General features: G+C 41.0%; 3 protein-coding genes and 3 pseudogenes across 3 annotated transcripts; 4 read left to right on the top strand and 2 right to left on the bottom strand.

Annotated features, from left to right (window-relative positions):
- Positions 1 to 1,450: 1,450 nt before the first annotated feature.
- On the bottom strand, positions 1,451 to 3,974 carry KLHL9 (kelch like family member 9). The gene has a single exon (XM_065879173.1). It carries the CDS (start codon positions 3,685 to 3,687, stop codon positions 1,834 to 1,836), a length of 1,854 nt encoding a protein of 617 aa, XP_065735245.1. The 5' UTR covers positions 3,688 to 3,974; the 3' UTR covers positions 1,451 to 1,833.
- Positions 3,975 to 27,931: 23,957 nt separating this feature from the next.
- LOC136125041 (interferon tau-2-like) lies at positions 27,932 to 29,384 on the top strand (annotated as a pseudogene).
- A 4,367-nt stretch (positions 29,385 to 33,751) lies between these two features.
- LOC136124898 (NADH dehydrogenase [ubiquinone] 1 alpha subcomplex subunit 1 pseudogene) lies at positions 33,752 to 33,963 on the bottom strand (annotated as a pseudogene).
- A 2,489-nt stretch (positions 33,964 to 36,452) lies between these two features.
- Positions 36,453 to 37,022, top strand: LOC136124384 (interferon alpha-5-like). Its single transcript, XM_065879057.1, has one exon. It carries the CDS (start codon positions 36,453 to 36,455, stop codon positions 37,020 to 37,022), a length of 570 nt encoding a protein of 189 aa, XP_065735129.1.
- A 27,067-nt stretch (positions 37,023 to 64,089) lies between these two features.
- Positions 64,090 to 64,588, top strand: LOC136124733 (interferon alpha-13-like; annotated as a pseudogene).
- A 4,840-nt stretch (positions 64,589 to 69,428) lies between these two features.
- Positions 69,429 to 70,116, top strand: LOC136124965 (interferon alpha-1-like). Its single transcript, XM_065879818.1, has one exon. It carries the CDS (start codon positions 69,493 to 69,495, stop codon positions 70,060 to 70,062), a length of 570 nt encoding a protein of 189 aa, XP_065735890.1. The 5' UTR covers positions 69,429 to 69,492; the 3' UTR covers positions 70,063 to 70,116.
- Positions 70,117 to 72,089: the final 1,973 nt, after the last annotated feature.

Genomic DNA, 72,089 nt, shown 5'->3' with positions numbered 1-72,089 from the left:
TTAGGGAAATAAATGGGATGCTATTTCTTGCTTATTCAATGTACAAAGTTATTAGCAATTTCTACTTTTTCTATTTCCTAAATGTTCTCAAATGTGCTATTTTTAGTAATAAAAAATTGAATCATTTAAAAAAAAATAGGAAGTATGAAATTTTCTGCCAATGCAGAAATCATAAAAGCATTAAAATGAATCAATACCTGTATGGGCAGTGAGGTTCAGATCCCTTGAAGCCAATTCCTTTTGTCTTGGTTCCTGAGTTTTATTATGAGGTTGTCAATAAAGAGAAGGTTGTTCCTGATTTACACTATGACAATCTCCCAAGTATAGGGATATAAATATAAACATATGTATGTAAATATGTAAATTTTTTCTTCAGGTAGACAATTATTCCAGGGAAGTAACTCTTCAGATTCTTCAGAATCACTCACTTCGGAGGACTCTTATGATTCCATTTGCGGATAAGGTCCCATTAAGTTCTCCCCATGTGGTTCTGAACCAGTAGGGATGCCCTTGGTATTGAAGAGGCTGAAGATCTACTTTAGTACTGCATGCAAGACAGCAGTGTCCTAGGCTTTCTACAGCTGGCTTCTTAGGGAATCTGAAGTTGGTCCTGTCCTTTAGACATAGCCAAAAAGACATTTTTCTGACCTGATGCCAAACAGTACATCTTCTGCTTGCTCAGATTACAGCCTTGAGGCAGATCACACAAAGCTCAGGATGCACACGGGCTGGAGCAGCACCAGGGCAACCACCTCAAATCAAACAGTCGTGTTAGAATGACTAAGTTGGGAGACTGAACTTAAAAACCTATAGCTTTGATCAGTATGTTTTTCTTTGTCTTGTTCATAAATTTTACTGAACAAAAAGGTGGAATGTAGCAGAGCCTAAAGTTACTAAGAAGCAATTCTCTGAGACTTGAACTTTGCTAAATAACCTGTATAAAGGCAACTCTACAGAAAACAATATACAAGCAGAAAAACTGACAAGTTTCATCTGTAGTAACAATTCAGTCAAATGATAAATTTGGTTGTCAATTTAATGTAGTTCTTATCTACATCAATTCAGTAAGACAACACAGACATTTATTCTCTAGTACTGAATTCCCATTTGAATAGAAATAGCTGCTAGGCAGAAAAGAATTTAAATTTAAAAACAATTTCACTATAGCTAAAGTGCCAATTGATTTAAAAATTATGTGTATGCATGCATATACATTGTGTATGTGTGTGTGTGTGTGTGTGTGTGTGTGTGTATTTTCTCTCTCCCTCTCCCCAGAAAAGATACAAAGTCCTGACTTAGGGTTGTACTATTTTTTGAGTTAATATTTTTGAATTTATTATTTCTCTGGTCTGCCTAAGAATCGTTACATATTCTGAATGTACCCACACAATCTGGTGAGTTGGCAGCTATGTCAAAAACTCTATGAAAAAAGGGAGGCAGCTAATAAGGCTTGGAGACCTTTTTTGTTTATTATTTCAGGTTAGAGCAGGCAGCCTCCCTTTGATGTAGTCAAAGATGAAAACTTTCAACTTTGAAGCATAATGAATTATACATTTACTACAATCACCTACACTTTGACTTACACACCACCACAAAAAGACATCTAACAAACATTTTTCTACTTATCTTTCTACATTTGTTAAAATGGCTATGTTGAATACATTTTCAGAATGCATTTGTTAACCATTTGATAAACATACTAAGCCAAGCAATACAAATAACATCAATTACCTTTTTATCTAATAACTGTACCAATCAATGTAAGAAGATACAACTGAAGGGGAAGTATGGGATCATCCATGATGCACTGCAAAGGTGTTTTACACCTTGGTCCTAAGAATGATCTGAAGGTGCTGAAAGAGGTGATTCTCTGGAAGGTGACCCAGGGTTTTCTTCAGGTGGAAAAACTGTGAGAGTACAAGCTCGAATGCCACCAAGTGACTCTGGAAGGTCAAAAACTTTATGCCACTCATCCTTTTCTGGGTCATATTTCTGGACAATTTCTACCATACAACGATTATTCCAAGAATATCCACCTACAACATAGATTTTATTTTCAAAGACGGCAACTCCGACATCACTCTGACCTCTTAACATGGCAGCAATTGGTGTCCACTGGTCAAGGGTCGGTGAATAGTATTCACAGCTTAGAACATCATCATAATCACTTGTTCCTCTGAAGTGATTGCCACCAATGACATAGAGCTTGTCTCCAACTGTACACATGCAATGCAGACCTCTGACTGTAGTCATTGGAGCCTTCTGTGTCCATTTGTCTGTATCAGGGTCAAAACACATGAGCTCGTTTTGGAAAGTATCATGAGTAATTCCTCCTGAAATATACATTAAGCCTCCATACACTGTTCCAGCATGGCCATAGTGGGGTTCACTCATTTTTGCAACATAGCTCCACTCATTCATTCTTGGATTGTAACATTCTACTGTGGCCAGCTCACCAGCTGCACTTCGCCCACCAACGGCATACAAATGTCCTTTGAGAGCACTCAAGTGGAAAAATGTGCGCTTTTCATTTAATGAAGCAACCTGCATCCACTTATTATACCGAGGGTCAAATCTGAAAACTGTATCAACGGCAGTTTTTCCTTTTGTATCATAATTACTTTGACCACCAACTACATAAAGAAAGTTTCCAATGACAGCAATGCCATGCTGGTAACGAGGAGCATCCATTGGGGCTAAAGATCTCCACTCTTGCGCCCTTTCATCATACATCCGTAATTCTTTACTGACAACCAGCTGCTGCCTCAAAACTCCTCCTAATGTAACCAAGTGGGTTGAGTCAGATCTAATGGCAGTTCTATCTGACTGCATCACTGGCTGCATATATGGCATCATTTGGTAATTGCTAGCTTCCAAAAGCAAATTCACACAGGTATTGTCTGTTCTCATGAAATCTACTGTCTGCACATAATTGATGAGATCCTGTGGTGTCATCAGTGGAAATCGAATATTCTTCATTAATTTTGCAGCATAATCCATCCGAGGGTCTTCCAACCTTAGCCAGCGACAGGCAGCCTTGAAAAGCTCAAGTTCAGTACAGTGCTTAAGACTATTGCTAGAAAGCACAAAGGCAAGCCGTTCAAAAGGGAGTTTTAGAAACTCCCCAGTACTCAATAATGCAGGAAAATTCTTCAGGATGAAATTATTGACGTATTTATCTACCTCTATAAGATTGTAGGTGTTAGCAATTCGTCCAACTTCAACACAGTTATCTAAAGAGACTCCTGAAATAAGAAACACTTTACAGAAGTCTAAAACAGGTAAAATTTGTAAAAAGCTGGCAGCTTCAAGTGTGTCCTGAAGATTGTCCATATTAAGAGAAAGTTTTGCAGTATAAATAAAATCAATTATTTTCTTCAGACCAACTTTGTTCACCCCATGAAGCTTAATGCACATTAAATCTTGTTCTTTCATTCCACCTGTGAACATAGCCTTGAAATAATCACTAGCAGACGCCATCATAGCTCTATGAACAGGGAAGATTTCATCTCCATCACCTGGTACCAAGGTCACGTCACAAAGCAATCCTTCTATTCTAAGCTGATCAAAGCCTTGCAAAACCACCGAACTGTGAGTATTGCTGGTAAAAAAACGTGTGGTTCCTGCCTTGCAAGGCTGTAAATGGGCGGAGACGCCCATTTCACCGTTACCAAGAGACACTTTCATGTGAAAGCCTTCCTCTTGCACAAAGATGTATGCCGGCCAAAGAGGTTATGACCTGAAAGCTTTAAAGGAAACGAGGATGTCCCAAGAGCAAGAGAGCTTGCTTTCCTTATCAAGGGCAAACAGTCACTGTGGCACACCTCAGAACACACCAGTCACTCTCTGAAAATTGTTCTATAGCAGGACCACAGAGGGCTGTGGACCTCAAATCTGATTATTATGTAGAGAATTCATCACCTGAAGGCAGTTTAGTGACCCGGTTCACCGCGTCCGGCCTGCGTTGCCGCTCCTCCCGCAGCTCCGCTCCGAGTCAAGGGGGAGGTGCCGCCACGTCCTGCGGCCCCGTGGCTCGCTCGGCGGCGAAGCCGGGTACCTCAGCGAGCGGCCCGCCGCGCCCTCCGCTGTCCTTAGAGCGTCGCCGCGGCTACGAGCCCGTCGTGGAGCAAGGGCCTGGAACACTGGGCTGCAACACGGGCCGAGGCCCCGACGCCGAACCGGCCCTTCCGGAAAGGCCTGCTCCCAGGATCCCCCGGGCTAGGAGCGGCCGTGGCAGCTACTGCGGCTGCGCGGCTGCCCGACCTCGCCAGTGGGCGGTCGTGTGAGGAATGGGAGGAAGTGGGCGGGGGACTGGAAGGGCGGGGTTTGGGCAAGGCGGGGCTGTGCCGGATGGGCCCGCGGGGCCTCTTGGAGTACTTTGTATGTGGCATTAAATGGGCTGGAATGGGTGCATGTATATTATGCTTGACCTTAACCTTTCACGGCAGCTGAGCTGTCCCCCTAAATGCATACTTTGAGATTTACACTTCCTGGCTTCTTCCTTTTGTTACTTCTGAGTGACAATGAAATGCAGCTTTTGTAGAAATTGAAAGGCAGCATGGGGGAAAATGCTTAAAGTTTTTTCTCTATTAAAAAAAACTTTAAAATTCTTATCCCAGGGCTTCCCTGGTGGCGCAGTGGTTGGGAGTCCGCCTGCCGATGCAGGGGACGCGAGTTCGTGCCCCGGTCCAGGAAGATCCCACATGCCGCGGAGCGGTTGGGCCCGTGAGCCATGGCCGATGAGCCTGCGCTTCCGGGAGCCTGTGCTCCGCAACGGGAGAGGCCACAACAGTGAGAGGCCTGCATACCACAAAAAAAAAAAAAAAAAAAAAAAATTCTTATCCCACAGGGGAATGCCCTGGTGGTCTAGTGGTTAGGACTCGGCGCTTTCACTGCTGTGGCCCGGGTTCAATCCCTGATCCGGGAACCAAGATCCCACGAGCCACGCAGCCCAAAAAAAAAAAAAACATCACCGCGTCCGGCCCGCACAATTTAATAGACACTTCAGTTATAACTTTGGTTCATAGTTTCAAATTTTAATCATTTAAAACATGTCATTTGCCTCTTTTAAAATACCAAATTGTGACTATGCTATGTAAGTAATTTAGCCTGAATTTTTGCCACTCAATGGAATTCCATCATCAGTAAATTTTTCGTGCTTTTGTTTTCTACTCACAAATTTTTAAATGGATACACAATTGTCTGATAACTACACAGACTATAGTTTCCTTGCCCATCATTTGTTCCTGAATATATACTTTCTTGTTCTCCACTGTTTTATAGAATCTGAGCACAAAACTTTACCTGTTTTTGGATAAATCCTAAGGGCAGAATGCTGATTGAAGACAATTTTTTTCCCAAAATACTGTCACCAGCAATGTTTGAGTGTGTATTTGCCTGCTACTGATCTTTCCCTTTATGAATATTTTGCTAACTTACATTTTTTAAATTACTAGTAAATTGGAATTTGGGCATATGAATAAATGTATACTTTGACACAACTGCTTCCAACATTTTCCACAGTTTGAAGTTATTACTGTCTTTTAAATCCTTCCAGTTTCTTTATGCATATGCCAACTGATGAGAATATAGGTGCATTATTTTATTACACTCTCCCCCTTTTTTAATATAAAAGATAGCATACTATACTCACTGTTCTGCACCTATCTTTTTTTTTTTTTTTTTTTGCGGTACGTGGGCCTCTCACTGTTGTGGCCTCTCCAGTTGTGGAGCACAGGCTCTGGACGTGCAGGCTCAGCGGCCATGGCTCACGGGCCCAGCCGCTCCGCGGCATGTGGGATTTTCCCGGACTGGGGCATGAACCCATGTCCCCTGCATCAGCAGGCAGACTCTCAACCACTGCACCACCAGGGAAGCCCTGCACCTATCTTTTTTAACTTGGAGATCTTCTCATTCATATATCGATAACTGCTTTATCTTTTTAAATAGCTGTACTGTTTCCCATTGAATGGGTGTGTCCTACATTATTTGATTAGTCCCCTACCCATGGACATTTAGCTGGTTCCAATGGTCTTCTGTTGTTTCTGGTAGATGGCAGCAAGGTCCACAAGGCTCAAATCACTGCTCTCCTCCATCAGATGCTTCAGCAAATCTTCAAACTGTTCAGCATAAGAGGGTGGTTGGAATGAGACCGGCCTGGAGAAGTTCTTCACTGGACTTCATCAGCATTGGCAAGTCCTGCAGACCGGCTTGTTGCAGTAGTTGCGGATGGAAGAACTCCCCTGAGCTGTGAAGACTCCATAATGGCTGTTTAAAAGCACTTCCAAGGAAACAGTTTTTCTCTGGAAAAGAAAGAACAGCTGCTACACCTGGGCAGTTGTCAGAGCTGAAATCATGAAATCCTTCTCTTTATTATCAAGCTTGCAAGAACGATTAAGAGCTAAGTGTAAGGCCAACTGGCCCGAGGCAGGGGAACGCAATCAGACTCACAGGTTGCATCAGACCGAAACTTTCCCGACCACCCAGTTCCAGAAACTGACCTGGAGACTTTCCAGACCACCCAGTTCCTGGAACTGACCTGGGGACTTTCCCCACTGCCCAGCCTTCCCGCCTTTCGAGGGGCGGGACTAATGGTCCCAAGACTGATGCGACCGGCACCGGATATTGCCACGATACCCGAAAAGACCACCAAATACCCTGCGCCCTCCTGGATTCACCACACCCCTTTCCCTTCTTCCCCTATAAATTCTGCCCAAACCCTCGCCCGGGCGCGACTTCTCTGGCCCCTTTCTCTCGGACCAGTGAACCTCGCCCAGGAGCGTTCCCAAATAAAGCTTGTTTAAAAGCTCTCCTCCGACTAAGGAACTAGAGGTATGCTCTTAAAGAAACAATTATGGACAGATACAACTCATTGTACTCCCACATGTTTAGTAATTTCAAAAGACTTGTTTTTTTCTGCCTTCATCATAAAATAAACGGATTAAATTTGTCAAAACATTTATTGGTAGTATTAAGCAACTATAAGTAAAAGCATCTAGTTCATAGGGGGCACCAGACCATCACAGATAACCTTATTAATGTACTTATGTACTTAAATATCTATTTTACTATATTTATTATATTTCAGTATTTTTGCTTGTATTTGTGCTAATTACACGTGTTCATCTTTATATTTTTAAGTTATTTAAAGTTTTACTTTCAAATCTTTTTGCATTTGTTTATTTTTAAGAAAGTAATACCAAGACTGATTTTGCAACCTCAATTCCCTGGTGGCGCAGTGGTTGAGAGTCCGTCTGCCGATGCAGGGCACACGGGTTCGTGCCCCGGTCTGGGAAGATCCCACATGCCGCGGAGCCGCTGGGCCCGTGAGCCATGGCCGCTGAGCCTGCGCGTCCGGAGCCTGTGCTCCGCAATGGGAGAGGCCACAACAGTGAGAGGCCCGCGTACCGCAAAAAAAAAAAAAAGTGAAGAAAGAAAATGAAGTGCCTGCCCTCTTGAAACTTCCCTTTTTGCCAGAAGGAAACATAAAACTATTACTCAATCAATTAATTCATTTCAACTACATTATATACTAACACCATAGGCAAAAGAAAAGTGGCTTCTGTCACCAGAAACTGGATTCTAAGACTTGACTGGATGTACAGTTCTAGAACTTTCAGAGTGCTATGGCCAGAAGTGTTAACCTAGAAGCTGGGTTATCCTTGTCTCTGAAGGCCCAGGAAGGAGTGAGGTCCTTTAGAAATAGAGAATAGGAGAACCAAAAACTAAACCTTAGGGACCTTCATATTTTAATGAAGATAAGAGAATAAGGAGCCTGAAAAGCACACTGGAATGGTATGCAACACAACAGCAGGACAACCAGGAGACAGTGGTGATGAGAGGATGTTTCAAGGAAGAAATACATTGAAAACATGATGTCTTATATTCAGGGAAAATGAGGGCTGGTTTGGCAGAGTTAATTCCACAGAATCCGGACTGGAATATACTGTCTAAGGTTAAATAAGAGAAAAGGTTTTGGAGACAGAATGAATAGAAACTTCTTTTGAGAAGTTTATCTGTGAAAAGAAGAAGAGAACTAGGGTAGCGCCTGGAGAATAAAAGTGTGTGTTTATATTACTGGATATAATTTAAAAAATTTTTTACAAACATTTTTTGGGGACAGATTTCAAGAAAGGTATGTAGTAGCACAAAGCACATAAAAATCAGTATTTTATTTTTTTAAATAACTGCTTACATAACAGCCTAAAATGTCAAGCATCATTGTTAAATCATTTCTAAATACTAGTAGGCTGGAATGCCTTTTCATATGCTTTGTTTGCTATTTTTAGTTCTTTTATTTGTGTTTCAGTTTATGACATTAACTAGTTTCGTACTGCCCTTGTGAATTGTCTTTATCCTTAAGTCTTAAAAGTACATATAAACCATTTATGCAGATGGTAGCTATATTCCTATGATGCAACTATTTGTCAATTTTATGTTTACAAATAATAGCTCATTTTCTTTATATTTTCTCCTAATGCCAGAATGTTGAACATGTAGAACCAATCCTCTCCTATTTTCATTCCTCTATTGATCGTATGGATTATCAATTCCCTTTTATGTTTTAAATCTTTCACATTTATTTTTTTATAGTACATTAGGATTTTTTTTTTCATCTATAATACGAGATGAGAATCTAAATTGATTTCTGTTTAGGTTGCCAGGCATTTATCCTGTTACTATTTACTGAAACTTTTTTTCTTCCATATTAACGTCTAAGATAGCCTTTACTTAATTACTACAGATTATAAAACAATTTCTGGGATTTCTTTCTCTTTTTTTTTTACTGCACCAATGTGGCTTGCAGGATCTTAGTTCCCTGACCAGGGATTGAACCCGGGCCACAAGAGTGAAAGCTTGGAGTCCTAACCACTGGACCACCAGGTAACTCTCCTGGGATTTATTTTCTTTATTACTCTGATCACCTAACTCCTTACTGTCACTGTATTTATACTTTTGCTGCTTTATAATACAGTTCATTTTCTGGTAAAGCTATATATGTAAGAATTTTTCCTCTTCTACACTTTGATATTTTTGCTTGGTGATCTTTCTTAATTAACTTTTGAGTTGTTCTACAGAAGTCAGCATTGGGTTTATAAAAATCATGAAATTTTGTGGACTCAAAAATAACCATACTTAAGAATCCGCCTGCCAATGCAGGGGACACGGGTTTGATCCCTGGTCCGGGAAGATCCCGCATGCCGTGGACCAACTAAGCCCGTCCGTGCGCCACAACTACTGAGCCTGCGCTCTAGAGCCCGTGTGCCACAACTACTGAAGCCCATGTGCCTAGAACCTGTGCTCTGCAATAAGAGAAGCCACCGCAAGGAGAAGCCCGCACACCACAATGAAGAGTAGCCCCCGCTCGCCGCAACTAGAGAAAGCCCGCACGCAGCAACGAAGACCCAATGCAGCCCAAAATAAATAAATAAATAAATAAATTTATTTTTAAAAAATAATAACCATATTGCAGTGGATATAAAATTCTGAGGAATTTTCTTCATCAGATGGAAAAATGAAACTGGATAGGAGAATTTCTCTTCCACAAAAATCTAAGGTAAAGAACAAACAATAGATTAAAATCATCAGAAAGTAAAAATGTAGCCACCAAAAAGAGAAGCTCAGGGAAAAAGAAAAAGAATAATTCTGCAAGTAAAAATAATTAGATTTTAAAAACCGCACAGAAATCCAACATATTGCTTAAAGAATCACTCATAACTCACAATGTACTATTTGAGGTTCTGCATGGAACCCTTATTCTGCTCAGAGGCAACTCAACTTCCCTGAGTCTCGGTTTTCTCAAATGGAAAATGGAATGAAAAATATTTGTAGAGCTGATGTAAATACATTTTAAAGCTCTTAGAGGGACTTCCCTGGCGGTCCAGTGGTTAAGACTCTGAGCTTCTACTGTAGTGGGCACAGGTTGGATCCCAAGATCCCACATGCCGAGGCAGTGCAACCGAAAATAAAAAGCTCTTTAGAATGGCTCCTTCCTCGGGGTTAACCATAAGTGGTAACTCTTTTCTTCATTTTCTCCATATAAACCTAAATGAGAATATTACGTGTCTTTTTCTATAAACTGGTTTGAAACTGTAGCATCTCACTCTTGATAGCTGACTGACAAAGTCAACTGAATTGGTGAGAACCTAGAAGAGTGAAAGATAGGTATGATCATATCAAAGACATGTTTGATTTATATTCAGTCAGCACAATGGCTTAAATCAATATCTGAAATTGAAGGGAATATCCTAGGCTGGAATGGGAAAAACATACTGTATTCTTTTGCTGATTCTGGCGCCTGGCACTTCTCCCTGCTTTCCTGGATCTATTCTTTGGCTTCCATTTCACAGTACTTTCCTTCTCCTTCAGGGCTGAAATTTCCAGGGAGCCCTCCTCCTTCACTTCCTTTCCTTGCACTGCCCTCTCCTACTTGCACAGCTACCTCCTGTTCTGTTGTGATTTCTGGTTTAAGTTTTCCCAGAGGAACACAAATAGAAAGTAAAAGTTGAATGATATTTTCAGATTTTATAGGAACACATATAAGAGAAGTCTTCCTTTTTTATGTTGAATACTTTTGAAACATGAGGCCCCACATAGTTCAAAGGAAGCAGAAAGCAGGGTCCAGTAACTGGGTGGGCTACAAAGCCCTCCCAGGAAAAGAAGCCCCTGCTGGTCAAGTGTAACAGGGCCAGAGACCAAGTCTGGCAGTCTTCTGGCCTGTGCAGATGTGCTCCTTTTAGGGAATTTTCCTCCAGAGCTGATCAGAGGTTCTTTCCTGGCAGGAACTGACCCTAATATTGGAATAAGCCTCTTGCCATAGTCTTTGTTACGAAGAGAACAAGTCTTCAACTTCAGTCAGGGCATGGCTCCTTTGATCTAGGAGCAGGTATGGTGAGAGAAAAAGGAGCCAAAAGGAGGTTCCTTCCTCCAACCTGCTGGGCAGACCCAGGGCTCCTGATTAATGATCTGATCCACATACTGACACTGGGAGGTGGGTAGGCCCTGAAAATCTCAGGGTAAAAACCACAACAGTATATCTGAGTACAATCTCATATTTGAGGGTGCACTAAATTTCTCTATTAACAGTAAATTCCCAGTTTCACAAATTCATTTTTTATAACGGATCTTTTAACTTTATCATTAGAAAAATACGTTCATTGTAACTTTGCATAAGGACTGCAACAGCCCCTTCTACCCCTGACACAGTAGTAAAAGGTCGCAGTCCTGCTCCATGCCAGCCTCCAAATCCCTTTTTATCACTGGATGCCACAGTACTCAAGGATCATTTTACACTTCCCAAGTCCATCTTTCCCTCTTCCGTCACCCATGTTCCAAAGACTAACTCCATGGCCAAGGTTGCAAAGCTCCTTGGAAGAAACCCTCAAGCAGATTAGGGAAAAGAAATTCAGTCCCCAGCCTGGATAGCTCTTTCCCTTCACCCTCACCTGTGGCAAAGGAAGGCCAGATGACCATGAGAGGGGCCTGCTCTAATTCTTCTCATAGGCTTGCAGAATTAGTCCCTCAGAGTGGGAAGGATCGCAAACAGGACAAGAATCTATAATCTACTCAGGATGGAGAATACCCTAGGAGACTCTTAGAAGGACAGTATTAAAGAGGGCATGCAGGAATTTGGGTCCTTCCACATTACAGATTAGTTACCTTGCCCAGGACAGGGAATTAGCAGAGATCCCTGCGAGCAAGTCTCCCCAGTTCGTGCTACAGGTTCCATGAAAGAATAACTTTAAAAACCGGATGAAATGTTTGTGTCAGATGCTTCATCCACAGAAAACTGGGAAGGTACAGGAAGATCCACAGCACAAATCCATAGTGATGTCAGCCTCTGTTGACAGCCTAAACCTACTAGAAATTAGAGCAGTGTTTATGGATAAAGTGGGTAGTGAAACTCAGAAGAACAAGTCAGATACTGGTCAGATCCTAGAGAAGAAACTGAGGCTTATGCATGAATTAAGGAGACAAAAGACAGTCCACCCATGGAGGAACGCAAGGACCAACAGAGTCCAAAGATAGAAATTCCTGTGATGGCAGGGCCCCTCCTCCCCCAAAGAAAGGTAAGGGCTGAGTGTCACATCCTGCAGCCTTCAAGCAGGTGTGAGGGCCCAAGTACACTGACCATCCATGCCATTTGTTCTACCCAAACTTCACTACATGCTTTCCAAGAGGTACACACCTTTACCTTTGCTGCCTAAAAACTTCCACATGTCTAAGAAACTGGATTCTTCTTGTACTGAAGGTAGACTCATGAACTGTTTTTGCCTTTTGGCTGATTCCCTGAATACTGGTTATATTTAACCTTAAATACACTTGCTACATGCTGGCTGTCTTCTGCCAACCTGCAATGTTTCAAGTACACAATACAAAAAAATGAGGAAAACTGCTACAAAAATTTAATACTGTTCGTCATAGAAAGACTAGTCCAGTGAGCTTCCATGCTACCCAATGAAAAGACAAGTGATCTTGGATTAGACCAGTGGAAAGAGTGCTACACTTTATAAGCCCATAAATTGAATCATATACACCTTATACATGTATTTCTTTTGTATACTTTTCAAAAGATTCTGTTTTTAATAAGTTAAAATGTGTCCCATTGTAGCCACTTAAGGTAGTGCCAGTGGTGCCTATATTATCTGTCAGTTGAAGACACGAGCAGCCCCACAAACTTGACAGGGACCAAAGGCAAAAAAAAAGGGTGTATTCAGAAACGGTTGTCTAAGTAGACCAGAACAATCAATCAGAAGAGAAACCCCACCTGGTCTTCTGCCCTATATATCTGATCATTATGTTATTGTGCCCTTACTGTCTAATGATATAAACTAACTTTTCATCAGAGAAAGAGAAATACTTCATTTTTTACTCCAAGGAGTAGCTGATCCAAATGGTCCATCTGGGAAGAGTGGAAAGGCTAAAAAATTTATAAAAAATAGCTTAATTTCTTAGCAGAGCCATATGAGCAGGGTTCATTCATTATTTTTAATGTCTGGGGGGTTAAAATAGAAGATCTCATATATTATGCTATTGTAGGTCACATACCTGGGAAAGCAGACTCTGAGACAGAGATAAGCATGCAAGGAGTTTACTGGAGAATGCGTGGATCAGTCATTGTGGCAAAGAGAATTTGAGCGGAAGTTGAGCTTGCAGTGCAGTCACAGCAGGGCTTTAGCCAATCCCAAGGGAGCTCTGACTCTGGGATGACCCTGTGGAGGTAGAGAGAAGGGGCCAGGCCTTTATATCCCCACATTGACAGGTAATTGGATGCAGCCTGACCCAGGAGGGGGAAATAACTTTGGGCTAAATGAGTCACTTTAGCCAAGAGCAGTTTCCAGAGAAGACCTGCATGCTGTCAGCATGAAGCTCTATCAGCAGCTAAAGGGAGTAAGTTCTCAGGTCTTACAGGGAGCTGTGAACGGTGCATCAGATGTCTATTATAAATGTCTTTTTGAAAAAGAAGTTTTGGGCTTTTTTTTTGTTTGTTTGCTTTGTTGTTTTCTCTCTTCCTTTTTCTTCTTTTGTATGGTCATACTCAAACTTTCAGCTGGGTCCATAATTTGCAAAAATGTCTAACAAGAGTGTGATGGACAAAGTATACTCTGAAAACAGTGGCCCTCTGATGTTTATTATAAGCAGTTTATGGATGTGATATTTGTTGTCTCTACCTGAGGGCGTTATAATAGCAGATGGGGTAACTGGATTGGGCACCTTCCCTGTGAATGGGAAAGATGTAGATACTGGGAAACCAAGGATGGAATGTAGGAGGACACATTATCTGTCTTCACAGCCCTTCCCTAAGAACTGCCCTCCAGCCCTGATATCTGGACCTGGAAGCTATGAATGATAAAACCAGTGTGAGCCAATCAGAAAGCTAATCTTAAGAATCTGACTAAAGAAAGCCAGAACCTGAGACTCAGGAGCTGAGTCACATGAATGAGAATGTTCTAAGGTTGCTGGAGTTTATACAGTTCTTACCTCTTCTCAGGCTTTATTGTTTAACTTCTACTTGAATTCTGTGAGCTATCACAGTATTCCTGGAATAATCACCTTGCAGCTCATATCAGTGCAGACTGTCACATCTTCTTAGAAGTATGTGTGTACTTTTTGAGGACATCATGATGTCCCTTTAATAATAAAAAGATACAATTTTAAAATGTTTTATCATAGATTATCCATTTAAAATTTTCTATTACAAATGTATACTGTATAATATGCACAGTATTTTCTAACTGTAATACCTAGGTATATTATCAATAAAATAAATACATTGGAGGTGTGTGCTCAACATTTTTTCCAAGCGGGGTGGAAGGTGAAATATCGAGGGCTTATATCTCCATAATCCTGGTGACTCCACTTAAGAATATGGGTGGACAGTCTCTGGGATTCCACATATTTGTTGAAAGTTGAGTTTTGTTTGGGCCACAGGAACAGCAAGTCACCCCTTCTAGAACCTGGGTTCACTGACAGCCCCTGCCCTGATCACCCTATGTCTCACTTCTAATTCTCCTCTCATCCTATTACATTATCTGCCTGGGTAAGTAGCTAATCTATCACCAGCATGAGTACAGTAAGATCTCAGGTTCCCTTGAGGAGTCTCAGGGTTCAAGTAGCCTCTAAATATTCAGTGCCGAGTCAAGGCCAGTCTAGGACTTCATACAGGTTTAGCGCCAACCACCTGCAAAGGGGTGAGCAGGACCCACTGGAGGGAAGGGACTCTAACTTATACAACCCACCCAGCCTCAGTTATCTCCTGCCGTCTATGAAATAGAGAAGAAAATAATGGTCCCCAATCTGTCTTGTGCTCACATCTGACTCGGCTCCTTACCAGCTGTGGCCCTTGAGCAAGTCCCCTCCCTTCTTGACCCTCATGCCTCTCCACACCTTTCTGAGCTACAAGAAAGTGGATAAAACTCAAAGAATACTGTGAAACCACCTGCAAAGCGCTATGTGGAAGCGAGTACTATGCTTCACCCCCTCTAACTGATCTGCATTTGAATGCTTCCCAGGGAGTCTGTATCCCCTGGCCTGGGCCACGATGCCAGGTCCCTGGATGTCCTTAACTCTGCCCTAGGCTTTGTCTATGGGGGGAGGGGGGGGTGACACTTCCAATTAGCCCGATATTGCTCTTCAATAATCTCCTTAGAGGAAACTTTCCCTCCCAAAGATGTTTTATTACATTTAGAGAACATCAGTTAGCTCCTATATCACATCCTCTGGTAAGCATGGTCTCTGTTTCTCGTCAGCAAGGATAATTATTATTCCCCCATATATGCTTGTTTTTTTCCTAAAGGAGAATGGTGCCATCTGTCTCTGTTGTGTTCAGGGGGAAATAGAATATGCTATGAGCTTGGATTTAGGGAAAGGAAGGGGTCCCTTCAGCTTTTATTGAGAGCGGGCTTTGGCTTATAAAATGAGACAAAGGTTAGGGAGAGAAGTTGATGACACACCACCATCCTAGTTTCCTTCATTTGTATTTGTGAAGATAGCCCACTTTAAAAATTCATTACTTTTTCCATAATACTCTTATTAGAAAAACAAGTAACTACTCAGCAATCATTCAATGCTTATAAAAGTGAGAAACTGTAACAAAGACCACAGCACAGTATCTGGACCCATCAGTCCTCTCCTTTGCTTCCTCATTACCCTGAGCATTATGTAGTAATGGCATGGAGTGAATCAGGTTATACATGCCTCACGGGGCCAAGGATTCCCCACTGAGCGTCTAGGAATAGTAAGAGAAAATAAACTTCACAAATCCCCAAAGTGGAACTCAAGATTTTGGAGCAGTGAGCCCCTGAGTTCAGAAGTGTGAGGAAAAAAAAAAAATCTATGACCATGAATCTATGGTGGGCCATAGATTCCATCTGCACCAAAGATCCGACACCCTTCCTGATGAAAGCTGCAGTACTGGGCGCCCTTACTCCCTTCTCAACCTTAAGGAAAACATACAGCTGATCACACCACAACTCCTCTCCTCTCCCCATGTGACCTGCGCTGGATGGAATGTAGGAGGACATGCCAGTAGGGGACACAGAACCCCTGGCTCTGTGTTTTGGGAAGTGGTGTTGGCAGGGATTGGAGCTCTCAGCAAGGCTGCCGTGGGTGTTGGCTCATCTCCCTGCTCCTGTGAAAAGTGTTCACAGATTACCTGCCTTTCTTTCCTACCTCCACCTCAGAGGGGCGGTAGGAAGCCCTGAGTGGGTGGTACAAGGGCACGGATGTGTGTAGTCACCACAACTCTCTGACTGTGGGGCACTGTGGACCCAGGGTCTGGTGGTGCTGCTAAAGCAAGATGAGTCCTCTGCTCTTGCCCCTCCCGACAGGAGGTGGCTAAAGGGAAGGGAGAGCTGTGAAAGGCCTCAGCAGAGCTGGAGGGGAAGGAGAATACACTGTGTCCAGGCTTGGGGAGGAAATCTCCATGTACGTTCAAGTAACACTCCCATCACTCTCTAGCCACTGGAGAGGAACTGGATTCAAAGCTAGGGACCTGAAAATGGACCCGTGAGCTGGGTCACCCCACCTTCTGCCCTCCAGGCAGTCCAGCTCTGAAGGGGTTCAGAAACAGGATAAGTTCCCTCTTAAAAGTGGCTTTTGCAGATATTAGAAAAGTATCCATTGCACAGTGGATGCAGAACTGGGTGGAGGACAGGGATGTTGCTGTGCTTGGATACTGATATGGACATGCTAAGGCCTAATACTATGGTAGGTGCTACTTAAACATCTGCTATAGCTGTGATATTCATCTGTTTTGAAACAAACGTTGAACTAAAAATAAATAAATTCTCCCTGCTGGCTGGTGACCCTGCACAGGGATTTAACTCCTCACTGAGACTGCATGTGGCCTGACTCAATGACATCAGTGCAAGGCATGTGGGTCAAATGGCCCTCCATGATGGGAATGTTCACAGTGCGGCCACACAGGGCCTGCGGAAGAATGAGGAGACAATGAGGAAAAGGTCAGGATTGAATGTGTGGAAAGGAGGGAAACTAACAGAGGGGAAAGAATGACCCAGTGGGTGGGAAGGCACAGGAGTGTCTATCACTAATCACTAATCACTAATCAAGCTACTGCCACTCCCTGCCTCACTCCCCAACTACTTGACTCGAGCGCCACCTGCTGGTGACTTACTAGAACACTGACAGTAAGATGGACTTGGTGCCATCCTGGCAAGAGTGTGTGTATGTGTGTCCCTGGGACAAGTGGTGGAGAGGGAGAGCTTGTCTTTGAGCACAAAAACAATGATGCCTTCAGGGATGTTCTGAGGCCTGCCAAACTCCTTTTTGGCCTTCCTTACAGCCATTCTTTCTGACATTGTGCAGGATCTTGTACTCAATGCAAACAGGTGGCCTATCAGGGTTGAGGTGTCCTCTGTGGTCGTTAGTTATATGCTTGTTACAGTCATGGGATATCTTCTTCAGGATACACAAAGCGCATGCACCACAGGTGGTTCTGCAATTTATGACAATGGTGCAGTTTTTCTGGGCTCACTTTGGACCACTACTCAGCCCATTGAAGCCAAGGTGGCAAAACATTCTAAAGACTTTCCATATCCCTCCACATCCAAATGGTTTTGGTTAACGCCATTAAAGGGCAGAGTGGGGCTTCCCTCGTGGCACTTCCCTCGTGGTGCAGTAGTTAAGAATCTGCCTGCCGATGCAGGGAACACGGGTTCAAGTCCTGGTCCAGGAAGATCCCATGTGCTGCAGAGCAACTAATCCCGTGTGCCACAACTACTGAGCCTGCACTCTAGAGCCCGCGAGCCACAACTACTGAGCCCTCATGCCACAACTACTGAAGCGCATGTAACTAGAGCCTGTGCTCCGCAACAAGAGAAGCCACCACAATGAGAAGCCCACGCACCACCGCAACGAAGAGTAGCTCCAGCTCTCCACAACTAGAGAAAGCCCACGCGCAGCAACAAAGACCCAACACAGCCAGAAATAAATAAATTTTAAAAATAAATAAATAAAGGCCAGAGTGGAGTGATGGCTGAAAAAGAAGAGCCACAAAGAAGTGGAGTCACGCAAAAGGAGGAGTCCCCATGAAATAGAGAAAGGAGCCACTGAGCCACCTGTTATGCCATTTGCACCTGGAGGAGAGAGGAGGTTGGGGTCAATGTAGCCACACCAGTTTTTCAGCTGCCTTGGCTCCCATATCCAGGCCCTGAGAATCAACCTTTATCTCCTACAGATAAGTCCACACTTACAGAGCAAGTAAAGGCCTGGGGAAAATTACTATCTGCTTTTTATTATATAATTATTAACACTGCTCACTCATTTAAAAAATGTGATTCTCCTAACTTGAAGTTCAGATAGGATGAGTAACCACACAAGTAGAAAATCCAGGACCAGAGAACTCTATTTCTGTAGAGTTAGAAGGTGACTCTAAAGACTGTGACCTTCCTTATGCTCCCATAGACAAAGACTACTCATCCAGAGAGGTAGTGGCTCAGAAGTGCCAATGACTGGCCATGGGTCATATGACAAGTTACACCTGATTCACAGATCTTCGCTTTTTACTAGGAGCTGCTCTGCACTCTGAAGTAATAAAGCAATACAGTCTAGCATTCCACCCTCTGACCTCCACCTTCAGTTTCCAAATTGTCCTCCACTGGCCAATTTGTCAAGGAATTACAGTTCATTGGTCCTGACGGTTTCTCCTTCTCCATCAACAGCCTCCGGTCTGTGTTGTCTCTCTCTCCCTCTCTCTCTCTCTCTCTCTCTCTCTCTCTCTCTCTATAGACGTTATGGGCTGAATTGTATCCTCCGCACAAATTCATATACAAAAGTCCTGACCACCAGTACCTAAAAATGCAATGGTATTTGGAGGTAAGGTCTTGAAAGAGGTGATTAAGTTAAAATGAGCCCCTTACGGTGCGGTCCTAATCCAGTATGACTGGTGTCTTTTTTAGTTTTTGCCGTGTCGTGGCATGGGGAACCTTAGTTCCCTGACCAGGGATCGAACCCATGTCCCCTGCAGTGGAAGCATGGAGTCTTAACCGCTGTATCACAAGGGAAGTCCCAATGGTGTCCTTATAAAAGGAAGAGATACCAGGATGGGCACACATGGAGAAAGGCCATGTGAGGACACAGCAAGAAGGCAGCCATCTGCAAGGCAAGAAGAGAGGCCTCAGGAGAAACCAAATCTGCCTACACCTTGATCTTGGACTTTTAGCCTCCAGAACTATGAGAAAATAAATTTCTGTTGTTTAAGCCACCCAATCTGCAGCATTTTGTTAGGGCAGTTCTAGCAAACTAACAGAGTGGTCTTCATGGTTCATCAGCTAAGCAACATTCTAAACACCCTCACGTCATTCTTGTTTCATCATTCCTGTCCGGCTAAAGTCCAAACTCTCTGCCTCTTCCACACCTGACCTCTGGTAAGTGGTGGAGACCCACTAGATAAAATTACACAAACGAGTATATTGTGCTACCGTAGTTCTATGGTCTACAACTAATGGGCATCTCCAATACTGCATGGAATTCATACTTTCATTCATCCTATATATTTGGTAAGTTCCTTCTATGTGCACTTAGGATACATAAGTGAACAAAGGTGACAAAGCTCCCTGTTTTTCGGAACTTATATCACTGGTTCCACTGTCAAGTCTCTTATGCTTAACCAAACGATTTCAAACATTCTCCACTTTGACAAACTTCTGTCCCCCAACCTCAGCAGATGTGCTGGATGCCACTTCACAGAGGACGTAAAAGCCATTAGAAGAGAACTTTTTGTTACCAAACTCTAAAACATTTGCCACCCTTCCTCCTTCCTTCCTGTTATAGTGAAAAAAGTTTCCCAGGGGATAATCCTTCTTGGACTTTTAACAGTTGGGAAAGGTGCCTTTACTTCCCCAGGCATACATTTTAGTCTATGTTGTGACTTTTGGCTTAATTATCTATTTTCTTCCAGAACAGGTATTCGCTGCTCTATCACTAGCCTTAGGGGCTTAGGATTTAGTTGGTACTCAAGAGCCATTTGGGAAATGAATGAGAAATGAGAGAGCTAGCTGGAGAGAGGGCACCCACAGCATGTCCTAGGACAGAGCCACCAGAAAGGACAGGAGTCTGAGGGATGCCCCCCTTACGCTGTCTATTGGGAGCCACCATAGGTTTCACCTCAGGAAACTTGCTCTGCCCCTGTGGCTTCTGGAAGACAAGAGCTGGAGATTTAGCCTCACATATGAGGTTCTAGCACAGCTTTCTGGACATGTTGGGAACCCTGCAGTGCCCCTGCCAAAGGGACTCTTCTGCCTGCTCCTCTATCAGTGTTCAGCGGGCAGGGCTCAGCTCTGGGGGCCTCTGAGGCTGCTCCAGCCAGGAGAAGCTTGGAACCTCAGATCCCCTAGGCACAGCCTCAGCCTCAGAATGTCTTCCAAGGGCTGCTCGTGGTCTGGGCCTGCTGGAGTCAGGACCTCCCTTCTCTGCTTCAGCTCCATGAAGATAACAGTGGTAGTAACAATTATGATGTTTAATACAGAAAACTGCATATTTAATCCCCAAATCTCATCTACTAACTGGAGAATATTCATATATTTTAATAACATAGTCATGAAGAACAGAACAAACAGGTAAGCACTTTATACAAATTTAAGGCCTGGCCTTGTTAGAGTTCCCACATGGACTTGGCAAATAACACTGTCCAGAGCCCCCCAGAGTCCCAGTACCTTAGAAATATCAAGACTGCCTCAGTGAGACCTCAAAGTGGCCCCTTTCCACTAAAGTTGAGGGGTTGGAATCTCAAACTCTCTACAGGACCAATGTTCTTTTTGGATATGCTTTTATATAATTATATCAAAGACATCACTGTACAGTTTATTTCTATATAATATTTATCATGGAAATCTTTCCAGGGAAGTTCACATAGACTGACCTAATTTTGTATTTGGGGTGTGACATAGTTTAACTGACTACTTGACAATTTTTTCAGGTGTTTTTAAACTTAAGGATCAGAGAAGTTAGCACCTCCCAAATGGGAACTCCTGGACAAAGGGTTGTCTGCAGAAATGTGAAGGAGCAGAGCCCAGGCTACGTTGTATACCTGAAGCTCTCTCTGGAGCACCTGAATCTTAGCAAGTTGTTTGGCAGATCATAGCTACTCTGTGAAATGTATAAATAAATGATATAAATAATCGCGACTCTCATTTCACTTAGTTTCAGACTACCTCTGGTGATAGTGTTTAAGGTATAGGTAAAACAATGTTATAAAGACAAAGATAACTTGTAAAAAAAACAATAAAGTGAGGGATGGGGAAAGGGATGTTCCCTGATTTTCAGACATAATTTTCACCCAAGGAAAATCACAACACTTCATTTCAAAAACTCTTTCCAGTGTAGGGATTAGATTTAGGCAAGCTAGAAACTTGCCTCAGATACAAATAGAGAAGGGGTGCCAAGTGACTTAGTAATATGGAAAAGTAATATATTATTGCAATGTTTTAAAAAAATTAGAATTAATGATAAAAAACCCTTGATGAACATATAAAAATTATACATGAAGACAAAATCTGGCACCACAATTACAAAAGCTTAAGAGTTGTACAAGTGGGGGAGGGGGGAGGGCTTCTAGCACAAAGTTAAAGTTTGACAAATTCCATGCATTCTATACATTTCTGACCAAAGAAACCTAAATGTACTTACTTGCTAGATATCTGGACACCTTTCAGACAACACTGCTAAAACAGGGTGTGATGTTTACCTGTGATACTGAAGCTTTTATAGTGAAAAGTTTTGGTCACTTTTCAGTCTCAATACATACAGAAGCACTTGATGAAAATTTTGACTCTGTCAAAAGAGAAAGAGGTAGCCCCATAAAAATGTGCCAACAAGGTGGTTATCATTGTTGTCAATCAAAGAAGAAATATCAAAATATTGGCCTGCCACAGAATCTTATTTTCAAACTGTGGGACAGGAAGAATATCCCCTATAATTTGGAAATGCATTAGGGATGAGATGGAGAAAACAATTAATATAAATCAGAAATTTATATGCTGTTTCTCAATAACTGTTTCAGTAAGCTAAAATTAAATTAAGATGGTAATTCTCTCAATTGAAAATGAGATAAGAAGTAATTCTGACAAAATTATTGTTGAATTTGCTTTCAAAAGCCCAGTACATTTTAACAAATTGTGGTTTTGGTATAAGTAAAATGTTTACAGCTACAATAATCTGAATTTTAATACATCCACTTTTCAATACTTTTAAACTACTATAACGTTGTATAAGAAATGAACCATTAAAATTTAATAAAATCATTGTAATAAAATTCGTGTCCAGATTGTAGATGCGTTTCTCCTTTCCCTGAATTCGACTTTCTTCCCAGAAACAGTCCTGAAATCTGAACACATACCACGACATGCTCTGATTTCGAGCCGTCAATCCCTGCATAAATGGGCACCGGCGTCAACCGGTCTGGCTAAAAGCTCCTACCAGGAAGGGAAGGATGGACGCAGAGGCAGGTGCAGAAAATGAAGACTGCGAAGACGCGGCAAACCTCCCCTCCGCAGTCAGGCCCGAAAAGGAAGTTTCCTCTCTGCTCTCGCGGCCCCACGCGCTCCCTGGGCCCCGGCGGCACCTTTCCTGGGCCGGGGCTCCTGCTGACGGCGACGCCCGGGTTCTTCCCGTGGGCGCTGCGCGGAAGTTCGCGGAACTGGACCCGGAGGCGGGTCCCGCTGGGTGGGCGGTGCCCGTCGGTCCGTTGGGGCGAGTTCGGGCGCCCCCTCCCGGCCGCTGGGGCGCAGCGAAGGTAGCTTTGAGGGCTTTGCCTAGCGGAGGACCTGAGCTCCCTTTCACGGTGGTCCAGGTGAAGTGAATTTCTGGACTCCTGATGTCGCTGCTGATGGCCGTGGGGATGCTCTGCTCCATCCCTCACATTTTACGCGTTAGTATACATCGTCTTATATTCTTCCAATCATTTCCCACATCCATGTAAGTTGGTAGCGTTGAGTATTTGTTGCCTGAATCCACCAGAGCTTTGGTGGTGTCTACAGAGGACTCCCTGAAATGTTTGTAATCCAATCTGGTGCAGGGGTCAAAACTCTCAAGGGTCTTGTCTAGCACGCAGCTCATAAATTTATGGTGAGAATTAACTGAACAATCTATATGAATCATCTTGGACAATTAAATATGATTATTTTATAATTATTAGAATTATTAATTTTGTTGATCACATTTAGGCTCTCAGAAATAATTACCAGTTGATAGTTTTACTTTGCTTATTATGTAAAATAATCAGGATACTTTGCAATTTGTTCAACTCATCTAGAAATTTGTAGGTGGACAAAAATTAATGAAAATATAGGGAATTTGTAACAGCGAGGTATGAGACAACAAAGGAATATCAATATGTTACGAGAAAAGTATAGGGCTTTCCAGAAAATAAGGGATGGTTCAACACATGCAGTTTGCACAGGTGTCTATGGTGTGGATAGGGAAGTGGAGTTTGGAATCTGACATATTAGGTTTTGAAACCTGGATTTGCCATTTACTTATCAGATTGTTTTATTCACATAAAGCCTTAGCAGGTGGCTCTTTGGAAATGAGAATATTAACACTCAACTATGTTGGAAAGATAAGTGAGTCCCTTATAAGGGCTACGGAATTTGTAGTTGCTGTCATCATCATTTTTGAAAAAGACTAAAAGTCTGTGTAATTTGTCTGGTAGGTCCTTGGTAATCATGTTCACAGTAGCATTGTAACATTTAATTAGTAATCAATTCAGGATTAATGTGTCCTAAAGAGTGAGGGCAGCATCAAGGGAAGTTTACTTACTGCTCTCGCGGCCCCACTCGCTCCCTGCGCCCCGGCGGCGCCTCGCCCGGGCCTGGGCTCCTGCCCACGGCAACGGCCGTGTTCTCCCCGTGCATGCAGCGCCCGAGTCCGCGGTACTGGACCCGGAGGCGGGTCCCACTGGGTGGGCGGTGTCGGTCGGTCCCTTACGGCGAGTTCGGGCGCCGTTCCTGGCCGCTGCGGCGCAGGGAAAGGAGCTTTGCGCGTTGTTGAGCTGTAGCCCTGGCGCTGTTTCACTGAAACGCTGAATTTGCAGATTCCTGGTCTCTCAGAGGATGGCAGTGGTGATGATCAGCTCCGTCCATCACATTTTACACGGCTGGAGAACATCATCCTCGGTGTCATCAGTGAAGAGGTTGGCAGGCCTCTGGTGAGCTTGGTGATGCTGCAGATGTCTGGCTGTGGTGGCCTTTATCCAGCTGTGCTGAAAATCTTCCCGCAAATTAGATTCTTAATTAGGCCAGAATTGTCATGTTCTGTACTTATCTCAATTTTGTTTCCTCACTTTAAAAAAAATTCTCTTCTATTTTGGGCATCAGAGAATGTCACATCTTCAATGCTTTTTTTGTATTATTACAGTGGAAATTAAATATATTCATGGAAAATGACAGAAGACTCAATCCAACAGGATGTAGTCATCTAAGTGAGTCAACTCAGGTTGAAATAAAAACCTGAGGCTCAAAAAAAAAAAAAAACAACCTGAGGCTCAATCTAACTCCGCTTTTTAAGTCTAATAAGAGAACTTAGAGGTTTGACCCTGTACTCTATTTTGACACTTCTTAAATTGCACCAAAATATATCTAGCCACACCTCTCTGCATTTCTTTTTTAAGGGTCTAATACATAAGATTTGAATTCTTCCACAATTATTTACAGAACTATAGCTCTCGTTTTCTGACATAGTCTGCAGATAATGGTGGCATAATACTGAACAACAAGGGTTAATTCATACAGACCTCTTCATTCTGCCACCAAAAATGTTCTGACTGCACATATATGTGACAATGTGCTTGCCAATGTGGATTCCAGGAAAGTAAGGCAGGGATGGTGACTGCCCTCCAGGGAGCAGGGAGGACAGACTTTAGAGGCAGGATTAGGATGAAGGAAGCACCATGTGCTCAGTGCAACTGAGGGCCAGTGCTCAGAGCTGATGAAGAGGAGGGGCTGGGAGCTGCAGAAGGCTCCACTCTGACAAAGGTCTGCGGCTCCTGAATTTAAATGACATCAGACTTTCACTTCCTCTTTTAAAAAATTGAGTCAACTTTAGTAGTGGTCACACAGGACATTGCATAGATCAAATAAAATAAAGTTTGCAAGTTACAGGCTGAGAATCCGAACAGAGTGAATGATAGCAGCCTTTTGTATTAATACAACAAATAGTAACCTGTATAGTCCACCCTCAGCCCAGCCAAGAGAAGCGCTGACTGCAGGTCCCTTAACACTGTCAGGGGTCTGCACGTTGAGGCCCCAAGTGGAAACTCTAGGAGAAGAATTGCCTGCAGGACCGTTAAGGAGCAGAGCCCAAGTTTCCACCCTTAGAGCAGTACCTAGTACATTATGGAGAGAAATCTTACAGCAATTGAAGCTCTTTGCAGAGAACCAGCATCTATGAAAGTTGTCTGATAAAACATAGCTGCTCTGTGAATACTGTAAATGAGATAAGCAGTCCCTTTCCTCATCCTGAGCTAGTTTCAGACCACCTCTGATGCTAATTTTTAAGACACAGATTAAATTATACTTCAAAAACAAACTCATAGAAAAAGAAATCAGATTTGTGGTTACCAAAGGGCAGTGGGTGGGGAGATAGGAAATCAGATGAAGGCAGTCTGAGGTATTTTTTTTCTTAAAAAGTAAAGAGACACAGATTTTTAAAAAGAAGATTTAGAGAGAAGGAAAATGGTTAAAATGTATATATATGGTCTGCATGTTGAGTCCCCCAAATGCAAACTCTAGGAGAGGGATTGCCCACAGGACTGTGAAGCAGTCTTAGAGAGGTGCCTGGTACATTATGGAAATAAATCTTAACAGCCCTTGAATAATTTTGCAGAGAACCAGCATCTAGGAAAATTGTCTCACACACACAAAAAATGACTGCTCTGTGAATAGTATAAATGAAGAGTACCTCATCCTTAGTTAGTCTCAGACCACCTCTGGTGATATTATTTTAAGACAAAGATTGTTTTAAACGTTAAAGAGACCAGGAAATTGGTTATAAAATGTAGACGGGGGAGAGGGTGACAGGACTTTCACCTATACTTTCATCCAGGGAAGTACTTTCTCAACAGTACTTCAAAAGCTATTTCCTAGGTTAGTTTTAGGGTTAAGTGAAAAGGACTTTCTTTAAGCATGGAATGTAAGAAGGCACCAAATCTAAGATATCAAGATAAATAATATTTTAATTCAATATTGAAAAATGAAAATGACAAAACATGCCTGCTGAACAAAACATCAAAATTTTAAATAAAGACAAGAAATGACCCTGCATTTGCATGACTGTGAGTGTCTTACAAAGGAAGGTTTCACGTTGCCAATGAAATCTGGGCAATTTTCCTTTAATCTATGAAATTCTTACCAAAGAAAATGAAAAGATCAGACCTGGTAAATGTCCTCAATGCTTTGTACAGCACACTAACTCTTCTTTGTTCCTTCCTTCCTTCCTTCCTCTCTCTTTCCTTCTTTCCTTCTTTCCTTCCTTCCTTCCTTCTTTCTTTCTTTCTTTCTTTCTTTCTTTCTCTCTCTCTCTCTCTCTCTCTCTCTCTCTCTCTCTCTCTCTCTCTCTCTCTTTCTTTCTTTCTCTCTCTCTCTCTCTCTCTCTCTCTCTCTCTCTCTCTCTCTCTCTCTCTCTTTCTTTCTTTCTTTCTTTCTTTCTTTCTTTCTTTCTTTCTTTCTTTCTTTCTTTCTTTCTTTCTTCTCTCTTTCTTTCTTCTTTTTTGGGTGTGCTACACTCCATGCGGGATCTTAGTTCCCCCACCAGGGATCGAACCCATATGCCTTGCATTAGAAGCACAGAGTCTTAACCACTGCCCTTTTCTTTCTACAATGCAATCAAGATGGGGTCCTGGGAGAGGTGTTTCAGAAACCCGGGTTAAATAAAAATTATTTAAGACTGTCACAGAGTCACGAGAAATTGTCAAGTATAGAAGTGACCTTGAATATATTAATGAGTTTGCTTCCATTTGCTAAGAGAGTAAAATTATATTCTTGTCTTAGTATAAAGAAAACTATAGTTTAAATAGAGTTTAATAAAATGCTGTGTTTTGATACTCATATATATTTTAATATCCTATATCTAATATTTAAAATATTTTCATTAAATATTTCAAAATATAAAAAATTAAAAAATATTTAAGTTACACATAATATAAATTAAATATAAATTTAATTTAAAATTTTCAAAATAAAATGCTGTGTGTTTTAAAATATTCCCACTTTTCAGTTATTCAGTACTTCCTCCCCCACGTTAACGCTGTATCCTTGAAAGACACCATGAAGTCCCAGAGCATCTACAGAGGCGCTCAGCTCCCGCGTCCCCGGCCCCAGTGGTGGTCGCGCTCCGACTCACCCCCAGGGCGTCCCCACCCTGTCCGGGCGTCCCATCGCCGCCGCCGCGTTCCCCTTTCTCTGGGCTGTCGCAGCACAGCGCCAGAAACGAGCCCGAATCTGTAAAATCGGCCCCAGCTCGCTCCGATTCCCAGCTTCAAACCCCTCAGAAAACGGCTTCTTTCTCCAAAATGGACTCGCTCAAGTTTCTGTGCGAAAATAAAGCACAAAACTCAGGGGCAGCCCCGAAAATACAAGGTTCCAGCTTCCAACCGGACAAAAATGTCGCTGGCGCGGCGGCGACAAAGTTCCTTCCTCAGCCCTCTGGGCTTCCGAAATGAATGTTTTTCTCTCACTATTAAAGCAGCACAAAGTTGATCTCTGAGGCTTCAACGCCTTTTCTCTCGAGCTGCCAGACCCGCTGAAAACTGCAGATTCTCAGAAATCGGCGTTTCCCTAACAAAATCGATTAAAAAAGACATCCTGCGCCGTCTTGCGGCCGCCTAGAGAAGCGCGCTGTCCCAGGACCCAGGGAAGGAACCTTTTGCTGATTGTTTAGCAGTGCCCGCCCGTTGCCCTGTGGCTCACTGAAATTCTCAATGGCCCAGATCTATTTGCTAGTGGCAGGAGTGATGCTCTGCTCCATCCCTGCTTGCTCTCTTGGCAACAAAGAAATCTTCATATATTTAAGACAGATGAAGAGGATCCCCTTTCAGTCGTGCCTAGAGGACAGAACCGACTTCAAACTTCCTTGAAAAAGAGAGAATATCACCCAAATCCAGACGACTCAAGGCACCCGTTTACTGTCAACTGATGCTCCAACAGAACTTCAACCTCTTCACCACGGAGGGCAGCCATGCTGCTTGGAACAACACCCTCCTCGATAAACTTCTCTCTAACCTTGATCAGAGGCTGGACCGACTGGAGCAGCTGAAAAAAGGCAATCTAGATTGTCGCGATTTGGGACTTGCTGCCCAGGAGTATTTCCACGGAATCCATCTCTACGTGAAGGCAAAGGAATACAGCCCCTGTGCCTGGGAGGTTGTCAGAGTGGAAACTGAAAGGTCCTTTCCTTCATGTAAGAATCCTCAAATAAATGTCAACAAATAAAATGAAAATTATATTTGTGACACTCTCTAATCAGACTAGTGTTTGCTTAGTGTTCCAAAGCAATCTTGACTCATATTTCCTCACAAGCTGATAAATGTCTGAAATGAAAATCATACTTTTACAAAAATATATTTAGACAGAAGAACACAATCTCTTTTCTTAAATAAACAATTTCATAATAATAAAAGGTCTGTTTAGGTTTTGGGGGGGTATTGCTATTTTCAACCTACGAAGTTTATTTTCTTTTTGTGGAAAAGTTTTTAGGATAGTATGTTGTTAAAGGTATTTGTCAGTTAACTTAATGCTGGCTGCTGTAACAGGTAAACAGCAAACTGTCAGGAATTTGATCATAATAGAAATTTATCTTTTCTTCTTTTAAGGGCACAATGCAGGCCTTCCTGATCAGGTGAATATTCTGGTTGGCTCTGCTCTGAAGAGTGATTCGAGGACATGGGTACCCACTGTTGTGTGGATTTTTCCATCATCAACAGGTGACTCCAAATTTGTCTGTAGTACTTGAGTCTATTCCACTCAGTGGTAAAGGGAAAAAGTCTGGCAGACCAAGTGGATGTTTTCAAGGGCCAGCACTATACACGGCAAGAGCACTTCTGCTCAAATTACATGGCCTGGATTTATCCTCATGGTAATCTAATTGCAAAGAAGTTGGAAAATTATTGGATGACTAATGGATGAGGAGACAAGTTCAGGGCATGAGACCACTTTTCATTTTTACACTATTTGTCCTAGTGACGTTCTGGGCGGGGTGGAGAGGAACAACTAATGTTCTTGCTTGCACACACTTCATTAAAAACAATCTGACAAAAAATTCTTATTCCACAGTTTCAGCTTGGGGAAGATGATATGGATGTGACTCAGAGTTCACAGCATCATAGACTATTTGAAAGAAACATTCAAGTTGATGCCCAAAGGCATGGCCTATGAGGAAAATATCCACAAGTGTAGACACATTACAAGTTGTTTCCTTATTTCCTGAGAGAGACGAGAAAAGAATGATCAGTCAGCTCCTGGCAAGTACTTGAGAATCACTGAGTGAAGGGTGAGTCTTCCACTCACCAGATCTTCCAAATATTAGAAATGCAAACTTGAAGAAAATATTCCTGCAAACAATCTTTAAAAAAATACCTCACAGGAGCTTTCCTGGTGGCACAGTGGTTAAAAATCCGTCTGCCAATGCAGGGGACACGGGTTCAAGCCCTGGTCCGGGAAGATCCCACATGCCACGGAGCAACTAAGCCTGTGCGCCACAACTACTGAGCCTGTGTTCTAGAGCCCACGAGCCACAACTACTGAGCCCACGTGCCACAACTACTGAAGCCCGCGCACCTAGAGCCCGTGCTCCACAACAAGAGAAGCCACTGCAATGAGAAGCCTGTGCACTGCAATGAGGAGTAGATCCCGCTCGCCGCAACTAGAGAAAGCCCGCACGCAGCAACGAAGACCCAACATAGCCAAAAAAACCCCCCAAAAAACAAAAAAAACTCACACAATATTCCATTATCACTTCCCCTGTAGAACCATGAAGAACTTTTAAAGTATCTTTAGATTATTGTCTTCTCACATCATATCTAATATATGTTGGTATAATTATTTCTCCTATCATTACCATTATTGTGGATTGATGTTACATGAATATTGATTGAGCTCCTGAAATGACAGGGACTGGACTAGCTGTCTAGGAAACGGGGTTGGATAAGATGGTGTCTCTCCCTTTAAGTATTTTACAGACTTCTGGGAGGTATTCTGAGGACACAATAGGTCAGGTCACATCTTACTATTTGGGCTTCTTCAACAAAAGAGCATAGACTGGGTAGTTTGTAAAGAGCAGAAACGTATTGCTCACAGTTCTACAGTATGGAAATCCAAGATCTGGGTGTCAGCGTGGTCCAGTTCTGTTGAGAGGCTGCTTCAGGTCTCACACTGCAGAGTTCTTCTTGTATCAGCACAGGGCAGAAGAGGGAGGGATTTATCTTGACCTGTTTTATAACGGCCCTAATTCCATTTGTGAGGTCTCCATCTTCACAGCATAATCATGTCCCAAAGGGTCCGCCACCTGATATCACCACTTTGGTGGTTAGGACATCAATATATGAATTTAAAGGTCTTTAAAGGTTACACACATCTAGAAATAAGAATATAGTCATACTGAGCAGAATGAGCAGGTTAGCAGGCAAAAAGAGTAGACGAAGGACTCAGAATCCAAACTCTTGATTTACAACCTGCCAATGCTTTAATTATTATATGTCAAATATTGGAAATCAAACTGAAAAGGAGCCCACTGTCTCATGGGATGGAATGAAAACACAGGATGAAAATATTCATCATTTTTTGTAAGGAGTCTCCAAAAAATCTCAGGATAAAGGTAATAATTATCACATTAGTAAAGATCCACGAAAGAGTAATGTGGTAAATGTCTGGTTGCTGTGAGCTATGAGGATCAGAGAGAGTTTGAGTTTAGATCCTTGGCTTTGTATATGACACCAGTCTAGTTATTTTCTATTGTGACATACTAGTGGACAAATCAGAGACAAGGCCATCCTTGTGTGTTTAATATAGTTCTGGGCACAGGCTGAAAATTGTGCTGCTCTTGCAACTTGAATCCCCAGCCATATGCACCTTAAAGGAAAGAGAATCCAAGTGATTTTAGCAATAAACTCAGTAGGCATTATTGATATCAGCAGGAGTAGAGTGGAAATGTTAGCCATCGTCTGTTTTAATCCCAGTAAATATGCCTGTGAGGAAGCAGGTCATTCGTAAATGTCTGCCAGGAGGAGGAGAAAATCTCAGAAAGTGCTTTAGTAAAATTACTTGTTGAGTCAAAAACTACTAGAACTTATGAATTAATTAAGCAAGGTAACAGAATACAAGATTAACATACAGAAATCTGTTGTATTTCTTTACACTTATGATGAAATATCAAAGGAAAAAGTAAAAATACAATCTCTTTTAAAATCTCATCAAAAAAATAATAAAATACTTAAGAATAAACCTGACCAAGGAGGTGAAAGACTTATAACCAAGAACTATACAACATTGATAAAGGAAACTGAAGACGATTCAAAGGAATGGATAGTTATCCTATGGGCCTGGATGGGAAGAATTAATGGCCATACTACACAAAGCAATCTACAGATTCAGTGCGATCCCTATCAAATTACCCATGGCATCTTTCACAGAACTAGAACAAATAATCCTAAAATCTATATGGAACCACAAAAGACCCAGAATTGCCAAAGCAATCCTTAGGAGAAAGAACAAAGCTGGAGGTATAACCCTTCCAGACTTCAGACAATGCTACAAAGCTAGAGAAATCAAAACGGCATGGTATTGGCACAAAACCAGACATATGGATCAGTGGAACAGAATACAGAGCCCAGAGATAAACCCACACACCTACAGTCAATGAATCTTCGACAAAGGGGCAAGAATGTAAAATGGAGAAAAGACAGTCTCTTCAGCAAGTGGTTTTGGGGAAGCTGGACAGCCATAATTAAATCAATTAAGTTAGAATACTTCCTCACACCATACACAAACATAAACTCAAAATGGCTTAAAGACTTAAATATAAGACGTGACACCATAAAACTCCTATAAGAAAATATAGGCAAAATATTCTGTGACATAAATCATAGCAATATTTTCTTAAGCCAGTTTCCCAAGGCATAGAAATAAAAGCAAAGATAAACAAATGGGACCTAATCAAACTTATAAGCTTCTGCATAGCAAAGGAAACCATTAACAAAATGAAAAGACAAGCTATGGAGTGGCAGGAAATATTTGCTAGCTATGCAACTGACAAGGCCTTAATTCCCAAAATATTCAAACAACTTATACAACTCAGTAACATAGAAATAAACAACCCAATCAAAATATGGGCTGAACACCTGAATAGACATTTCTCCGAAGAAGACATACAGATGGCCAATAAGCACATGAAAAGATGTCAACATTGCTGATTATTAGAGAAATACAAATCAAAACTACAACGAAGTATCACCTCACACCAGTGACAATGGCCATTATCAAAAAGTCTACAAACAATAAATGTTGGAGAGGATTTGGAGAAAAGGGAATCCTCCTACACTGTTGATGGGAATGTAAATTGGTGCAGCCACTATGGAAAACAGGATGGATGTTCCTTAAAAAAAGAAAACTAGAGTTACTATATGATCCAGCAATCCCACTCCTGGGCATATATCTGGAGAAAACTCTAATTCGAAAAGATACATGCACTTCAATGTTTACAGCAGAACTATTCACAATAGCCAAGACATGGAATGAACCTGAATGTTCATCGACAGATGAATGGAAAGAGAAGATGTGGTATATAAATATACAATGAAATACTACTCAGCCATATAAAAGAATGAAATAATGCCATTTGCAACAACATGGATGGACCTAGAGATTATCATACTAAGTGAAGTAAGACAAAGACAAATATCACATGATATCACTTATATGTGGAATCAAAAAATGATACAAATGAACTTATTTACAAAATAGACACTGATTCACAGACATAGAAAACAAACTTATGGTTACCAAAACAAAAGGGGGGAGACGGATAAATGGAGTTTGAGATTAGCAGGTACAAACTACTATATATAAAATAGAAAAACAACAAGGTCCTACTGTATAACACAGGAAATTATGTTCAATATCTTCTAGTAAACTATAATGGAAAAGAATCTGAAAAAGAATATATATATATATCTGAATCGCTTTGCTATACACCAGAAAAACTAACAAACATTGGAATCAACTATACTTCAATGAAAATAAAAAAAAATACATAGATGAGTCTATTAAAAAAAATTACTTGCGTGATTACACTGGGCTTGCTGCCAGGGATAATACAGGGAATGGATAAAGTCCAGTTACTAATGAGCTAATTTGCCAAATATTATCACATACTACCATGTAAAGAGCAGGAATATAGAGGGCTGAGGCCACATGACTTCCTATGCGAAATAAAAGAATTCAAGATGGGAGATGAAAGTTAATTCTTTCCATGATAATAATCAATATTTATCCAGTTATGAGTCAAATACAAAGATGTATTCATTCCATTTAAAAGAACAGACTTGGATTGGAACTTCTGGAGGTCCTTAGGGAAATTTGAACATTAATGAAAAAATATGGAGAATGATTCAATTTTTTTTTTACTTTTTTTATTTTTATTACACACTACAAGATACACTGCATGCTACACAATACACTGCATAACCTTCTAGCAGGGGTAGACAAGCATAACTGAGTTATTTTTCATCAATCAGGAAAATGCTTCCTTAATCAATGTTCTCCAAACCCTTTGACACATAGTAACGATTAACTGCAGAGATGCGCCTATTTCTTTCCATCAAATTCCACTGTTATGAATAATGGGCAACCCTTTTTTCCTTGCCCCCGTTATGAACCTGTGGATGCGTGCAGTGGCCATTCCCAGGATGAACAAGCACGCGGCCATGACTGCGATCCCGGGGAGAATCTCGAACCACATCACAACAATTCAATTTTTGATGTTGCCTAAATTATGCATTCTCATTAGGGATGCTCCCATGGGTGCAAACATTAGTTTTCTGGGGTATGAACAAATCTCAGCCATTATAATGGCTTTGGTGTTCAAAGGTCAACCTTAACCAACAAAGTCTTATTCCTTTGTATTCATTTTGCTCTTCAGGTTTTCTTGTATATGATGTGAGAAGCATTGACAATGAGTTCATGGAATATAAACAAATGTCACGCAGGATCAGTGCTACAACCTATGGCGACTTAACTGTTCATTACAGGACTTTCTCGCCATCATTTGCTTGATCTCAAAGTCATAATGTGAGAAGTGTCCTTTACTTACTTATGAGCTGCCATTGGCTGTCTTGCGGATGCTGCTTATGTTTGAGCCTTGGTGTGATTTGGGCTTTGGGAATTAAGCACGAATAGGTTATATTTTATTATTTAATTCTACTAAAGTTATTTAGCACATCACTAATTATGCCTATTTTTAAACAGAAAACTGTTGACAATATCTAGATGAATACCTAGCAGCTAGTGAAGTTAAAAATTTTATGATATGAGTCAAAATTAATAATTACCTAAAAATAAATGCTAAGTAAATAATTTAAATTTTCAGTGGTTTTAGCAGTTCTGATGATTTTATTTAAAATATATCTATACATTGGTACTATTATGAAATATTTATATAAATTTTTATTTGAAATTATAATTTGATATATTAGTATTTATATAAGTAAATATATTACATTAAAAGTTACTCTGCATAATTAGGTAAATTTCACTCTATATCAAATACCCTATACAAATTCAAAGTAAAACCAGTTATCAAATTTTTATTGAACTGGAAAAAAAATTAGCAAGTGAGCAATAAAATGGACATTACCACAGTCCTAGCATAAATTTCAGCAACTCCCTGGAAAACAAATTAGTTTTAGGTCTCAAGAACTTTAAAAAAGGTGATGTCTTTTGATTTCGTAATTATACTTTGTCAAATCGGGTACAATTTTATACCGAAGGACATTCTCCCAACATGATTGGTAATTATGAAATTTTGAAATATTCTTCATCTAAAAAAAGTAAAATGTTAAACAAGGCTACATCCATAGACTAGAACATTATACAGTCATTGTAGATGTTCTATTTGAGTAATAGTTTTAAGTTTATTTATTTACTTATTTTTGGCTGCATTGGGTCTTTGTTGCTATGCACGGGCTTTCTCTAGTCGCGGCGAGCGGGGGCTACTTTTCATCGTGGTGTGTGGCTTCTCTTGTTGTGGAGCAGGGGCTCTAGGCGCACGGGCTCAGTAGTTGTGGCGCACGGGCTTAGTTGTTCTGCAGCATGTGGGATCTTCCTGGACCAGGGCTCGAACTCGTGTCCCCTGAATTGGCAGGCGGATTCTTTTTCTTTTTTTAAGTTGTCTTTTATCTAAATCTGTCTTTTTTAAAAAAATAAATTTATTTATTTATTTTTGGCTGCATTGAGTCTTTGTTGCTGCGTGTGGGCTTTCTCTAGTTGCGGCGAGCGGGGGCTACTCTTTGTTGCGGTGCCCGGGCTTCTCATTGCAGTGGTTTCTCTTGTTGCGGAGTATGGGTTCTAGGCGCACGGGATTCAGTAGTTGTGGTTCATGGGCTCCAGACCACAGGCTCAGTAGTTGTGGCACACAGGCTTAGCTGCTCCGCGGCATGTGGGATATTCTCAGACCAGGGCTTGAACACGTGTCCCTGCATTGGCAGGCAGATTCTTAACCACTGCGCCACCGGAGAAGTCCCTGAGCAATTTTTAATGGCATGAGAAAATGTTTATAATATAGAGCTTAATTTAGAAAATCAGTGAGCTTCTTCAAACATATCTTTTGACTAAAAAAATGTTACTCTGCAAACTTAGTTATAAAGTTAAATTAGTTGTCAATAACTTTTTATTTTTTCTTTTTGGCCACACTGTGTAGCATGTGGGATCTTAGTTCCCCGACCAGGGATCAAACCCGTGCCCACTGCAGTGGAAGCGTGGATTCTTAACCACTGGACCACCAGGGAAGTCCCTAGTTCTCAATAATTTTTAAATATAATGTTTAGCTCAAATTTTTTTCATTCTTAACCCTGCATTGAATAAAAACAGTAAAATTTTCACTTCCTTTTTCTATGTATGCAGATATTCATGGAGTATGTAAATATTCAGTACCTATGTGTTTTCAAACTTTCATGGGGGGGCAATTAGGAAAAAGCTATCTAAGAAGGCTCTGTGGGCAGGGGAAGAGGAGGCAATAATGGAAAAAATAATGGTTGAGAAATGTTGCCATAACCCATTTGGAGAGTGCAAAGTGAAAATCAAAAACAGAAGTAGAAATTAACGTTTAGAAAATGGAAACAAATGGGTTCCCATTTAAGACCCAGGCCTGAAGGAAGGTCTTCAGAGAACCTAGAGAGCAGGGTTCACTGAGTCCCCACCTCTGCCAGGCCGGCAGCATCTGCAGGGTCCCCGATGGCCCCAATCTTGTTCTTATTCCTGGCCCTGGTGCTGCTCAGCTGCAAGTCCAACTGCTCTCTGGGCTGCGACCTGCCTCAGACCCACAGCCTGGCGAACACGAGGGCCCTGATGCTCCTGCAACAAATGAGGAGAATCTCCCCCTTCTCCTGCCTGAAGGACAGAAATGACTTTGGATTCCCCCAGGAGGCGTTTGGTGGCAACCAGTTCCAGAAGGCTCAAGCCATCGCTGTCGTCCATGAGATGATCCAGCAGACCTTCCAGCTCTTCAGCACAGAGGACTCGGCTGCCGCTTGGGATGAGACCCTCCTGGACAAGTTCTGCACTGCACTTTATCAGCAGCTCATTGAACTGCAAGCCTGTCTGATGCAGGAGGTGGGGCTGGAAGGGACTCCTCTGCTGAAGGAGGACTCCATCCTGGCTGTGAGGAAATACTTCCACAGAATCACTGTCTATCTGCAAGAGAAGAAATACAGCCCTTGTGCCTGGGAGATTGTCAGAGCAGAAGTCATGAGATCTTTCTCTTCATCAACAAACTTGCAAGAAAGACTCAGGAGGAAGGAATGACACACACCTGGTTCAACACGGAAATGATTCTCACTGCCTAATGAGACCACACTTCCACCTGTGCTGCCATGTCAAAGACTCTCATTTCTGCTCTCCTCATGCCCTGAATTGAATTAATTTGTCAAATGTCTTCAGGAATATTAAGCAACATGATGTTCTACTCTACAGGCACTTGTTCCTCACAGATGCCCATGCTGATCTATCTATTTATCTATTTAAATATTTATTTATTTAACTATTTATAAAGATTACAATTATTTTTGTTCATATAATATTATGTGCACATTTACACTGTAGTTTCAGAGAAAAAATACATTCTTTGTATTTAGTCAATTTATTATTTTCTTTGTTCATTAAATTCTTTCTATAGAAAACTTCTGGTATTAGTTCCGTCTTTACAAAAGAAAACCAAGGCTGAATGTGCAATCTGATTAAACAATTGATGGTACAATTCATTTACCCATCAGTATTATATTCAAGTTAGAAGTAAAATAGACTTCCCCTAAGCCAGGTTATATCCCTCCAGATACAGAGGTAAACACAACAAATACAGCTCCTGCTCTCTTGTATCTTTGATTTTTGTAGGGAAAATAACCTAAAGACAGTATAAATAATATTTATTATGTTTAAAATTAATACTAATTAATGTTAGAAATTAATATCAGTTAGATTTACTGCTATAATGAGAAGGTAAAAAATTGACTTCTCTCTGCAGAAGGTACATCAGTCCATGTGAGGATATAAACACAAAAGTTGTTGATGTTCTCTGTAGTTGGCTGGTAGACATCTAACTACAAATATCTGTTGGATATTTGAGTTTGCAATTTACAAGCAATTCCATTAATTGGAAGGCATAGGAACAGAAGTGGTCAAATGAGAAGAGAGTATAGAATGAGAAAAGGACTTAAAATGAGTCCTATGGGGCGTCCCTGGTGGTGCAGTAGTTAAGAATCTGTCTGCCAATGCAGGAAACACGGGTTCAAGCCCTGGTCCGGGAAGATCCCACATGCTGTGGAGCAACTAAGCCCATGCGCCACAACTACTGAGCCTGCACTCTAGAGCCCATGAGCCACCACTACTGAAGCCTGCATGCCTAGAGCCTGTGCTCTGCAATGAGAAGCCACCACAGTGAGAAGCCTGCGCACCCCAACAAAAAGTAGCCCCCGCTCGCTGCAACTAGAGAAAAGCCTGAGCGCAGCAACAAAGACCCAATGCAGCCTAAATAAATAAATTTTTAAAAAGAAATAAAATGAGTCCTATGACTTCCAACCTTAAAAGGGAGGGGACACCACAAAGGAAGCAGAGGTGGAGTGGCCAGATGATAACAGAGGAGAGAGGACGGTGATAAGACCATGTTTACAAACTGAAACTGCTTAGAAGACTCAATGTGTTTGTAAAAAATATGGATGGAAGTTGTCCCTTACATTGGAAAATAGATGGCATTGGCGACCTTAGTGAGAGCCTGTTTGGCAGAATTAATCAGCAGAAACCATCATGGAGAAGGTGGAAGGGTGAATAAGAGAAGGCAATGACAGTTTGTATAGAAAATTGGTTTGAGAAGTTTTCCTTAGGAAGTGGAGGAGAGAAATGGGGTGGGACCTAGAATGGAAGTGGCTTATTTTTTCTTGGCGTGGTTTTCCCTTTTTTGAAATATTTTTGTTTCTGAAGAGACTCCATGGATTTGATGTCTTGACAACTCACATCAACATGTTTAATATTTGATATACTATAAATCATGACATATTTAATTACTTACAATGATTTACCATCAGTTTGATTAATAGGATGTTGAATGTCACTAAGCTGCTCTGTAGATTGAAATCATCCACTACAGGGGAAACAGATGGCACTGACCTTAGCGAGAGCTGATTTGGTGGAATTAATCAGCAGAAACCATACTGGAGTAGGTGGAAGAGTGACAAGAGAAGAGAAGAACTCCCATTGTCATTGTTTTACCTGGGGGGTCACTTTACTTCTTTCACTCTCATCATAGTCAGAGTTGCATTTGTTTTCCTTTTGCCTCAGTGCATCCAATGCAATAACAGCTTTCTATGAAAGGTGAATGGAGAAAGAAAATCAAAAAGATGTAACGAAAATTATGGAAAATAATGGTATGGCCCCTTTATGTTTCTATTTTTTCTGCTCTATTTTGGTTTCTGTTTCAAGATGAAACATAAAATAATTCAGAAGCAGCAAGACAACCATTGCCCAGAATAATACTAAATGAGAAAGAATTTATACAATTATAAAGACTCAAATCAGGAAAGCAAAGAAGTCTAATTTTACCTAGCATCATATGCCCTACATCTTCACTGCTTGGCATCTTCACTGTGAGATGGAAAGTAATGAACCAAAAGGCTCAGTAGAAATGTACTAAATAATCTAATGATGCCTATTAATTGCTTTAATATAAGGTTCTTTTGGGAGGTCAGCAGAAGCTTCTGAAGAGAGGTCTGATGGAAAATCTGAGAATATTATTTGTTACTATTTATACCTTTTGTAATTATTATGTACTCTGTGCTAATGATGATACAATAGTGAACAAGACGTAGACCTTTCTCCCATGGTGGTTACTTATTGAGTAGGTCTAAGAAATGATCTTCAAGACCAATCCAGAAGGATAAGGCAGTGTGGCTGATATATAAAACAAAGAGGGCAAAAACAGAGACCAGGTCATAATTAAAATGCCATTCTTAGAAAGAACATTATTTACATTAAGTTTGACTTTAACAAAAAGACTTTCCTCATTTGAAAGATCTGAATCCACTTTTTGAAACATCTGAAATTTGGTGGTCACAGCCCAGGGGCACAGGCTCACTAAAAGACTGAGACCTAATCATAGGATTATAGAACACTTCCCCTCCCCATACCTACCAACACATCAACAGGATTCCTGTATAACAGGGGATTACAACAGAAAAGAACTGCACGTGTATGATTTTATATAAGAAGTCTCTAGGGAAACCACATGACAACAGGAGAGAAAAAAATCATCAACAAAAGAGGAAGTTTTAGCTTCTGACTTCTACAGCTATGGCAAACAGTAAACACATCCCAGCTCCTAGCAAGATACATGTAAAACCTCATTCTAAAGGCCAGATTACATCAGTTGCTTTTACCTAGTACATCACGTCCAACTTTCAATAGAAATTTACAAGTCTTACTAAGAGGTGAATAACACAGTTTGAAGAGAAGGAGCAAGCATCAGACCTAGACTCAGATATAGTAGATTTAGGAATTATCAGGACAGGAATTTAAAGTGACAGTGATTAATATGCTAAGGTGTCTAATGTAGTAGTTATCTACTTTATCTTAGTCATACTATGTATGGTGTTTAAAATAGTTTTGTTCATATGATATCATGTTCACATTTATAATATACTCAAATGTAACAAAGTATATTCAACTTCATCTTTTCTCAAATTACTTTCTTCTTTAGTTGATGAAATTCTTCCCCAGAAGACATCTTGGATTTGTTTATTCTTAAAAAATAGCTTAAATATGCAACCAATATTGAAAAACTATGATGAATTCACCTAGCTCATTCATTTTTTCCAGTCAGTTATGTTTTAAAACTTCATATTTCTATGTCGGATTATGTGATCGTTCTAAGAATACAAAGTTGAATACAAAAGTTGAAAAAATAAAAAGCCTCTTCCTTTGGAGCTTTCAGTTTGGAAAAGAAAGAGATGAAAAAATAGTAATCATAATCAATGAATTTCAATTATGTCTCATGTTACAACGATAAGTAGAGGACAAGGGATTCTCTCACCAGAAACAGAAGGGAGGGATGTCAAGAAGGGGAAAAACAGATGTAGTCTATAAAGTGCCCAAGAAACATCTAAAAGCAGACTTCCCATTGATAGATGAACATGTGGATCTGGAAACTACAACAATGTACATTCTGGATCTATTAATTTGCAACTGTTTGTTGCCTATTTGGAAATCAGGACATGGTAACAGATGTCCTTCCTTAGGAGTAGATGTGTAGAATGAGAAGATGACCTAAAGCTTCTGAAAACCTTCAACTTTTATGACTGAGACAGAGAAGAAAAGCCTGGAAAGGGCACAGAGATGGAGTAGTCAGTGCACTTAGGAGTCAACCAGGGAAGAACGATCTTCAGAAAGCATTGAAGAAGAAGTCCCTCTTCTTAGGAGCAAAGCTATTATGTGATATCTTCACTCTTATCCTGACCAATTCTGTTAGGGTAGCTGAATTGAGGAAAGATGTCAGGTCAGCCTCCTACCTAACCAGTCAGCCCAGAAGGCTCTGTGTCTTTCAACTGAGCAAATCCTGGTATCTTTCACCTGGGCTATCTCAGTATCTTTCAAATGGGGAGGGGCGCACTTTATTCCCAGTGTCTTTCAAACAGGCTCCGAAGTTTCTTTCAGTTGGGGGCACTCCCCCCGAGGATCCTTCAATTGAGGGGCAGGTATCTGGTATATACTACCAAATAAAACTCAGGATCATCAACCAAGAATTGGGAGATTCAAGAACCAGGAGACACCCAGATTCATCTGGACTCTGCAGGAAGGTGGATGGGCACAAGAGGCGCTACTGGTACCAACGCTCCATATCCTCATAGAGTTGAGGTGAAGGAAAGAAGTCTGTTCTGGGTCCCTTCCTTGTTCGCCAAAGCTGTCCACTGAAAATAACACACAGCACGAGGGCTGTGACTTCAGCTTTTCTTGAGGGGCAGGGATGTGGTGAGCGTGCCCTCAGGCAGGGAGTCCAGGTTAGGAAGGGGACTCTGTCACTCTAGAGGAGAGGGTGTGACTAGATGTGATCTCTCCCTTGTGAGTGAGGTGTTGCTGAGAAAATACAATTCTCTTGGAATTAGGACCTCCACATCCATATTCTCCTGAAAAGAACCAGTATTCCTGGGGATACTGGCCCAGCCTGTGGAGGACTATAGGTCTCCAGTAAAAAAATGGTGGAAAGAAAGGGCAATGTCTATAATAGTCCTGACGTTGTGGTCCCCCTGCAGCATAACCACATAGACATGAAGGAACATGTTCTAGAAGGAAAGGAAACATGGGAGAAGCTCATGGACTCATAGTAATGAGCCTGTGCTGTGAATCAGGCAGTAAATAAAACCCATCTTTTGGAGCTCTGAGCACATTGCTGAGTTGAGGGCATGCACTTAGTTTCACTGTGGTCCAGGTGAAGTGCTAAACTTCTGGACTTCTGGTCTCTCTGCTGATGGCACTGGTGATGCTCTGCTCTGTTCCCCACATTTTACCCATTAGTGAATGTCGTCTTAATTTCTTCCTCCAATCATTTCCCATATTCATGTAAGTTGGTAGCATAAGATAGGTTTTTGTTACCTTGAATCCACAGAGCCATTAGCTCTGTGTTTTCCACAGAGGATTCCCTGAAATGTTTGTAATTCAATCACTATCTGGTGCAGGGGCCATAACTCTCAAGGGTCTTGTCTATCACGCATCTCATAAATTTATGGTGTGAAATAATGGAGCAATCTACATGAATCACCGGGGATAATTAAATGTGTTTATTTTATAATTATTAGAATTATTAATTTTATTGATCACTAGGATCTCAGAAGTAATTGCCAGTTGATAATTTCATTTTATTTGTTGTATAAAATAATCAGAATATTTGTTATTTGGTCAACTCATCTCCACATTTGGATAAATTACTGAAAACATAGAGAATTTGTAACAGTGAGGTATGAGACAACAAGTGAACATTAGTGTGTTAGAAGTAAAGTATAGGGCTTTCCAGAAAATAAGTGATGGTTCAATACATGTGATTTGCACAGGGGTCTATGGTGTGGATAGGGAGGTGGAGTTTGGAATCTGACATATTAGGTTTTGAAACCTGGATTTGCCATTTACTTATTAGATTGTTTTATTTATATAAACTCTTAGCAGGTGGCTCTTTGGAAATGAGAATATTAACAAGTCAGTTTCAACTATGTTGGAAGGATTAAATAAGTCCCTCAGAAAAAGCAAAGGAATTTGTAGCTGGTATCATCATCATTTTTGATAAAGACTAAAGTCTGTGGAATCTGTCTGGTAGGTCCTTGGTGATCTTGTTCACAGTAGCATTGTAACACTTAATTAGTAATCAATTCAGGATGAATGTGCCATAATAAATGAAGGCAGCATCAAGGAATGTGTTCTTTATCCTCAAATAAATGTTGGGAATGAAAAATATTCTGATGAACCCCTGCCATAACCACAATACCTTGGGATCTTATCACCAGACTGAATGTTTGTATGTATCCAAAATTCATACATGGAAACTCTAACCCTCAATGTAATGGTATTAGGAAGCTGGGGTGTTTGGGAGGTCATTAGGATTGGATGAAGTTAGGAGGCTGGAGCCCTCATGAATGGAATTAATGCCTTCATGAGACTCATAAGACAGCTTGCTTCCTCTCTCTGCTCTCCACCACGTGAGGATACAAAGAGAAGCTGTCAGTGTGCAACCCAGAAGAGGGCTCTCACCAGAACTCAACCTTGCTGGCATGCTGATCTCAGACTTCCAGGCTCTGGAACTGTGACAAATAAATTTCTGCCCTTTATAAGCCACCCAGTCTCTGGTACCCTGTTAGAACAGCCTGAACTAAGACACACGGCATCATTCAGTTAGCTCCTAGAATACACTAGTTGAGGTTGTGCCTAAATAGTTCAAGTTCAAATCATACATGACCGAGATGAAATTGTCACGTACAGTTATTCTCAATTCCTTTCTTGAAAAGAAGAACTGATATCTGTGCTCACAGGTTAAAAATCACAGAAGCTTAATCAAAGAGAGAGAGGAACCATGGCCCATCTAAAAGATATGAGTACTAATGAGAGAAAGGAAATGGCAAGAAGTAGACTGAGGCTACAAGAAAGAATACACTGGTGTTTGGTTCCTTCCAAGGGATAATCCCAAATAAATTTGTAAAATTATTCTTATTCTAGTTTTTGAAAATGTTTTGGAGGCCACTTAACCAACTGTTCCCTAACTACGTCTTGGTGTAAATATTTGCAGCAACCATTCCTTTAATCAGTAAACAGTCAGAAAAAGGGGCAATGAAATTTGCCAATTTGCTGAACTTCATTTACCAGTGAAAGTCAGTGATGCTCAATAACTTGAGAGTCAAAATATTTTTCATAATCTCAGTTTTCCTTTCAACTTTTTGGAAATAAATTTATTTATTTATTTATTATTTATTTTTGGCTGCGTTGGGTCTTTGGTGGCTTCTCTTGTGTGGAGCATGGGCTCTAGGAGCGCAGGCTTCAGTAGTTGTGGCATGTGGGCTCAGTAGTTGTGGCTTGCAGGCTCTAGAGCACAGGCTCAGTAGTTGTGGCGCATGGACTTAGTTACTCCATGGCATGTGGGATCTTCCCGGACCAGGGCTTGAACCTGTGTCCCCTGCATTGGCAGGCAGATTCTTAACCACAGCACCACCAGGGAAGTTCTCAACTTTTTTAAAATTAATTTTTATTGGAGTATAGTTGCTTAACAATGTTTTGTTAGTTTCTGCTGTACAGCAAAGGGAATCATTTATATGTATACATTACATCCCCTCTTTTTTAGATTTCCTTCCCATTAAGGTCACCACGGAGTATTGAGTAGAGTTTCCTGTGCTATATAGTAGGTTCTCATTAGTTATCTATTTTACACATAGTCGTGTGTATATGTCAATCCCAATCTCCCAATTTACCCCTCCCCCTTCCCCCCTGGGTATCCATAAGTTTGTGTCTCTATTTCAGCTTTGCAAATAAGTTCATCTGTACCATTTTCCTAGATTCCACGTATAAGCAATATTATATGATATTTTTCTCCTGACTTACTTCACTCTGTATGACAGTCTCTAGGTCTATCCACGCCTCTGCAAATGGCACTATTTTGTTCCTTTTTATGGCTGAGTAAATATTCCATTGTATATGTGTACCACATCTTCTTTACCCATTCCTCTGTTGATGGACATTTAGGTTGCTTCCATGTCCTGGCTATTGTAAATAGTGATGCAATGAACATTGGGGTGCATGTATCTTTTGGAATTATGGTTTTCCATGGGTATATGCCTAGGAGTGGGATTGCTGGGTCATATGTATGGTAGTTATATTTTTAGTTTTTTATGGAACCTCCATACTGTTCTCCATAGTGGCTGTACCAATTTACATTCCTACCAACAGTGTAGGAGGGTTCCCTTTTCTCCATATCCTCTCCAGCATTTATTGTTTGTAGATATTTTGATGATGGCCATTGTGACTGGTGTGATGTGATACCTCATTGTAGTTTTGATTTGCATTTCTCCAATAATTAATGATGTTGAGCATCATTTCATGTGTTTGTTGGGCATCTGTATGTCTTTTTTGGAGAAATGTCTATTTAGATCTTCCTCCCACTTTTTGATTGGGTTGTTTTGTTTTTTGTTTTTGATACACTGAGCTGCATGAGCTGTTTGTATATTTTGGAGATTAATCCCTTGTTGGTTGCTTCGTTTGCAAATATTTTCTCCCATTCTGAGGGGTTTTTGTTTTGTTTATGTTTTCCTTTGCTATGCAAAAGCTTTTAAGTTTACTTAGATCCCATTTATTTTTGTTTTAATTTTCATTACTCTAGGAGATGGATCAAAAAAGATCTTGCTGCGATTTATGTTGAAGAGTATTCTGCCTATGTTTTCCTCAGAATTCTACAGTGTCCGGCCTTACATTTAGGTCTTTGATCAATTTTGAGTTTACTTTTGTGTATGGTGTTGGGGAATACGGTTCTTCTTTTCCAATTTGTATTCCTTTTATTTATTTTTCTTCTCTGATTGCTGTGGCTAGGACTTCTAAAACTATGTGGAATAACAGTGGCAAGAGTGGATATCCTTGCCTTGTTCCTGATCTGAGAGGAAATGCTTTCAGTTTTTCACCATTGAGAATGATGTTTGCTGTGGGTTTGTCATATATGGCCTTTATTATGTTGAGGTAGGTTCCCTCTATGCCCACTTTCTGGAGAGTTTTTATCATAAATCGGTGTTGAATTTTGCCAAAAGCTTTTTCTTCATCTCTTTAGATGATCATATGGTTTTTATTCTTTAATTTGTCAATATGGTATATTACATTGATTGATTTGCATATATTGAAAAATCTTTTTGCATCCCTGGGATAAATCCCACTTGATCATGGTGTATGAACCTTTAAATTTGTTGTTGGATTCTGCTTGCTAGTATTTTGTTGAGGATTTTTGTGTCTATGTTCATCAGTGATATTGGCCTGTAATTTTCTTTTTTTGTGATATCTTTGTCTGGTTTTGGTATCAAGGTGATAGTGGCCTCATAGAATGAGCTTGGGAGTGTTCCTTCCTCTGCGATTTTTTGGGAGAGTTTGAGAAGGATAGGTGTTAGCTCTTCTCTAAATGTTTGATAGAAGTCACCTGTGAAGCCATCTGGTCTTAGACTTTTGTTTGTTGGAAGATTTTTGTTTGTTTGGTTTTTTTGGCTACGTTGGGTCTTCGTTGCTGTGCGCAGGCTTTCTCTAGTTGCGGCAAGTGGGGGCTCCTCTGTCTTGAGGTGCGCGGGCTTCTCATTGCAGTGGTTTCTCCTGTTACAGAGCACGGGCTCTAGGCACGCAGCTTTCAGTAGTTGCAGTGCACGAGCTCTAGGGTGTGCGGTCTTCAGCAGTCATGGCACATGGGCTCAGTAGTTGTGGCTTGTGGGATCTAGTGCACAGGCTCAGTACTTGTGGCGCACCATCTTAGTTGCTCCACAGCATGTGGAATCTGCCAGGACCAGGGATCAAACTCATGTCCTCTGCATTGGCAGGCTGATTCTTAACCACTGTGCCACCAGGGAAGTCCCTGTTGAAAGATTTTTAATCACAGTTTCAATTTCATTACTTGTGATTGGTCTGTTCACATTTTCTATTTCTTCCTGGTTCAGTCTTAGAAGGTTGTACCTTTCTAAGAATTTATCCATTTCTTCCAGGTTGTCCATATTATTGGCATATAGCTGTTTGTAGTATTCTCTTATGATACTCTGTCTTCCTGCAGTGTCAGTTGCAACTTCTTTTTCATTTCTAATTTTACTGATTTGAGTCCTCTCCCTTTTTTTCTTGATGAGTCTGGCTAAAGGTTTATCAATTTTGTTTATCTTCTCTAAGAACCAACTTTTAGTTTCATTGATCTTTGCTATTGTTTTCTTCACTTCTATTTCATTTATTTCTGTTCTGATCTTTCCTTCTACTAGCTTTGGGTTTTGTTTGTTCTTCTTTCTCTAGTTGCTTTAGGTGTAAGGTTAGGTTGTTTATGTGAGATATTTCTTATTTCTTGATGTGGGACTGTATTGCTATAAACTGCCCTCTTAGAACTGCTTTTGCTTCATCCCATTGGTTTTGGGTCATCATGTTTTCATTATCATTTGTTTCTAGGTATTTTTTGATTGCTTCAGTGATCCATTGGTTATTTAGTAGTGTATTGTTTAGGTTCCATGTGTTTGTGTTTTTTACTGTTTTTTTCCTGTAATTGATTTTTCTTTCTTTTTTTAAATACATCTTTATTGGAGTATAATTGCTTCACAATACCACATTAGTTTCTGTTGCACAACAAAGCGATTCAGCCATATGCATACACATGTCCCCATATTCCCTCCCTCTTGAGCCTCCCTCCCATCCTCCCTATCCCACCCCTCTAGGTCATAGCAAAGCTCCAAGCCAATCTCCCTGTGCTATGCTGCTGTTTCCCACCAGCCAACTATTTTATATTCAGTAGTGTATATACGTTGATGCTACTCTCACTTTGCCCCAGCTTCACCCTCCCACCCTGTGTCATCAAGTCCATTCTCTATGTCTACCTCTTTATTCCTGCCCTGCAACTAGGTTCATCAGTACCAATTTTTTTTTTAGATTCCATATATATGCGTTAGCATACAGTATTTGTTTTTCTCTTTCTGACTTACTTCACTCTGTATGACAGACTCTAGGGCCATCCACCTCATTACAAATAACTCAATTTCATTTTTTTTATGGCTGAGTAATATTCCATTGTATATATGTGCCACATCTTCTTTATCCATTCATCTGTCGATGGACATTTAGGTTAGTTCCATGTCCTGGCTAGTGTAAATAGTGCTGCAATGAACATTGTGGTGCATGTCTCTTTTTGAATTATGGTTTTCTCAGGGTATATGCCCAGTAGTGGGATTGCTGGATCATATGGTAGTTCCATTTTTAGTATTTTTAGGAACCTACATACTGTTTTCCATAGTGGTTGTATCAATTTACATTCCCACCAGCAGTGTAGGAGGGTTCTCCCTGTAATTTATTTCTAATCTCATAGCATTGTGGTCAGAAAAGATGCTTGATATGATTTCAATTTTCTTAAATTTACCAAGGCTTGATTTATGACCCAAGATGTGGTCTACCCTAGAGAATGGTCCATGAGCACTCGAGAAGAAAGTGTATTCTGCTGCTTTCAGATGGAATGTCCGATAAAAATTAATTCTATCTGGTCTAATGTGTTACTTAAGGCTTGTGTTTCCTTACTAATTTTCTGTCTGGATGATCTTTCCATTGGTGAAGCGGGGTGTTAAAGTCCCCCACCATTATTGTGTTACTGTCAACTTCCCCTTTTTTGGCTGTTAGCATTTGCCTTATGTATTGAGGTGCTCCTATGTTGGGTGCATAAATACTTATAATTGTTATATCTTCTTCTTGGATTGATCCATTGATCATTATGTAGTGTCCTTCCTTGTCTCTTGTAAGAGTCTTTATTTTAAAGTCTATTTTGTCTGACATGAGTATTGCTACTCCAGCTTTCTTTTGATTTCCATTAGCATGGACTATCTTCTGCTCTGTGGCAGAGATTACCACCATTCTGTCTTCCAGGTCACTTATCTGTTCTTCTGCCTCAATTATTCTGCTATTGATTCCTTCTAGTGTATTTTTCATTTTGGTAATTGTCTTGTTCATCTCTGTATGTTATTTAGTTCTTCTACATCTTTGTTCAACTTTTCTTTTATGTTCTTGCTCCATGCCTCCATTCTGTTTCAGAGATTTTGGATGATCTTTACTATCATGACTCTGAATTCTTTTTCAGATAGATTGCTTATCTCTTCTTCATTTAGTTGTTCTTGTTTTTATCTTGCTCCTTCATCTGCAACATATTTCTTTGTCGCCTCATTCTGTCAAACTTACTGTGTTGTGGTCCCATTTCCACAGGTTGTAGGACTGCAGTTCCTCTTGCTTCTGGAGTCTGCCCCCTGGTGGGTGAATTTGGTCCAGAGGCTTGTGCTGTTATCCCCTTGATGGGGGTTTGATTGGTGTTGTGGTGATCAGATCCTGCCCTAGATATGGAGCAGGGCCTCCTCTTTGCTTTGTGGTTGTCACTGCCTTGTCAGAGGTGAGGCCTGCTCCCTAGTTGTTGTAGTAGAGGTCCCAGATCTGTTTCTTAGCTGTGATTCTGATCTGTGGTATGAGGTAGGTGGGATTGGAGTACTCCCACTTGGAGGGAAGCCACTGAGTTTTCCTCCTTTGGAACTGTTCACCTGTGAATGTGCTCTGTTGTGTCCCCTTTTGCCTGTTGTGTGGGCTCACAAAGTATATTGTTGTTGGCACCACTCTCGGTCCCGCCTTAACTGTGAGTATGCCAGAAATTGGCCCTGGTGACTCTTAGGCATTGGTTTCACCTGTCCACTGGAACAGGTCCACTGAAGTTAGGTCCCAGTACTATAGTGGTCATGCACCTGGACCCGCTGTGGGAGCTATGGAGGCAGCTCAAACTCTGGTCTGCCCCTACCCCCAACGTGTACATGCCCACAGAGCCCAGAGCTGCTAACTCCAGACCCATCCCAGCTGCAGGAACACTTGTCTTTTCAGCTGTTTTGCAGGTGCTGAATTTAGGAAGCTGGTAGTGGAAGTGTAACTCTGCAGTTCACACAGCCACGAGGAGAGATTTCAGCTCTTCTTCATTAGTCACATAGCCCTGGGCTTCAGCTGTGATTTCAGTCCCTCCTCTGGGCTAATTTCCTAGTGAGAGGGGCTATCTATGCCCTCCTGGGACAGCAGGGTGGGTCGTGGCACCCACTGGCAGATTTCCTAGTAGTGAGAGGTTTCTGTGTGCTCCTGGGATGGTGGGGCAGATCCTGGCACCTGCTGATGATTTTCCTAGTGGGGGGAGTTATCTGCATCCTCCCAGGGCAGTGGGGCAGGTCCCAGCACCCACTGACAGATTTCCTAGTAGGGAGAGCTATCCATGCCCTCCTGGGACAGCAGGGTGGGTTCCAGCACCCACTGATGGATTTCCCAGTTGTGGAAGCTTTCTACACCTTGCCGGGACAGTGGGGCAGGTCCGGGCGCCCACTGACAGCTCTCCTAGCAGGGACAGCTATCTGTCCCCTCCCAGGACAGTCAGGTGGGTTCTGGCACCCACTGATAGATTTCCCAGTCATGAAAACTATCCGTGCCCTTCCAGGACAGTGGGAAGGTCCTGGGCCCACTGGCAGAATTCCCAGTGGCTGGATCTGTCTGTCAGTGGGGACAGGTTCTGTGGCCCGCTGGCAAAATTCCCAGTGGGGGAAACTATCTGCACCATTCTTGGTCAGTGGAGCGGGTCCTGCGACCCACTGGCAGAATTTCTAGTTTGGGGAACTGTCTGCGCCCTTCCAGGTCAGCAGGGGCAGGGCCTGGAAGAGGCAGCCAGTGCCAGCCTCTGCAGCCCAAGATGGTGGCAGAAATTCGCTCCCATTCCCAGAGCTCCTGTAGGCAGAGTCCTGTTGCCTGGGAGTGCTCACAGGGAAAGGAGCTTTTATGGTGGTCCTGCCCCTCTCCTCATGCCTCTCCCAATAATGGTGGCTTGCCTCTCTGGAGGGCCCAGGCTTCTTCCTAATACACCCTCAGTTGCCACAGCCTGAACTGTTCAGGCTGTTTCCACACCTAATCCTGGTCCTCTCCCTGGGACTGAGCTTTGTAGTGTGAGCTTCAGCACCCGACCCCCACCCACACCAACAGAGGAATATCTCAGGTTGGGGAGCACAGGGTGGCGGTGCCGACTCTCTGTGCAGGTTACTCTCTGTTTTGCTTTCCACAAACCAGTTGCTGCTCTACCCTTTTTAGCCTCCATAACTCCCCCCTCCATCCAGTCTAATTTCTCCGCTGATGAGGAGCCTTCCCAAGGTTCAGGAATCTTTCCTCCTTCACAGCTCCCTCCCCGAGGCGCAGGCCCCATCCTGATTCTTTCTTTTTCTTTTTCCTCTTGTCCTACCCGGTCTTTTCAGACATCTGAGGTCTTCTGTCAGCACTCAGTAGCTGTTCTGTGTGAATTGTTCCATTTGTAGATGTATTTTTAATGTTCCTGTGGAGGACGTTGAACTCTGCTTCCTACTCCTCCACAATCTTGATCCCCCTCTCAACTTGTTATAAAGAAAATTAACCTACTTGATTCTAGGACCTAACTTACCTTCATCTATTTTCCTGTTATTTTTTAATAGGCCAGTAAGAAGACATTATCACATTTACATTTAATACACTCAGGGAAAAATATTCTTAAGGCAGTTGGCAATTTACCTCTTTTACTAGTAAACCCACATATACTTTAATCCAAAAGTGGGTGTGTAGGGACTTCCCTGGTGGCACAGTGGTTAAGAGTCCATCTGACAATGCAGGGGACACATGTTCAATCCCTGGTCTGGAAAGATCCCAGATGCCATGGAGCAACCAAGCCCATGAGCCACAACTACTAAGCCTGTGCTGTAGAGCCTGTGAGCCACAACTACTGAGCCCACGTGCCACAACTACTGAAGCCTGCACACCTAGAGCCCATGTTCTGCAACAAGAGAAGCCAACGCAATGAGAAGCCCACACACCACAACTAAGAGTAGCCTCCACTCGCCGCAACTAGAGAAAGCCCGCGCGCAGCAACAAAGACCCAACACAGCCAAAAGTAAATAAATACATTTATAAAAACCCAAAAAACAAAAGTGGATGTGTAATATGTACTATGCATATTAATAAAGAAAGGATATCCTGATGAATGCAGACTCATTAACATTTAAATGTTAAAAAAAGTTTATACTTTGTAATATATTGAACTGAAGATCTGTTTCTTAGTACAATATATTTCTAACATGATTAAAATTGATATAAATGTTCAACCATATAAAGATTTAATCTATATGTAACTGTCACAGGTATCAAAGAAAAAATCTCTCTTAATTTGTTGTCTGAGTTTACTATTACATGACACTAATATTAAATCCTGTCCCCCAATTATGCATAAGTTCTTACAGATAAGATTAGGTAAATTCCATTTCTCCTAAGCCAAATAGTTGTATTTTTTAATTATTTGGAAGTTAATTCATTTAAAAAGTTATCAAAGTCTATTTACATTTTTCATTAAGCAGATTTTTAACACTGTCAACACTGACAACCATGCTGCACAAAATATATCTGCCTGAGAAGAGAGATGTACGTTTGGTGCATCTCCATTTCCACTTCCATTCTCACATTTGGAACTTATATCACTTAACAGAAGAAAGTATCTCTTACTCATCCCAAGCCTCCCCATCGTTCACTGCCCCGGAGTGAAAAACCTCTGTGACACCACACAGAGGGATAATTTCAGGAGGTTTAGCTTTTGGGAGAGATTCCCTTGATGCAAAGTAGAGAAGGCCTTAGTACAATAAGATGCTTATGCTTTATCAGTTACTTCCTCTCTCTGCTGTATCAACATCTTCTTTTTCAAAGGCTAGTGTTTTTATTTTTTGCGGTACGCGGACCTCTCACTGTTGTGGCCTCTCCCGTTGCAGAGCACAGGCTCCGGACGCGCAGGCTCAGCGGCCATGGCTCACAGGCCCAGCCGCTCCATGGCATGTGGGATCTTCATGGACCGGGGCACGAACCCGTGTCCCCTGCATCGGCAGGCGGACTCTCAACCACTGCGCCACCAGGGAAGCCCAAAGGCTAGTTTTGATCAACATTAAATGTGCTTAATTTTCATCTTATTCATCCTAAACATGACCATTCCTTAGCCTTACAACCATCTGTAAGTATTATCTTGCTTCTGTCATTCTGTTCATACACAATAGTTCTCTGCAATATTTGCCTCTACTTCTTCATATGCACCTCCTTCCTCCAATTGCCATAATTTGGCTTCAACCTCCCGGTTCTCTTAAAACTGCTCAGCCAAAGTTTATAATAAACTATCAATACATGTTACTGAGATCAGAGATCACTGTCAGGCAGCCTCAGCTGACATCTCAGAAGCATCGGACACTTGTTACCACGCCCTCCATCTTAAGGTCTAACGCTCATCTGGTCTCCGTGTCACCTCCATCCTCTGCTTTTCTGCCCCTCCTCCTCTCCTTCCTTTGTTGACTGCTCCCTCTCATCTTAGGGAACTGGTGTTCCTCAAAATTCGTGCTAGTCCCACACTTCATCCTCTCTGCACATACACTCTCAACCTCCCAAATAGTTCCAAATGTCCTCTCTATGATTGTGACCTCCATATGCATGTCTTTACCTAGGGTCACATCTCCAAACAAATGTCATTAGCTCCAAACCCTTATATCTACCTGCTTCCCTAGACTATCTCTCCACAACATGTCCAAAATTGACCATGATGCAATTACCTGGCAAACTCCTGCAGACCCTTGGGATGCCAGCTTACCAACTGCTCTTGCAGAAGCTTTCCCTGATCCATGCAAGCTCACATGCTCCCAAGAACCTGTACTTTCCCTGTCACAGCATTAGCATTGCTTTAATTGAACGCCTAGTTACCCATATCCCACCAGACTGCAAGCTCTGTGACAGCGGGCAATGCATCTACTCTTTTCATTGTACCTGGCACCCACCACAGTACCAACAAATGGAAGACATATTTACTACTTATATGTTGAAGTTTAAATTCCATGATTCTATAATATATTTCACTTTAGTTTCTCGAGCCTGCAAATGCTGAAGTTGAATTAAAAAAACCATTAGACATGCTTTCTCTGAGAAAGCATAAGTTAAAGAGAAAAGCTCCAGCTGCTATAACCTGCCAATTACAGGCTGAGAATTTGAACAGACTGAATGATAGCAGCCTTTTGTATTAATATAACAAATAGTAACCTGTGTAGTCCACCCTTGGCCCAGCCAAGAGAAGCTCTGACTACAGGTCCCTTAACACTGTCAGGGGTCTGCATCTTGAGGCCCCCAAATGCAAACGGTAGTTGAGGGATTGCCTGTGGAACTGTAAAGGAGCAGAGCCCACGTTTCCACCCTTAGAGCAGTACCTGGTACATTAAGGAGAGAAATCCTGCAGCACCTGAAGCTCTTTGGAGACAACCATCATCTAAGAAAGTTTTCTGACCAAAAAATACTATTCACTGCTCTGTGAATAGTATAAATGAGATAAATAGTCCTTTTCCTCATCTTGATTTTGTTTCAGACCACCTTTGATGTTAATGTTTAAGAAACAGATTAGGGCTTCCCTGGTGGCGCAGTGGTTGAGAGTCCACCTGCCGATGCAGGGGACACGGGTTCGTGCCCCAGTCTGGGAAGATCCCACGTGCCGTGGAGTGACTGGGCCCGTGAGCCATGGCCACTGAGCCTGCGTGTCTGGAGCCTGTGCTCTGCAACGGGAGAGGCCACAACAGTGAGAGGCCCGCGTACCGCAAAAAAAAAAAAAAAAGAAGAAAAGAAACAGATTAAATTATACTTTAAAAACAAACAAATAGAGAGAGGACCTTCAAGATGGCAGAGGAGCAAGATCACCTTCCTCCCCACGAATATATCAAAAAATACATCTACATATGGAACAACTCCTACAGAACACCTACTGAACGCTGGCAGAAGACCTCAGACTTCCCAAAAGGCAAGAAACTCCCCACGTACCTGGGTAGGGCAAAAGAAAAAAGTAAAAACAGAGAAAAAAGAATAAGGACAGCACCTGCACCTCTGGGAGGGAGCTGTGGAGGAGGAAAAGTTTCCACACACTAGGAAGTCGCTTCACTGGCGGAGCCGGGGGGCGCGGGTGGGCAGAGGGGAAGCTTTGGAGCCACAGAGAACAGCGCAGCAACAGGGGTGCAGAGGGCAAAGTGGAGAGATTCCTGCACAGAGGATTGGTGCTGACCAGCACGCACCAGCCTGAGAGGCTTGTCTGCACAACCGCCGGGGCAGGGGGGCGCTGGGAGCTGAGGCTCAGGGTACGGAGATGGGATCCCAGGGAGAGGACTGGGGTTGGCTGCGTGAGCACAGACTGAAGGGGGCTAGTGTGCCACAGCTAGCCAGGAGGGAGTCCGGGAAAAAGTCTGGATCTGCTTAGGAGTCAAGAGACAACTGATTCAGGGTGCGTGAGGACAGGGGATTCAGCGCACTGCCTAAAGAAGCTCCAGAGATAGGCATGAGCTGCGGCTATCAGCGTGGACACCAGAGACGGGCATGAAATGCTAATGCTGCTGCTGCCGCCACCAAGAAGCCTGTGTGCGAGCACAGGTCACTATCCACACCTCCCCTCCTGGGAGCCTGTGTAGCCCGCCACTGCCAGGGTCCCGTGATCCAGGGACAACTTCCCCAGGAGAAGACATGGTGCACCTCAGGCTGGTGCAACGTCATGCCAGCCTCTGCCGCAGCAGGCTTGCCCCACATTCCGCACCTCTCCCTCCCCCTGGCCTGAGTGAGCCAGAGCCCCCAAATCAGCTGTTCCTTTAACCCCCTCCTGTCCGGGTAAAGAACAGATGCCAGAGGGCAACCTACACACAGAGGTGGGGCCAAATCCAAAGCTGAACCCCAGGAGCTGTGCGAACAAAGAAGGGAAAGGGAAATTTTTTCCCAGCAGCCTCAGGAGCAGCGGATTAAATCTACACAATCAACTTGATGTACCTGCATCTGTGGAATACCTGAATAAACAACAAATCACCCCAAAACTGAGGTGGTAGACTTTGGGTGCAACTGTAGAAATGGGGTTTCCTTTCTGTGTCTAATTTGTTTCTACTTTAATGTTTATCTTAGTTTAGTATTTACAGCTTATTATCATTGGTAGATTTGCTTATTGATTTAGTTGTGCTCTTCCTTTTTTTAATATATATATATATATTTTTTTTCCTTTTTCTCTTTTTGTGAGTGTGTATACTTCTTTGTGTGATTTTGTCTGTATACATTTGCTTTTAACATTTGTCCTAGGGTTCTGTCTGTCAATTATTTTTTAGCATAGTTTTTAGCGCTTATTATCATTGGTGGATTTGTTTATTGGTTTAGTTGCTCTCTTCTTTTATTTTATTACTTAAAAAATTTTTTTTATTTTAATAACTATTTATTTTATTATTCTTTCTTCCTTTCTTTTTTCTTTTCTCCCTTTTCTTCTGAGCAGTGGCTGACAGGGTCTTGGCGCTCTGGCCAGGTGTCAGGCCTGAGTCTCTGAGGTGGGAGAGCCGAATTCAGGACATTGGACCACCAGAGACCTCCTGGCCACATGTAATATCAGTCAGCGAGAGCTCTCCGAGAGATCTCTGTCTCAATGCTAAGACCCAGCTCCACTCAATGACCAGCAAGCTCCAGTGAAGGACACCCCATGCTAAACAACTAGCAAGACAGAAACACAACCCCACCCATTAGCAGAGAGGCTACCTAAAATCATAATAAGTTCACAGATACCCAAAACACACCACCGGATGCAGTCCTGCCCACAAGAAACACGAGATCCAACCTCATGCACCAGAACACAGGCACTAGTCCCCTCCACCAGGAAGCCTACACAGCCTACTGAACCAACCTCACCCACTGGGGGCAGACCCCCAAAACAACTGCAACTACAAACCTGCAGCCTGTGAAAAGGAGACCCCAAACACAGTAAGTTAAGCAAAATGAGAAGACAGAGAAATACACAGCAGATGAAGGAGAAAGGTGAAAATCCACCAGATCAAACAAATGAAGAGGAAATAGGCAGTCTACCTGAAAAAGAATTCACATAATGATAGTAAGGATGATCCAAAATCTTGGAAATAGAATGGAGAAAACACAAGAAACGTTTAATAAGACCTAGAAGAACTAAAGAGCAAACAAACAATGATGAACAACACAATAAATGAAATTTAAAATTTTCTACAAGGACTCAATAGCAGAATAACTGAGACAGAAAAACGGATAAATGACCTGGAAGACAAAATAGTGGAAATAACTACCACAGAGCAGAATAAAGAAAAAAGAATGAAAAGAATTGAGGACAGTCTCAGAGACTGCTGGGACAACATTAAATGCACCAACATTAGAATTATAGGGGTCCCAGAAGAAGAAGAGTAAGAGAAAGGGACTGAGAAAATATTTGAAGAGATTATAGTTGAAAACTTCCCTAATAGGAGAAAGAAAATAGTCAATCAAGCCCAGGAGGCACAGAGAGTCCCATACAGGATAAATCCAAGGAGAAACACGCCAAGACACATATTAATCAAACTATCAAAAATTAACTATTAAAGAAAAAATATTAAAAGCACCAAGGGAAAAGCAACAAATAACATATAAGGGATTCCCCATAAGGTTAACAGCTGATCTTTCAGCAGAAACTCTGCAAGCCAGAAGGGTGTGGCAGGACATATTTAAAGTGATGAAAAGGAAAAACCTACAACAAAGATTACTCTACCCAGCAAGGATCTCATTCAGATTTGACGGAGAAATTAAAACCTTTACAGACAAGCAAAAGCTGAGAGAATTCAGCACCACCAAACCAGCTTTACAACAAATGCTAAAGGAACTTCTTTAGGCAGGAAACACAGAGAAGGAAAAGACCACAATAACAAACCAAAAACAATTTAAAAAATGGTAGTAAGAACATACATATCGATAATTACCTTAAATGTAAATGGATTAAATGCTCCAACCAAAACACATAGACAGGCTGAATGGATATAAGGACAAGACCCATATATATGCTGTCTACAAGAGACCCACTTCAGACCTAGGGACACGTACAGACTGAAAGTGAGGGGATGGAAAAAGATATTCCATGCAAATAGAAATCAAAAGAAAGCTGGAGTAGCAATTCTCGTATCAGACAAAATAGACTTTAGTTTAAAAAAAGACTATTACAAGAGACAAAGAAGGACACTACATAATGATCAAGGGATCGATTCAAGAAGAAGATATAACAATTGTAAATATTAATTCACCCAACATAGGAGCACCTCAATACATAAGGCAAATGTTAACAGCCATAAAAGGGGAAATCGACAGTAACACAATCATAGTAGGGGACTTTAACACCCCACTTTCACCAATGGACAGATCATCCGAAATGAAAGTAAATAAGGAAACAGAAGCTTTAAATGACACATTAAACAAGATGAACTTAGTTGATATTTACAGGACATTGCAACCCAGAACAACAGAATACACTTTCTTCTCAAGTGCTCATGGAACATTCTCCAGGATCGGTCATATCTTAGGTCACAAATCAAGCCTTGGTAAATTTTAAAAAATTGAAATCACATCAAGTATCTTTTCTGACCACAACAGCATAAGACTAGATATCAATTACAGGAAAAAAACTGTAAAATATACAAACACAAGGAGGCTAAACAATACACTACTAAATAACCAAGAGATCACTGAAGAAATCAAAGAGGAAATCAAAAAATACCTAGAAACAAATGACAATGAAAACATGATGACCCAAAACCAGTGGGATGCAGGAAAAGCAGTTCAAAAAGGGAAATTACAGCAATACAATCCTACCTCAAGGAACAAGAAAAATCTCAAATAAACAACCTAACCTTACACCTAAAGCAATTAGAGAAGGAAGAGCAAAAAAAAAAACCCCAGAGTTAGCAGAAGGAAAGAAATCACAAAGATCAGTTCAGAAATAAATGAAAAAGAAATGAAGAAAATAATAACAAAGGTAAATAAAACTAAAAGCTGGTTCTTTGAGAAGATAAACAAAATTGATAAACCATTAGCCAGACTCATCAAGAAAAAGAGGGAAGAGACTCAAATCAATAGAGTTAGCAATGAAAAAGGAGACGTAACAACTGACACTGAAGAAATACAAAAGATCATGATCGATTACTACAAGCAACTATATGCCCAAAAAATGGACAACCTGGAAGAAATGGACAAATTCTTAGAAAAGCACAACTTTCCGAGACTGAACCAGGAAAAAATAGAAAATATGAACAGACCAATCACAAGCACTGAAATTGAAACTGTGATTAAAAATCTTCCAACAAACAAAAGCCCAGTACCAGAGAGTTTCACACACGAATTCTATCAAACATTTAGAGAAGAGCTAACACCTATTCTTCTCAAACTCTTCCAAAACATAACAGAGGGAGGAAAACTCCCAAACTCATTCTACAAGGCCACCATCTCCCTGATACCAAAACCAGACCAAAAAGATGTCACAAAAAAAGAAAACTACAGGCTAAAATCACTGATGAACATAGACGCAAATATTCTCAACAAAATACTAGCAAAGAGAATCCAACAGCACATTAAAAGGATCATAAGCCATGATCAAGTGGGGTTTATCCCAGGAATGCAAGGATTCTTCAATATATGCAAATCAATCAATTGCGATAAACCATATTAACAAATTGAAGGATAAAAACTATATGATCATCTCAATAGATACAGAAAAAGCTTTTGACAAAATTCAACACCAATTTTGATGAAAACACTCCAAAAAAGTAGACATAGAGGGAACTTACCTCAACATAATAAAAGCCATAGATGACAAACCCACAGCCAACATCATACTCAATGGTGAAAAACTGAAACCATATCCTCTAATATCAGGAACAAGACAAGGTTGCCCACTCTCACCACTATTATTCAACATAGCTTTGGAAGTTTTAGCCACAGAAATCAGAGAAGAAAAAGAAAGAAAAGGAATCCAATTCGGAAAAGAAGAAGTAAAACTGTCACTGTTTGCAGATGACATGATACTATATGTAGAGAATCCTAAAGATGCTACCAGAAAACTACTAGAGCTAATCAATGAATTTGGTAAAGTTGCAGGATACAAAATTAATGCACAGAAATATCTTGCATTCCTATACACTAATGGTGAAAAATCTGAAAGAGAAATTAAGGAAACACTCCCATTTTCCACTGGAACAAAGAGAATAAAATACCTAGGAATAAACCTACCTAAGGAGACAAAAGACTGTATGCAGAAAACTATCAGACACTGATGAAAGAAATTAAAGATGATACAAACATATGGAAAGATATACCATGTTCTTGGATTGGAAGAATCAACATTGTGAAAATGACTATACTACCCAAAGCAATGTACAGATTCAATGCAATCCCTATCAAACTACCAATGGCACTTTTCACAGAACTAGAACAAAAAATTTCACAATTTGTATGGAAACACAAAAGACCCTGAAGAGCCAAAGCAATCTTGAGAAAGAAAAATGGAGCTGGAGGAATCAGGCTCCCTGACTTCAGACTATACTACAAAGCTACAGTAATCAAGACAGTCTGGTACTGGCACAAAAACAGAAATATAGATCAATGGAACAGGATAGAAAGTCTGGAAATAAACCCACACACATATGGTCACCTTATCTTTGATAAAGGAGGCAAGAATATACAATGGAGAAAAGACAGGCACTTTAATAAGTGGTGCTGGGAAAACTGGACAGCAGCATGCAAAAGAATGAAATTAGAACACTCCGTAAAACCATACACAAAAATAAACTCAAAATGGATTAAAGACCTAAATGTAAGGCCAGACACTATCAAACTCTTAGAGGAAAACATAGGCAGAACACTCTATGACATAAATCACAGCAAGATGCTTTTTGACCCATCTCCTAGAGAATGGGAAATAAAACCAAAAATAAAAAAATGGGACCTAATGAAACTTAAAAGCTTTTGCACAGCAAAGGAAATCATAAACAAGACAAAAGGACAACCCTCAGAATGGGAGAAAATATTTGCAAATGAAGCAACTGACAAAGGATTAATCTACAAAATATACAATAAGCTCATGCGGCTCAGTATCAAAAAAACAAACAACCGAATCCAAAAATGGGCAGAAGACCTAAATAGACATTTCTCCAAAGCAGATATACAGATTGCCAACAAATACATGAAAGGATGCTCAACATCACTAATTATTAAAGAAATGCAAGTCAAAACTACAATGAGGTATCACCTCACATGAGTCAGAATGTACAGCATCAAAAAAATCTACAAACAATAAATGCTGGAGAGGGTGTGGAGAAAAGGGAACCCTCTTGCACTGTTGGTGGGAATGTAAATTGATACAGTCACTATGGAGAACAGTATGGAGATTCCTTAAAAAAGTAAAAATACAACTACCATTTGACCCAGCAATCCCACTACTGGGCATATACCCTGAGAAAACCATAATTCAAAAAGAGTCATGTACCACAATGTTCACTGCAGCACTGTTTACAATAGCCAGGACATGGAAGCAACCTAAGTGTCCATCAACAGATGAATGGATAAAGAAGATGTGGCACATATATACAATGGAATATTACTGAGCCATAAAAGAAACAAAATTGAGTTATTTGTAGTGAGGTGGATGGACCTAGAGTCTGTCATACAGAGTGAAGTAAGTCAGAAAGAGAAAAACAAATACTGTATGTTAACACATAAATATGGAATCTAAAAAAAAAAAAAAAAAGCTTCTGAAGAACCTAGGGGCAGAACAGGAATAAAGACGCAGACGTAGAGAATGGACTTGAGGACATGGGGAGGGGGAAGGGTAAGCTGTGACAAAGTGAGAGAGTGGCATGTACATATATACACTACCAAATGTAAAATAGATAGCTAGTGGGAAGCAGCCACATAGCACAGGGAGATCAGCTCGGTGCTTTGTGACCACCTAAAGGGGTGGGATAGGGAGGGTGGGAGGGAGATGCAAGAGGGAGGAGATATGGGGATATATGTCTACGCATAGCTGATTCACTTTGTTATAAAGCAGAAACTAACACACGATTGTAAAGCAATTATACTCCAATAAAGATGTTTTTTTAAAAAACCCTATTAAAAAAAGAGATCAAATTTGTGGTTACCATTGGCAAGGGGGTGGGGGGAGAGGAAATCAGATGAAGGCAGTAAAAGGGTTTTTTTCTTCCTTAAAAAAAAAGACATTAAAATATTGTAGAGACCAGGAAAATGGTAAGAAATATATTTATGGATGAGAGGGTGATGAGAAATGAAACAGTCCTAGATTTTCAGCCATGGAACAGCACAATACTCTAATTCAAAAGCTATTTCCTGGGTCAGTGTTAGGGTAAAGTAAGCTAGTACTTCCCTTAAACACAGAATGTTAAAGAGGCACCAAATCTAAGTCATCAAGATAAAGAATGTTTCAATGTAATATTTTAAAATGAAAATTGATACCAAAACATGCACGAGGAACAAAATACCAAAATTTTAAATTTAAATAAACAAATGAAATCACCCTTCATTTGCAGGTCCCTGAGAGTCTTACAAAGTAAGCCTTCATGATGCAACTGAAATTTGGGCAAATTCCATTTAGTTTATAAAATTCTTACTAAAGAAAATGAAAAAGTCTGACCTGCTAAATGTCCTCAGTTGCTTGTACACAGCAACTGTTCTTTCTAACCATATAGTCAAAGTGAGCTCCTGGGAAAGACATTTCAGGAACATGAGTTAAAAATCAGTTAAGGGGCTTGCCTGGTGGCGCAGTGGTTGAGAATCTGCCTGCCAATGCAGGCGACACGGGTTTGAGCCCTGGTCTAGGAGGATCCCACATGCCGCGGAGCAACTAGGCCCGTGAGCCGTGGCCGCTGAGCCTGCGCATCTGGAGCCTGTGCTCCGCAACAAGAGAGTCCGCGACAGTAAGAGGCCCGCGTACCGCGATGAAGAGTGGCCCCCGCTTGCCACAACTAGAGAAAGCCCTCGCACCGAAACGAAGACACAACACAGCAAAAATAAATTAATTAATTAACTCCTACCCCCAACATCTTTAAAAAAAAAAAACCAAATCAGTTAAGACTATCACGGGGTCATTAGAAATTGTCAAACATGGTAATTCCGTCAATTACAAACAAGTGAAGAAGTAATCTTGAAAATATCACTGATTTTGCTTCCATTAAATATAGAAAAGTAAAACTATATTAAATACTTGTTTTAGTATAACGAAAATATAGTTTAAATAAAGTTTAATAACCCACGTTTTAATATTAAAATATATTTTAATCTTCTATGCTTACTATTTAAAATATTTTAATATAAATATATTGTAAAAGCATGAAACATTTAAAATATTTAATTTAAATTAAATATAATATGAATTAATTTAAATATAACATTACTTTTAAAATATAAAAAGTAAAATGCTGTTTTTTAATATTCCTACTTTTCAGATATTCAATACTTTCTCCCTCACTTTAACGCTGTATCGTTGAAAGACCCTAAGAAAGTCCCAGAGCATCTACAGGGGCGCTCAGCTCCCGCGTCCTCGGCCCCGGTGGTGGCCGCGCCCCGACTCACCCCTCAGGGCGTCCCCAGCACCGTCCCGTCGTCCCATCGCCGCCGCCGCGTTCCCCTTTCTCTGAGCCTTCGCTGTCTCGCCCCAGAAACGAGCCCGAATCTGAAAAATCAGCTCCCCTTTCTCTGAGGCTGGGAATCTCTCTGATTCCCCACCTCAGACCGCTCGGAAAACGGCTTCTTTCCCCCAAAACTGCCTCACTCAAGTTTCTGTGAGAAAATAAAGCGCAAAACTCAGGGGAAGCCTGAAAATGCAAGGTTCCGGCTCCCAACCAGACAAAAATGTCTCTGGCGAGGCCGCGACAAGGCTTCCTCTTCAACACTCAGCACCGAGAAAACGAAGGTGTTTCGCGCACTATGCTGATTATTAAAGCAGCCTCAGTGACTACTTTTCGCCCTGCCTCTCGAGCTGCAGGAGACAGTGGCAGACGGCAAACTCAATAGTCGGCGTTTCCCAAACAAACCCTGCGCCCTCTACCGGCCGCCTAGGGAAGGACGCTGTCCACAGTTCCAGGGAAGGAACCTTCCAGCTAATTGTTTAGCGGGAAGGAACCTTCCAGCTAATTGTTTAGCGGTTCCCGCGCGCCCCCTGGCGGCCGTCCAGTGAATCACTCAAATTCTCAATGGCCTAGTTCTATTTGCTAGTAGCAGGGTGATGCTCTGCTCCATCCGTGCTTGCTCTCTTGGCTGGAACTTGCCTAGGAGCCATAGTCAGGACAACAAGAAAGTCTTCCAACAGTTGGAACAGATGCAAAGGATCCCCTCTCAGTGGTCCCTAAAGGACAGAGCCGACTTCAAATTTGCTTGGCGAATTTAAAAAATTAAAAAAAAGAGAGTATCACTCAAATCCAGATGATTCAAGGCTCCTGCTACCACTATCTGATGCCCCAGCAGATCCTCCAACTCTTAAACACAGAGGACAGCCGTGCTGGTTGGAACAACACCCTCCTCGATAAACCCTTCCCTAGCCTTGATCAGAGAGGCTGGACTGACTAGAGCAGATGGAAGAAGACAATCTGGATTGTCCTGATTTGGGACTTACTGCCCGGAAGTATTTCCATGGAATCCATGTCTACCTGAAGGCAAAGGAATACAGCCCCTGTGCCCGGGAGGTTGTCAGAGTGGAAATTGAAAAGTGCCTTTCCCTCATGTAAGAATCCTCAAAGAATTGCCAACAAATACAGAATATTTTTTATACTTGTGACACTTTTTAATTCAATTACATTAGTGTTTGCTGAGTGCTCCAAAGCAATCTCAACTCACGTTTCTTCACAAGTTGAAAAATGTCTGAAATGAAAATCTTGATTTTAAAAAAATGTGTAGACATTTTTTCTTGTATAAATAATTGTACATTATATACATTGTTTCTTGTATAATTTTATAATGTAATTTAAAAGATCACTTTAAGTTTTGGGCTGGTATTTGCTATTTTCAACATATGAAGTTTCTTTTTTTATAGAAAGGTTTTTCAGATAGTGTGGTGTTAGAGATATTTGTCAGTTAACTTAATGCTGGCTGCTGTAACAGGTAAACCGAAAGCTGTTAGGAATTTGATCTAATAGAATGTTATGTTTCCCTGGTATAAGAGCACAATGCAGGCATTCCTGATCACATGGATGTTCTGGTTTGCTCTCCTCCAAAGAGTGATTCGGAGACATGGGTACCCACTGTTTTGAGGATTTTTCCAGTATCAACAGGTGACTCCAAATTTGCCTGTAGTACTTGAGTCTACTCCACTCGGTGGTAAAGGTAAAAAGTCTGGTGGATCACATGGGATGTTTTCAAGGGCCAGGGCTATACAGGGCAAGAGCTCTTCTGCTCATATTACATAGCCTGGATTTATCCTCGTGGGAAACTAATTGCAAAGAAGTTGGGAAACTATTGGATGATTAATCGTCAAGGAAACAAGTTCAGTGCATAAGTCCACTTTTCATCTTTACACTATTTGTCCTAATGAAGTTCTGAGTGTGGGTGGAGGGGAACAAGTAATGTTCTTGCTTGCACACACTTCATTAAGAAACAATCTGGGTGGGAGGGAAGCACAACAGGGAGGGGATATGGGGATATATGTATACATATAGCTGATTCACCTTGTTGTACAGCATAAACTAACACAACATTGTAAAGCAATTATACTCCAATAAAGGTGTATAAAAAAAAACAATCTGACCCTCAGAGAAAGAGAAATATATGATATCTCTTGTATGGGGATTCTAAACAAGAATGATACAAATGAACTTACTTATAAAACAGAAACAGACTCACAGACTTAGAGATGAACTTATGGTTACCTGGGGGGAAGAGGGAGGGGGAGGGATAGTTGGGGAGTTTAGGATTGACATGTACACATTGCCATATTTGGGATGGAGGCCAACAGGAACCTACTGTGTAGCAGGGAACTCTGCTCAATATTATGTGGCAACCTAGATGGGAGGAGAGTTTGAGAAAGAATGGATGCATGAATGTGTGTGGCTGAATCACTTTGCTGTACATGAGACTAGCACAGCACTGTTAATCAAATATACTCCAGTATGAAATAAAAAGTTTTTTAAAATAAATTAAAAAATAAAAAATCTCATCCCCTAGTTCTGCCTTAAAAGAAAGAAAACAGTCAAGTTTTGATGTTTATTCTCAGACTTAGTGATATTATGATTTCATGTATTTTTATTGTTCATTGGCTGGAATAAAGAGAAGGAAAAAAAAACCTGCAATCAGACTCAAATTCTTATTCCACAAGTTCAGCTTGGAGAAGATGACATGGATGTCACTCAGAGTTCACAGCAACATAGACTATTTGAAAGAAGCATTCAAGTTGATGCCCAAAGGCATAGCCTACAAGGAAAATATCCACAAGTGTAGACACATTACAAGTTGTTTCCTTATTTCCTGAGGGAGACGAGAAAAGTATGATCAGGCAGCTCCTTGCAAGTACTTGAGGATAACTGAAGAAAAAGTGGAGAGCGAGCCTTCCATTTGTGTCCAAGCCTGTGATTCTCATCCTGATCTTCTAAATATTGGAAATACAAACTTGAAGAAAACATTCCTGCAGACGATCTTCAAAAAATATCTCACACAATATTCCATTATCACTTCCCTTGTAGAACCATGAAGAATTTACAAATTCTCTGTAGATTATTGTCCTCTCACATCATATCTATCTATGTTGGTACTATTTCTTCTCCTATTATTATTATCATCATGAGTATGGATCAAGCTCCTGAAATGACAGGGACTGGACTAGCTGTCTAGGAAACGGGGTCGGGTAAGATGGTATCTCTCCCTTTAGGTATTTTAAAGACTTCTGGGAGGTATTCCGAGGATACAATAGATCAGGTCATGTATTAATACTTGGGCTTCTTCAACAAAATAGCATAGACTGGGTAGTTTGTAAAGAGCAGAAATGTACTGCTCATAGTTCTAGAGTTTGGAAATCCAAGATCTGGGTGTCCGCGTGGTCCAGTTCTGGTGAGAGCCTGCTTCAGGTCTCACACTGCAGAATTCTCCTTGTTTCATCACAGGGCAGGAGAGGGAGGCATTTATCTCAGACCTCTTCTATAAGGGTACTAATTCCATTTGTGACGCCTCCATCCCCACACCCTAATAAAGTCCCAAAGGGTCCGCCACCTGATACAATCACTTTGGGGGTTAGGACTTCAAACTAATAATTTCGGGGGGACTGAAATATTCAAACCAGAAAGGTCATTTAAACCTACATGCTTGGCATCTAGAAGAGAGAATATATTCATGCTGAGTAAATAAAGAAGAATGAGCCATTTATCAGGCCAAAAGAGCAGGCCAAGGACTCAGAATCCAAACCCTTGATTTTCGACCTGCAGTAATGCTTTAATTATTATGTGTCAAATTTTGGAAATAAATCGGGAATGGAGCCTATCGTCCCATGGAAGGGAATGAAGATACAGGATGAAAATGATCATTCATCATTCCTTGTGAGGAGTCTCCAAAGAATCTCAGGATATAGGTAGTAATTGTCACATCAGTAAAGATCCACCAAAGAGTAATGTGGCAAATTGTCTGGCTGCTGTGACCTGTGTGAATCAGGGAGAGTTTGAGTTCAGATACATGGCTCTGTATGTGACACCAAGCTGGTTATTTTATGTCATGACCTAGTAGAGGACAAATTAGCGACGAGGCCATCCTCCTGAGTTTAATAGAGTGCCGGGCAAAGGCTGAAAATTGTGCTGCTCTTACAACTTGAATCCCCAGAGCCATATGCACCTTGAAGGAAAGAGAATCCTAGTGGTTTTAGCAACAAACTCAGTAGGCATGACTGATACCAGTAGGAGTAGAGTGGGAATACTAGCCACTGTCTATTATAATTCCAGCAAATATGACCGTGATAAAGGAAAATAGCTTGGTCATTCGTAACTGCCTTCCAGTGGGAGGAGAACATCTGAGAAACTGCTTTAGTTAAAAGTACCTGTTGCGTGATTACACTGGGCCTGGTGCCGAGGATACCACAGAGAATACGACAGAGTCCAATTGCTACAGAGCTGATTTGCCAAAGATGGTCACATACCTATTATTTATTGAAAGATCGGAATTGGAGAGGGCTGAGGCCACAGAACATCCACTGCAAAATAAAAGAATTCATGATCAGAGTTGAAAGTTAATTCTTTCCATAATACCAATCAATATTTATCCAGTTCTCAATTAATTACAAAGACGGTTTCCTTTTGTTTGAATAGACTTGGATTGGAACCTTTGACAGTCTTTGGGAAATTTGAAATTTAATGCAAAAATACAGAGTAACCTTCAAATTGGTGATGATTGCTAAATCATGCATTCTCACTGGGGATGATACTGCTTCCATGGGTGCAAACATAGTTTTTAGGAGTATGAACAAATCTTGCTATTACAATGGTTTGTGGCACTCCAAAACTCAACCTGATACTACAAAACCTTATTCCTTTGTATTCATTTTTGTCTTTGAGATTTTTTTGTGTGTATCATACATAAAAGAAGTATTGACATTGACTTCAGGGAAGGTAAACACACTGTATACAAATCAGTATTACGACCGAAGGTGACTTGATGGTTCATTGGAGGACTTTCTCGCCATCATTTTCTTGATCTCAAAGTCATATTGTGAGAGGTGGCCTTTACATACTTACGAGCAGCCATTGGCTGTCTTGTGGATGTTGCTTATGTTTGAGGGTCAGCGTGATTTGGGATTGGGAAATTAAATACAAGTCGTAAATTGTATTTGTAAGTAAAATACAAAAAATATGATATTTTATTATTTAATTCTACTAAAGTTGTTCAACACATCCATAATTATGGCAAGTGATAAACAGAAAAAAATGTTGACAATATCTAGATGAATATCTAGCAGTCAGTGTAATTAAAAATTATTTTCTGATATGAAGCAAAATTAAAAGTTAAGTACCTAAAAATAAATATTAAAGAAATAATTTAGTTTTGCTATGATTTTGAGCAGCTTTGAATGATTTTTAAGTATGTCTGTACACTGGTATTATTATAAAGTATCTAAATTTTATTTGAATATATAATTTGATACATTCCTACTTATATAAGTAAATATATTACATTAAAATCACTTTGAAAACTTAGTTATAATGTTAAATTAAAATTCAATAGCTTTTAATTTAAATTATAGCTTAAAATTTTACGTATTCTTAACCCTGCACTGAATAGAAAGAGTAAGATTTTCACTTTCTTTTTCTATGTATAAAGTAAAGATACACATGGAGTACAAAAATAGATACACAGTATATCTGTGGTATCAAAATTTCATGTTGGGGGCAATTAGGAAAAAACTATCTAAAAAGGCTCTGTGGGCAGAGGAAAGAGAGGCAATAATGAAAAAAAGGTTGAGAAATGTTGTCCTAACTCATCTGGAGAGTGCAAAATGAAAAGCAAAAACAGAAATAGAAAGTAAGACTGAGCATTCAGAAAATGGAAACGAATGGGTTCCCATTTAAGACCCAGGCCTGAAGGAAGGTCTTCAGAGAACCTAGAGAGCAGGGTTCACTGAGTCCCCACCTCTGCCAGGCCGGCAGCATCTGCAGGGTCCCCGATGGCCCCAACTTTGTCCTTACTCCTGGCCCTGGTGCTGCTCAGCTGCAACTCCAACTGCTCTCTGGGCTGCGACCTGCCTCAGACCCACAGCCTGGCTAACACGAGGGCCCTGATGCTCCTGCAACAAATGAGGAGAATCTCCCCCTTCTCCTGCCTGAAGGACAGAAATGACTTTAGATTCCCCCAGGAGGCGTTTGGTGGCAACCAGTTCCAGAAGGCTCAAGCCATCGCTGTCGTCCATGAGATGATCCAGCAGACCTTCCAGCTCTTCAGCACAGAGGGCTCGGCTGCCGCTTGGGATGAGACCCTCCTGGACAAGTTCTGCACTGCACTTTATCAGCAGCTCACTGACCTGCAAGCCTGTCTGATGCAGGAGGCGGGGCTGGAAGGGACTCCCCTGCTGAAGGAGGACTCCATCCTGGCTGTGAGGAAATACTTCCACAGAATCACTGTCTATCTGCAAGAGAAGAAGTACAGCCCTTGTGCCTGGGAGATTGTCAGAGCAGAAGTCATGAGATCCTTCTCTTCATCAACAAACTTGCAAGAAAGACTCAGGAGGAAGGAATGACACACACCTGGTTCAACACGGAAATGATTCTCACTGCCTAACGAGACCACACTTCCACCTGTGCTGCCATGTCAAAGACTCTCATTTCTGCTCTCCTCATGCCCTGAATTGAATTAATTTGTCAAGTGTTTTCAGGAATATTAAGCAACATGATGTTCTACTCTACAGGTACTAGTCCCTCACAGATGCCCATGCTGATATATTTATTTATGTACTTAAATATTTATCTATTTTACTATTTATTTATTTGACTATTTATAAGATTTATTTTTATTTTTATAATATTTTGTGTACCTTAAATTGTGTAATATAATAAAATATGTTCTTTATAATTAGTTTATTTTGTCTTATTTATTAAATTTTTATTATAGCAAACTTCTTGTATTTGTTTATTCTTTAAAAAGAAACACCAAGCCTGATTGTGCAACTTGATTAAAGAAATGGATGTCACAATTCATTTACCCATCACATTATATTCAAATTAAAAGTAACAACTGACTTTCTGTAAGCCAGGTTGGATGTTGCCCTCAGGATATAAAGGTGAACACAACAAATACAGCTCCTGCCCTCTTGTTTCTTTGATTTTTGAAGGGAAAGAAATCTAAAAATAATAATCATACTTAATGCATTAATGAGAAGAAGGAAAAACAAATGAATTCTCTCACCAGAAGCAAGAGTGGAGAATGTCAGGAAATAAAAATAAAAGCAGTAGATATCCTCTCTAGTTGACTGGAAGACATTTAAGTGCAAATGTCATTTGTAAGTTGGATATGTGAGTTTATAATTTAAAAGGAATGCTGTAGCTGGAGGTACCTTATCTGGCAAATGAAAGCCGGAAATGGAGGTAGTTGTGTGGGGAGATAGTGAAGAGTGAGAAAAAGACTTAAAATTGATTCTGAGGATCTTTCACCTTTAAAGTGAGGGGAGAGAAGAGCCACAAAGGAAACAGAGGTGGAATGGCCATACATTACAAGGACAATAACAGAGAACAGTGATAAGAGTGTATTTAAGAATATAAGGTGCTTAGAAGAAATCAGTGGATTCATGGAAGATGTGGATTCAAACTACATACCACATCAGGAATATAGATGGCATTGGCAACCTTAATGAGATTTGGCTTGGTGGAGTGAATAAGCGGAAACCACATGGAGTAGGTAGAAGCGTAAATCAGAGAAGTTAGTGACTCTGAGGTAGAGAAGGAAATAGTATAGGATCTGGTAAGTAACGTCGGTTAGTTTTTCTGTGCATAGTTTTCCTTTTTACGTAGTATATCTTTTTTCTAAATGATTTTATGTAATCGATGTACTGGCAAATCATATTAATGTGTTTAATATTGTATTTATTTTAAATCATGACTTAATTACTTACAATGATAATTTATCTAAGTTAATACTACTTTGTATATCAGTAAGCTGCTCATCATTTTAAAAAATTCATTAGGCAGGGGCTTCCCTGGTGGCGCAGTGGTTGAGAGTCCGCCTGCCGATGCAGGGGACACGGGTTCGTGCCCTGGTCCGGGAAGATCCCACATGCTGCGGAGCGGCTGGGCCCGTGAGCCGTGGCCGCTGAGCCTGCGCGTCCAGAGCCTGTGCTCCGCAACGGGAGAGGCCACAACAGTGAGAGGCCCGCGTACCGCAAAAAAAAAAAAAAAAAAAAAAAAAAAATTCATTAGGCAGGAATAGATAACTAATTCAATCCCTCATCAAAAAATCTAATTACTACTGATAATGTAATGTTTCCTGGAATTATTGGCTTTATTAGTTACATTACTTAACTTTCATCATTGTGACACTGGTTACTACAGCAACTTTACACACATTTCATTTTATATTAGAGCTAGATATGAAAAGAATTCTTTTATATTACTACTTGGTAATTTTTCCTAATTTTATGAATATCACTATCTTCTGTGGATTCCAAAATAACAAAGATTATACTGAATATAAAGACTGACAGACTTCCTTCAAAAAAGGAAAGTGGGAAACTGGATCAGGCAACCTTTTTCTCAATACTTAAGGTAAAGGAAA

The sequence above is a fragment of the Phocoena phocoena genome, chromosome 6 (assembly GCF_963924675.1).
Source record: "Phocoena phocoena chromosome 6, mPhoPho1.1, whole genome shotgun sequence".
NCBI classification, from domain to species: domain Eukaryota; kingdom Metazoa; phylum Chordata; class Mammalia; order Artiodactyla; family Phocoenidae; genus Phocoena; species Phocoena phocoena.
Note: the sequence above shows the minus strand (reverse complement) of the source record. Positions and strands in the feature narration are given on the sequence as shown.

What these genes read in the sequence shown, in the direction of transcription:
- KLHL9 (XM_065879173.1), bottom strand. Translation starts at nt 3,687, where the DNA reads ATGAAAGTGTCTCTTGGTAACGGTGAAATGGGCGTCTCCGCCCATTTA.
- LOC136124384 (XM_065879057.1), top strand. Translation starts at nt 36,453, where the DNA reads ATGGCCCCAATCTTGTTCTTATTCCTGGCCCTGGTGCTGCTCAGCTGC.
- LOC136124965 (XM_065879818.1), top strand. Translation starts at nt 69,493, where the DNA reads ATGGCCCCAACTTTGTCCTTACTCCTGGCCCTGGTGCTGCTCAGCTGC.